The 72,089-nt window shown below is 36.6% G+C and overlaps 1 protein-coding gene across 1 annotated transcript; it reads right to left on the bottom strand.

The window, feature by feature from the left end:
- Nucleotides 1–14,151: 14,151 nt before the first annotated feature.
- LOC113466599 (disco-interacting protein 2 homolog B-like) lies at nucleotides 14,152–22,162 on the bottom strand. The gene is made up of 5 exons (XM_026822151.1): nucleotides 21,974–22,162; nucleotides 21,470–21,611; nucleotides 20,890–21,156; nucleotides 20,294–20,521; nucleotides 14,152–14,294 (listed from the first exon to the last, which is right to left on the bottom strand). The coding sequence occupies exons 1-5, from the start codon at nucleotides 22,160–22,162 to the stop codon at nucleotides 14,152–14,154; spliced, it is 969 nt and encodes a 322-aa protein (XP_026677952.1).
- Between the last annotated feature and the right edge of the window lie 49,927 nt (nucleotides 22,163–72,089).

Consider the following 72,089-nt stretch of genomic DNA (forward strand, 5'->3'; position numbering starts at 1 on the left):
ATGTGTAAAAAATTGATGAGCACCATATCATCACTATTGATGGTGGTCAAATCCCCAGACCTGACTCTCCTGACTAGGTGACTAGACTAGACATTCATGAGATTAATCTCGGATACAATTTTGATTCTAACGAAGACTAATGCACATTTCAAATTAAAAATTAAGATAAGCATTTTATTACTAGGTAATCGAACAAGACGAATAGTAAATTCGTAAGGAAAACGAGTCTCAAAAAAGGCGCCTCTTTTCTGTAGAAATCAATTTGATGGCCCATATTAAAGAGTACGGTGTACAATTAGTAAGGAACTCCAAGGAGAGATATAAAATGTTCATAGGCAATGTCCCGGGCTTGTTATCAACACATAAAATCAGAAAGTACCTAAGATATAAAAACCACCTAGACTTTCTGTTCATTAGTGAAACCTTTTCTCAATATGTAAAGATACATAAAGGAAGGAGAGAAAAAGATCGGAGGACCCCCAACTGACAGCACGTATTAGTACCAGTGAGGAGTATGTATGATACTATGGACCAGATAGTATATAGATAAGTAAAATAACATATTGTGACATTGAAACGTAAATTAGTTCATTATTGAGCAGGCAAGCACATGTGCTTCAGACCTCAGTGAGCACAGAATGTGTCCTGACTAATCGTAGCATAACTGGGGGTAACCCGAACTCCGTGTAAACACACATTTGTCACTGCATAATAATAGACATGTTATATTGGTCAAACTATGTGTGTCAGTGTGTCCTTTCAAGGACAAGAATTTCCCTTAAGGCTTTAGAGACATAGTAATTTATTACAATGATGGAGTACCTATAGAAAGTCTTTCCTTATGTTGGAAGACAAATCAGTGCTGTTGATCCTTATAGACATAAACCGTGAGGGTGTTTGGATCATCATCCATAGCATGAGGATCTTATTGAGTAAAATGCCAGCTAGAATCTTATTGAGAAAAACTGATTTGTCCAATGGGGCTGAACGACCGTGAGGCATTTTCGTACCCTTCAGGCTTGTTCACAGAATACTTTGTTGAACTGCCAAATTCAGAGGAGTCTATTATGTCTGGCAACACTGAGTAATGAATATTGAGGCACCACTTGAGAGTTCTGACTCAGATTCTCGACTCGTAAAGAGTCATGTCTGCTCAAACAACGGGAAATCACGTATTCTGTGCAAAAATAAAAGAAAGGGGCTGAACTGTGTATCTTGCACAATTTTGACAAGATCGGTGAAAGGTTTGAAGTTAAATCATTTCACTGTTGGATGGCTCAGGAACAAATAACCTTTTCAAACTAAAGATATTTTCGTTCTCGGAACGGCTGGCTTTTTCCTATCCTGTCTTCCTTCTCTTCGATTTCGGGACGATGAAACCTTAGCAGTTCCATCTGTCAAACCTCTTTTAGCCATTATTTAGATGTGAATAGCTCTGCCGCTCACTCCGGTACTTAGTGACCTGTCGCGTATAATATCTCTAGTAGCGCGGTCAAACTTTCTTGACTTGGCGGGGCGGAGCGCTACCGCGCTCCTTAATATACTTAGCTAATTTTCAAACTCTCAAATGAGTCAAATTAAATGGCACCTATTGGGTTTAGGTACATTGTGTGCTCTTGTTTTGAATAACTTCTTTCTATGAAGAGATGGTGATAGCACTTCTGAAAGAAACGTGACTGAAGCATCGGGTATCGAGCAATAGATCTTGTACAGATCCTTTCCTAAGCACACGTGCCGGTATGATACATACTCTGGGTTCCTAGATCAATATTGACGCAAACCTGCCTATTTTGTTTCATCTAGTAATTTATTGGCACTCGCAGTGTCTATTCAATTATCACTTTGCGTTTGCATCCATGTACTTAGTATTTGCTCAAAGCCTCAATGTCTCAAGAAGGTGGTTTCAGGATGGGATTTTCCGAACTTTGTCGGTTGAACTGATCTTTGCCGTCAATTCGCAGGACAATTTTCTAGGAATTTTTCATTGTTCCCAATCCAAATAGAAGCCTCAATGTCTCAAGAAGGTGGTTGCGGATAGGATTTTTCCGAACTTTGTCGGTTGAACTGATCTTTGCCGTCAATTCGCAGGACAATTTTCTAGGAATTTTTCATTGTTCCCAATCCAAATATCGTGCGTTTATCTCAGCATGAATGAGATGAAGTTAATTGTGGATTATTTTATGCCACAGATCATTCTTTTGATAAGACCGTAGATTACGTGTAGTATTGAGCTGAAGATTCACGATTTTTCCTGTAGTTCTTATGACGTCATGTAATGAGACAAAATTTGAAATTTATTGAGGCAGTAACTTTGCGATTATTTGTTAGGTTTATATTCTATAGACATCCTAGGTATGAACATTATAATGTTAATGGCTAAAATCCTTGTTAATATTAAGGGATAAGCCAGTCATACTGCGAAGCAAAAGAATGCACTGCTGACGTACTCGCACTAAGACATTCCAGTGCATTTCATTTGGTGAACTACTGTGATCTATGTACTTAAATAATTCCAAAACAAAGTGCTTACTTAAAGCTTATAAAGCCTTTTACTTATTCCTTTCCGAGCAAAATAAAATAGGTAGTAGGTAGGCATGTACCTACCTCCTTCTTTGAATCTAAAGCAAGTACTAGCCTACTACCTACTCCAGATTTAAACGTGAAATAATGGCCATCAGATTTATCAGCTGTTTTCCCCGTCATTCTGCCCCCTCTCTGTGTGACTCCCAACGCTAACACCTACTCTATCGATGATTTATCGACAATGTACATTGTACAATACCAAATAACACAGCAAACTCTCACAGAGAATATAATCAAGTGAGATTATCTTGAGATCAGCGAGCTTGTAGGTCCCAAAGCCAACTGTCATGTTAGGGATAACTAATTACAAGATGGCGTTGAAGGTGGTAAAGTTCAAGATATAAATCTCGAAAATTAGGTAAACTTAGACGAGGTGTTCTCAGGTGTACTAGGCGCCAGGGGTGTTCTAAAGGGGGGGAGGTCGTCCGGTGCCATTTGCCCCCGACCGGGGCCCGGAAACAGCAGTTCCCCACCCTTATTTACTTATTCTCCGTGTCCGTGAGATAGGCATGGTACCTATCTCATGATGTTTGTGAACTGTAGACCTCACTTAGACTCTTTTGCCCGATCTGAGACTTAAACAAAACTGGCCCAGGGGTTCGTTCAGGTTGTAACCGAGCCTGATCTCAGGTGAACCTACCTTGCTTGGCGCAGTAAATAATAATTATAGTCGAGTAAATATGTGGCGGTGGGTAAAGGTTTCCAGCAAAACAGTCGACACTTGAGCTCGCCTAACGAAGTAAAGTAGGCATATGTAAAGGAGCTGTACGTTGAAGTCATACATACGAGGGGTAAAAGACATTTCCTAAAAAGTAAAATGAAGCCTTTCTGATTAAATGCCTATCCGTGGGGTGCACGATTCTTGCAGAAAAGATCAAAAGTACGCAGCTACAACTACTCGTACATGGTAGGAACTTTCGTGTATTTATTATTGACACGCATCTGAATTAATTTTAATCGAATAAAAAAATAAGTCAATTCCACTGATGTTTGTGTTGAGATATTTATATTTTATGGCGACTGCAAACTGCAAGTTTTCGAACCTGATAGATAATCAGCATATGTCAGATGTTTGTTGAAGAAAATTACACTATCTGAAGAGTAGATTCTAATGAGTAGGGGGAGAAACTATTGAAGATATTAGAGGGAGAGGATTCATTCCTTGCAATGCGACTCAAAAGCTGAACGGAAGAATCTGATAAATAATCAGCATATGTCAGATGTTTGTTGAAGAAAATTACACTATCTGAAGAATAGATTCTAATGAGTAGGGGGAGAAACTATTGAAGATATTAGAGGGAGAGGATTCATTCCTTGCAATGCGACTCAAAAGCTGAACGGAAGCATAATTTTTATGGGATTTCCAGATGAGACAAGACTAATTTTTAGAACTGTAAATTAATTTTAGCTCGTGATGCCAACATTGCCAACTCTTTGTTGTATCAAGTATTGTCTGGTATGTCAAAAGGCTCACAAGGGTGTGTTTAACTACTAGATCAATCTAATACAAAGTTATCAATGTTGCCTTATCATCTTATCAATGTTGGATGAGATATTATCGTGTGGTGTATCTACAAGCACACGCATACTTTGTACATCATGATATCTGTGGCCATCACAATCAGTACTGCCATGTGCTGCTCCCATCCTATCTTCATAGGTGCTATCATCAGTTAATGTTGTCTTACCTGGCTAATTAGGCCATCACAATCAGTACTGCCATGTGCTGCTCCCATCCTATCTTCATAGGTGCTATCACCAGTTAATGTTGTCTTACCTGGCTAATTGGGTTAGTAGACACTCAAATAAATAGTATATGTGGACTGAAGGAATTGTAACAAGCTGTTCTCTGGTACATCAGTAGCCATGTTTCTACACTACAGATATTTAACAGTCAAATAAATAGTATATGTGGACTGAAGGAATTGTAACAAGCTGTTCTCTGGTACATCAGTAGCCATGTTTCTACACTACAGATATTTATTGCCTTTGATTGTAACGTCTTGCAAATAAATAATAAAATGAATTCAATCAGAAAGGTCTTTGTGTAATTTATACGTGTCTGGTTTGGACAGGCAATATTTATCTGTGCATGGGCAGACATGTGTTGAGAGCATCAGCGTTTTGTGGGAGAAAAATTGACATAGGATAAGGAAGAAAGTAGCCACATGTAGAAATTGTTAACTGTGTTGGTGTAGGATGACAGGGATTTGTAATTTCGACTTCAACCTAAAGTTGTGGTTACTCCAATGGACAATAACTTCTTTTCTTCTTTACCATAAAATTGTTTGTGTAGGATGACAGGGATTTGTAATTTCGACTTCAACCTAAAGTTGTGGTTACTCCAATGGACAATAACTTCTTTTCTTCTTTACCATTGTGGTTCGGGTGGCTGATAGCAACCTCTTTCCAAGCACTCTTCCTGACACCCTGGCTCAGAAAGTGAAGAAATAAATCAAAAGCTAAATGGCGTTAAATAAAAGGCAATGATTGTCTGAAAGCCAATACATCATAGGACTCTAAGCTCTGAAAGCCTGAACCATTATTATCTTTTGAAATATATATTACTTATGCAAATGTGCACAGAAAAATAAATACAATTAATAACAAAGTCTAACTACATTAGGTACTGTATTTGTTTTAACGCTGCTGATGCTCCTGCAAAAAATAATAATAATAATAATAATAATAATAATAGCTCTTGAGAAAAGTATTAAAATAACACAGTAGGCACTTACTCAGTGGTTTTCTGGTCCGTTATAATACGGTGAGTTTATAATTGATTTGGCTACTTGTTATTGTTTAGTGGCATTCCATCTGAAAGGAAGATTGATGATGTGCGAGATAACGCTATGACGGAGTAGATGGAGCTTTAAGTATCCTCTTCATTACGAGTAAAGTGCTCACTATCATTTATAAATTTATCAAACTCGTGCTTGAAAGAAAAAGAAAGAACTTTGAGAATATGTGAGAATCGGGCACGATGATGATTGACATCTGATAGCATCAGATCATTTTCATATCGGGAAAAAAATAATTGATTTTCATTATCAAGTTGTGAAACAAAGTCTCTTCATCTTCTCCTGTCCCCCTTTTTGCTATCCTATCTTTGGTTGGGTGGAAGTGCTCACTGTGAGAATCCTGCCGTAAAGCCTTTAAAAAAGTCCGGTGTTCCTATTGATATTGTTTGAAAATAATAAATATAGGGTCTCCATGTGCATGTGCCAAGTGTAAATAAGTATTAATATGTCATCATCTTTGCATGCCAGAAAAACAACAACGACAACAAATGCAAGGAATTTTCTTCATTAGGTACATTTATAGGGTGTAGAAGATTAGTGGACAAATTTAATGATGTGGATTCAGGCAAAATATCCACACCAACAAGAAGACACTTACGAGTATAATAGTTTCTAAGACACTTATAATAGTGTCTTGGTGTTGGTACTGTTGGTTAAGACGCTTCTAAGACACTTATAATAGTGTCTACTAAGACGCTTCTAAGACACTTATAATAGTGTCTACTAAGACACTTATAATAGTGTCTTGGTGTTGGTACTGTTGGTTCTTGCACTTAGGACCTAACGCCATAAACGACTCTCGCTTGTGGTTCTAACCAACAAGAAGACACTTATAATAGTGTCTACTAAGACGCTTCCAAGACACTTATAATAGTGTCTTGGTGTTGGTACTGTTGGTTCTTGCACTTAGGACCTAACGCCATAAACGACTCTCGCTTGTGGTTCTTGTCAATCAATATTTTTCATTGATAGGTAAACGTTTTATGAACTTTTTTTATGGTTGACTGCTTTCGAGATTTATGGCAATAGTTGCTGTGATGTGTGGACATATGAATTATTAAGTTTGAGATGGTGTCCTTTGCTCCCTTGTTATTATGTGGTCATGTAGGTAGTGTAACTAAGAAGCTCGTTATATGGATGATTGACATCTGATAGCATCAGATCATTTTCATATCGGGAAAGAAATAATTGATTTTCATTATCAAGTTGTGAAACAAAGTATCTTCTATCTCTCTCTTCATCTTCTCCTGTCCCCCTTTTTGCTATCCTATATTTGGTTGGGTGGAAGTGCTCACTGTGAGAATCCTGCCGTAAAGCCTTTAAAAAAGTCCGGTGTTCCTATTGATATTGTTTGAAAATAACAGAAACTTAACGAGTAATCAGCATCTACGCATGCACTATGGTTATGGTCGATAGTGCAGATGCAGCTTTATGAGTTCTAAGGTTTGTATCAATAGATCCTCAGCATCTTGGAACACGTAGATACGAGATGTACAGATTTGATGACAGAATACTAAGCAAGATATCTAGACACTGTGGACAAGTTTAGACAGACATACTAGCAAGAGATCCTATAGCAATCTTAACGAGTAATCAGCATCTACGCATGCACTATGGTTATGGTCGATAGTGTAGATGCAGCTTTATGAGTTCTAAGGTTTGTATCAATAGATCCTCAGCATCCTCGAACACGTAGATACGAGATGTTACAGATTTGATGACAGAATACTAAGCAAGATATCTAGACACTGTGGACAAGTTTAGACAGACATACTCTAGCAAGAGATCCTATAGCAAGTATATTAAACACGAGTTTTATTTCTTAGAAAAATGCACGAGATTAATATGTGTAGAGAAAAACTCCCTATAGCAAGTATATTAAACACGAGTTTTATTTCTTAGAAAAATGCACGAGATTAATATGTGTAGAGAAAAACTCCTCTTGTATGCATCTGAGGAATGCACACTCCCTAGGACTGCATTTCCTACACACTTTTGGGTTTCAGCAGAAGTTTCTAAATAAACCTAATCTAATGTTCTGGAGTCCGCTGTAATGAAGTAGAGAGATCCACGGCTGGAAAGTTTCGAAATGAGGTTTTTCGCCCACATTGGAAGTTTTAAAATGAAATGTTGACTCCTTGCATCTCCATCCCATGGTTCCGTCTTGATTTGTCTAAATAGCTAAATACCTATCTTCTCTCCTTGGGATCTCCTCTTCTGTTCTCAATTAGTTACTCTGATCTTTCCAGTACAGATCCTTTTCATACTTGCCCTCCAGTGAAATGTAAACGCAAGTATTATTCCGGCCACTCACAGCTCAGACAGACCTAAGTCCGTCAGACAGTTGGAACTTGTGTGGCCGGCATGAGAGACCTGTAGTCGGGATCTCTTTCAGTCTGAGCGTAGTACTCGAATGAGACTATTAAACAAACAGCTCAAAAAAGTCTTTTTACCTCATTGGGCTGATATTCTCAAAAGAGTATAACAATTCATGTGTCTGTTGGGATTCAAACCTGCGCCTCCCGCTTTCCGGACGGCTTATTGTCTGCTCTACCGAAATAAAGCAGATAGGTACCAAATAAGATAATACAATTGACTGAAATAAAACAGTACCGAACAGGCTGAGTCGATGGAAACAAAACACCCACTTGTGGTGCCTAAAAATTATACCTACAAGTCAATATTGGCAGGGTTGTTGTCAAGGGTTGGTGGTGAGGGGAGGGAGGAGCGTGATTGGAGGTGAGTGGGGCAATTGAAAATATGGTCCACGGTTAGGGTATCACCGCACCCGCAGGTGGGTCGAGGGTCTCTCTTGAATAAGTGGTCATGAGTTAGTCGGGTGTGACCGATTCTTAGGCGAGTTATGACTACCTCCTTTCTCTTTGAGCCACAGCCTGCCCTATTGTTTCACCCACAAATGATTGTTCTTATGGATTGTGATAGAAATAGATTCCTGGTCACATTTATTTACATGATTTTTGTTACACTCTGTCGTAATCTATTTGTAACTGATCTGGTCCGAGTGTTTCCCATCACCAAACCCTCTCAATGATGTCCACAATGTTCATTATTTTCTCTGCCTGACGTCATAAAAATGATGTCAATGAAAAGCGTTTTAGAGTTCTTGAGCGCTAAAGACATAAATTCGTTCGAACATTTATGCATTATTGCATTTTTTTCTTCAACAGATACGGTATTTTGATTAATGACTAGTAGTACGCAATGTAGTCACCACCACAGATGTATCTTCTTGGCTTCAGTTGTATCTAGTATCACATGTTGTGGTCGCGTGTGTTTTCTACAATCGTTTTTAAATACCTGCTTTCGAATAGCTTTTATTTACGAGTAAATACTCGTAAATAAAAGCTATTCCAAAGCAAATGCATGGAAACGCATTACAATTGTCAAGAAAAGACAGAATATTTTAATGATGTTCTTTGGCTAATTGCTGGGTGTAAGTAGGTAAACAATAAATGAAATCATTATCTCTATCACTGTTGACCTTGGACGAGCTGAAATATTGTTCTGGTGGAGTTATGTCAGTCTACACAAGTAGATAGATACCCATTATCACTTGTGGTAAAGGTGCCTCCACACTTATTGACACACAGCCCTCACACATTTGGTTACACATTTTTTTTTTGGGCCGCATAAAATTTTAGTTGATTCAAATCAATACTAATCTAGACCGAGGGTACGTAGTACATACTCTTTATGTAGTCAGTAAGTAGCTATATTTAATACATACCTATCTTCTATTTTTATCACAAATCGATAAAACCAAAAGGGCCAAAGTTGTTAGGCTGTTACTGTATCTAACAGTGTTGGTAAAGTAGTGTGGGTGCAGCTTGTTGTAGTCAGCATGTCTTCGTTTATAGTCCCCTAGCTAGACGCTGATCTACTCTCTGTTTATAGTCCCTCAGCCAGACTTTTTTGAAATCAACCAATAAGATTACTTAATCCGAGAGTTTAACTTAAACCGAGTTTAAACTCATATTGTGGCCCCAACCATTAGTAGGTATTTTTATTGAAAGATACAATAGATTCTTCTACTCCTTTTATGAGATAGCATCGATTTCTCCTTCTAGTCCGGTTAGCCGTTAGTAGAAACATATAGGTTATGTGCCGATTAAAAGTTTGAATATGTGTTGATTTTTCTATAAATTCACATTTCCTTTTCGTATAATTATCTCCCATCAATGACCACAGCAAGTTGGAACTTCAAAAGTCCTCTATCTCTGAGTAGTGAGCTCTGACAACCTCCATAGTGATTCCGACCTCTGAAACTGGGATCTTGCATCGTACGATCTCGTTCCACATAATGACAGAGACATACGTTTACTCATAATACAACATTATTAGCTGTCATATTACATTGGCATGTCTTGTTAAGCTGATGGTCGGTATATCTCGAACATTTCTTACAATGAAGAGTGCTCCAATATGTCTTGAAGATTTCCGACCTCCCTGACCTCAGCTCATTGTCATGAGAATTGTTCTAAGCATGTCTTGTTAAGCTGATGGTCGGTATATCTCCAACATTTCTTACAATGAAGAGTGCTCCAATATGTCTTGAAGATTTCCGACCTCCCTGACCTCAGCTCATTGTCATGAGAATTGTTCTAATCATATTCATCACAACTGATATTACAATGTGAGTGAAGCAACCTTGAGATGAGATGGGTGGCCAGTCCACGTATCTTAAACTATCTTTTGTTCTGATGGATGTGCTTGTTCCTATGTAGATTTGTTGACTGATTAATTGTTCGTATTATCTGAACCATACCGAACATTCACATTCTCACTTTTATGAGATTTCGTACAGAAAATAGTTCGACGTTCATGGATGTTTGTTTTGTTTTCAAAATGAACTGTTTTCAATATTAATGATCCATGAAGGATCAACTCCATGACTTTCATCATAAAACTAGACAAGCCAATCTTTTTGAGTAACAGATCGACGTTCATGGATGTTTGTTTTGTTTTCAGAATGAACTGTTTTCAATATTAATGATCCATGAAGGATCAACTCCATGACTTTCATCATAAAACTAGACAAGCCAATCTTTCTGAGTAATTTGAATCCCTTTGATCTGTTGCCTTCTGTGAAAATATTTGAAAGCGATCTTTATGATCTGTCCGTATAAAACTTTCAAGGAGTTCATCAGTACTTGTATATCCAAAATCCATGTAGGTAGATTATTTATGTGCAATATACCCGTTAGTGACGTTGAGTAATTTGAATCCCTTTGATCTGTTGCCTTCTGTGAAAATATTTGAAAGCGATCTTTATGATCTGTTCATATAAAACTTTCAAGGAGTTCATCAGTACTTGTATATCCAAAATCCATGTAGGTAGATTATTTATGTGCAATATACCCGTTAGTGACGATATAGAAGCAAAAGAATGCACTGCTGACGTACTCGCACTAAGACATTCCAGTGCATTTCATTTGGTGAACTACTGTGATCTATGTACTTAACCGTGAGGCATTTTCGTACCCTTTAAGCTTTCAGGCTTGTTCACAGAATACTTTGTTGAACTGCCAAATTCAGAGGAGGCTATTATGTCTGGCAACACTGAGTAATGAATATTGAGGCACCACTTAAGAGTTCTGACTCAGATTCTCGACTCGTAAAGAGTCATGTCTGCTCATATAACGGGAAATCACGTATTCTGTGCAAAAATAAAAGAAAGACTCTCGGGTTTCTGCTGTTATCTAGATCGCCCATGGAATTACAAATTACTTATTCCACGAATGATTAGCTCATGCGTCGTTTATTTAAATGACCCAACAACAATATTAGCGAAAAAAGTAGAGTTCTTTTTAACTTTAACTTTTTAACTCACCTACTAGAAAGACTCTCGGGTTTCTGCTGTTATCTAGATCGCCCATGGAATTACAAATTACTTATTCCACGAATGATTAGTTCATGCGTCGTTTATTTAAATGACCCAACAACAATATTAGCGAAAAAAGTAGAGTTCTTTTTAACTTTAACTTTTTAACTCACCTACTTCTTTTTTTTTATGATTCTATCTGCAAAAACAAATAAAGCTGTCAAAATATTTCGTGCTCTGAGCTATTATAGTGTCTAGGTCTAGAAGAGAAAGTTTAGGGTTAGGGTTGACACTCTTCCTGAATCCTGATAGTGAAGATGCAGATTTGTCAGTTCTGTTAACTTCCGCATCTAAAGATCACTGATGTTTGGAAAAAAAAAATCTGTTTTATAGCGATTGCCATTATGGACATCCTTTTTTGGGCGTACACTGGTTTCTTATCAAATGTTTACATTTGTATTTGGCGCTCGTTGTCCTTGTTAACAATGTTACGTATTTCTATTTGAAAAACATATTTCCTTGTTTTATTCTCCTCCCTTCTTAAATCTCATTTTCGTGATAGTGTTTCTTGACTTTTGAAATTTCCTTGCAGAAAAGATCAAAAGTACGCAGCTACAACTACTCGTACATGGTAGGAACTTTCGTGTATTTATTATTGACACGCATCTGAATTATTCTGAAATCGACAATGAATGAAATGAATACGCATTAAATACGCACGCGCGTTACTGTACGCCTAATCTGGAATAGGCAAAATTTTTCATTTAACTAATCTCTTAAGAACACACAATACGAGTGCTCGTAGAATCATTGCTCAGTTACATTCAGATTCAGCTAGGATCTCTCGTAATTAATCACATCCACTGACTCCACTGTTGCTTTCAGACTGAAATAGTTGAAATACACAAAAGTTTTCATTTAACTAATCTCTTAAGAAACACAATACGAGTGCTCGTAGGATCATTGCTCAGTTACATTCAGATTCAGCTAAGATCTCTCGTAATTAATCACATCCACTGACTCCACTGTTGCTTTCAGACTGAAATACTGAATCCACAATTCGTAAGTATCGTAAGTAATCCGCAGATCATTCTTTTGATAAGACCGTATATTACGTGCAGTACTGAGCTGTGAAGATTCACGATTTTTCCTGTAGTTCTTATGACGTCATGTAATGAGACAGTGGACAAAATTTGAAATTTATTGAGGCAGTAACTTTGCGATTATTTTTTAGGTTTATATTAGACATCCTATGTATGAACATTATAATGTTAATGGCTAAAATCCTTGTTAATATTAAGGGATAAGCCAGTCATACTGCTAAAAGGCCATGAAGAATACCAATGTCTCGAATCAATGAAAATGTCAAAGGAAAAGATAATACCATTGAGTTGGTGTGCCTGTGCCTGGTGGGAAAACTGTAATATGATCCATATTTGGTTCAATGTAACAAGATGAACAAATGAAAAGTTAGTAAAGTATGAAGATGTGGTTGAATTAATAACTCAGGATCTGATCAGTGATCAACCCTCAGGATGCATTACCGTATTAACACCCGCCAGTTATGAGTGTGCGATAATGGCTTATACGGAATGCATTAAATAATAAAGAGTTTAAGTAAGGTGATTTTCTTTATTTTTCTCACATTATGACATCACATTATTGGGTTCTAAATCACTATCGGCATCTGTAATCAAGCGATATTAAATCGGATATAATTTTGCTAAGTGACTCATTTACATATTATCCTCAAGTAGATCGAGTATACAGGGTGTATCTAGTTATCATAACACAGGGTGTATCTAAAATTCTAAATATCATGAGTGTAGTACGACAAAACTTCTCTTTCAGTCGTTTGTCAAAAGGTGTGTCCAAACATAGTCGATCGACGACGAGGAAAATCTATGTTGTCGAGGCAGTGTGGACGGTTCAGTCGACATCAATCGATGGCCGGTCGACTATGTGTGGACGTACTTGAAGAACTTTCTCTTTTTTTTTTTTTTTTTTTTTTTTTTTTTTTTTTTTTTCCCCACGTTCATTTTTACATTTTTTTTTTGTTTGCCGATGATAGGTATCTGTGGTTTTTTTCATGTTGTCCTGCCATTTTTGGCTCTCAATAATTGAGCAATGGAGTCAAAATTACTCAAATATATGTTTCGTAAGCCGTAAGTGACGTAAGTCTGCCAGTGTGAAAATGTCAATGATTGTGAGTATTCTTCTCAAACTGATGAATATCATGGATGTAACAAATGGAATATCAAAATGGAACATTTATGTAGTCCTATGACTATCATTATCCAGACATCATCTGCACTAGCAAAAGCATTGATTAATCTGAACAGCCTTCGATTTGATCAAGTAAAATCCAAGTATAAATTCATCATTCATTTCGCGGTGGTGGTGATAAGTGGATTGAGATTCAGGTATTGGGCTCGGCTCTGTTCAAACATTTGAATATAGGGGCTAGGTGACACTATTTCCTCACGTTATCTTATCTATGACCGCGGAGACATCAATGAAGTCTTGTATTCCCTGCACCTCTCGTTTTGCTGGTTTCGCTGAATGTGAAGTAATTAACTGCCAAGTCTGGAATTGAGCGCATGTTAATTAATGAGATAATACATTTAATGTTAGAGATGATAACTTCAGGTCTACACAGGATATCGAATAGCTATGCGATGCATTGGACACATACGTAGATAAATGAATATCTCTAACCTCTCTCTGGCTGTATTCTCTGCATACATTGAAATGAAGTATGATCAATAAAACGTAAAACATTAGGATCGGTTTGATTGTTTGATCATTGGATGCGATTCTGGCAAATAGACATGTGTTAAGTGCTAATGTATTCAAAAGTCACATCACTGTTGTATCGGTTTGATTGTTTGATCATTGGATGCGATTCTGGCAAATAGACATGTGTTAAGTGCTAATGTATTCAAAAGTCACATCACTGTTGACCTTGGACGAGCTGAAATATTGTTCTGGTGGAGTTATGTCAGTCAACACAAGTAGATACCCATTATCACTTGTGGTGAAGGTGTCTCCACACTTATTGACACATCCTGGCTCAGAAAGTGAAGAAATAAATCAAAAGTTAAATGGCGTTAAATAAAAGGCAATGATTGTCTGAAAGTCAATGCATCATAGGACTCTAAGCTCTGAAAGCCTGAACCATTATTATCTTTTTGAAATATATATATTACTTATGCAAATGTGCACAGAAAAATAAATACAATTAATAACAAAGTCTAACTACATTAGGTACTGTATTTGTTTTAACCATTATCTCTACAATCGTAAGTACGAGTGTTATTATTTTATTGCGGAAAAACTAGAAAATATTTGTGACCAAGATGATCCACGCCCTCCTAATCTCCAAACACAAGGTCTATGGCACAAGCATTTGCTTTTACGGATGGGTATACCAATTATATGTAAACTGCATGTTATGTTCTACACTCGTATCTTGAATACGTAATAATTGGAAACTTCTTCAACAAAGCAGATTCGGAAATCGGAAGAAAATCCCATTTGGAGGTACGTAGGTCTGTGACATTTTGAACTCACGGGGGCCGCGCAAAGCGGCAACATTGCGTACGCGGTTGCACAAACTGGGTGTTTAATGTAAACAAAAAAGTCGTAAACACTGGCCTTGGTATTTGTGTAGACAATTTCATGCACGGGAGGAGTGCCACGGAGATCCAATGATGTCATGGTCTGAAATATTTTCTTTTAATGGAGAGCACAATTTTTTATGTTAGTCATGTGGTATGTAAACGTTCGCATGATGATGAATGTCGACACTTCGCTGTCATCGTAAATCAGAATCGTGTGGTTATACCCCCCCTCGCAGGCTTGTCTTCTGCCCCCAGTGTTGCTAGCACCTACCGTCAGCCTTTGCTGAATCATCTGATGAACCCAGAGCATTCACCAATAGAGCATCAGGATCAGGACTTAAGGACCCGAGATGACCCATACCAAAAATTTAGTTTTAAAGAAATCAAATACCTATCAAATTTACTGTTCAAAGATAGAAATTCACATGGTGATATTAATTTTTTATAAAATTTTATCCATTCATAGCAATGGTTTCAATATGAAAAGGAAAACGAATGTAGTCAATTTAGAAGACAGTAATGCAAAAGTTGAAACAGAGCTCGATAGATAAACATTGTAGAAATAGAGCAAATATGTTTGTCTTTTAACCCATACGAGATGTGAACTTCGCCTAGATTTCTTCATGCTCGTACAACGACTTGAAATTCCAGAGAAAAGTTTTGATCAGAATAAATATGAAAGTTTTGACAATAGGAAGATAGATCTGAAGGAGATCTGTGAGACCAGTACAAATGTTAAACTTCACTTCTTGTTTGGGTTAGTAGGGAAAAAGATCTTTTTAGTCGTGGTTCTGTAACAAAAAAAGTAATAAGAAACATTGGTTGATTTTCATTTGTGCAGGGAAAAGTGCATTTAGCAACATATGAATTCTCTAGACTTTTCATGTTTTCTTCTTTATCTTAAAGCCAAATTTTATCTATCTCTCAAATGAAGATAGGACAATTAAAATTGTACCTCCTTAACAATGCGTGTAAAAACCATTCAACTATCCATTTGTTCTTCTTTTCATTATCATAGGTGCAACATTATACGAATCTCGTAATCTCGTACTTGGAGAGGTCGTATGTTTTGGTTCTGGCACATTAAGCTACGAGTAACGAGTTACGAATATTATCTGGTGGATATGATGAGGTGTTTGTTTTTATGTTCGAATATTTTGTACGTGGGTTGTGGCGCCTATTAAATGTTTCCTACAGAAAAAAAGCGAGAAATACTTCAAAATTAAATACTTTTTATTAAAGTGTGTAATACTGCCTAATCATTTCCAAATATCTTGGACATAATTATAATGTTCTCTGGTGGAATTTCTGGATTCAATGTGGACGTTGATTGCAAAGAGAGGTCACATTTTTAATAATAATTTTAAATTCATTTTTCAATTATCTCGTAGATAAAATGTTGTTTCTTTCCCTTGTCATCATTGTGATTTTTTACTGTTTACCGCTTATTTCATAAGATACAAGGAAGGATAGGATATTTACATGTGTAAATATGAGAATTTTATACTTTCTATTCTAAATATTTAATGTTTTTATGAACACGTCTTTTACTCTTGGTATGTTTTGACTTGTATCGATTGATTGACAGTTACTTCGAAGAGATTTTTTTTGGTCTTTATTTACCTAACATCTGGGGTAAAAAATCGTTGAAGGTAGAAAAAAATTTGATCAAAAGAGGAATATTATCCTTCTTAAAAAAAAAACATTGGTATTTTGTGTTGGTCCATTTCCATGTTTATTCTGAACGATTCAAAGACAACGCATGTAATATTTCAATACAATAATAATTGCTAATCAATGTCCTGTAGTTGTGTCCTGTATGTATTCTCAAGAGTCACAGGCCAGGGAAAGTTGGCCTGATGGATTCAAACATAATAATCAACGAACAAAACAACGACAAAGTCGTCTAATACATCTAAACTTGTATTTTGTGTAGTAACTGATGACAATGATGAGAGACTGGTGATGTCAAACATCGAGAATCCGCCATATTAGCTACAAATCAGTTCTCTGAAACAAAGATGATGCTACATACAAATAGACAAAACATGAGCGACATTCCTGCGTCTTTCTCTCGATATTCTGCCTTGGAATATAATGACTGAGGAACTTGATGTGCAAATTGCGACTCGTCAAGTTGAGTTTGATGACGCGACGTCTGCCTTTGTCGACGATCTCTTGAAACCTCATTATTACTCATTAGACGAGATAATCGCACGATAAGATCTAGAATAATCTAGATATTCTAGATTGTTTGCTTGAAATTATTGTGATTGTGAAATATGAGATGTTTTTGGTCATTGACTCATTTTCGACATAAAAAAGAACCTTTGCTACATGCAGAAAATAATGAACGTTGGATCATCAATATCATCATCCATAGCATGAGGATCTTATTGAGTAAAATGCCAGCTAGAATCTTATTGAGAAAAACTGATTTGTCCAATGGGGCTGAACCGAAAGGAAGATTGATGATGTGCGAGATAAAGCTATGACGGAGTAGATGGAGCTTTAAGTATCCTCTTCATTACGAGTAAAGTGCTCACTATCATTTATAAATTTATCAAACTCGTGCTTGAAAGAAAAAGAAAGAACTGAGAATATGTGAGAATCGGGCACGAGAAAACTACATCATGTTAGAATGTAAGCTATAGGGTGTGACAGAAGTGATTCGAACAATATGAGAGATGAAAGCAAATACTTACGAATATTCAGGGTACGGACATTTGGACGGGCCAATTCTGCATAGTGTTGAACGGGCCTGGTTGATTTTTACTTCCGAAATTTTATTTCCTGTGCTTGGCCTTGTTTACATTCAAAATACTCGTTTTACCGTCCCCTGGAAACTCTGGAAGGAAGATAGGCAGATTTTACCATACAACTTGCTCTTCTTCTGGCTTTGTTTTCCAGCGCGAAGCGGCTGTTATGAGCAAATAATCCAACTATGTTCCCCAAGACATCATACACATGGGTAATATTGAGAATATGTGAGAATCGGGCACGAGAAAACTACATCATGTTAGAATGTAAGGTATAGGGTATGACAGAAGTGATTCGAACAATATCTTCTGGCTTTGTTTTCCAGCGCGAAGCGGCTGTTATGAGCAAATAATCCAACTATGTTCCCCAAGACATCATACACATGGGCAATAGGTATTGCATAAATAAAGGGTCTCCATGTGCATGTGCCAAAGTGTAAATAAGTATTAATATGTCATCATCTTTGCATGCCAGAAAAACAACAACGACAACAAATGGAAGGAATTTTCTTCATTAGGTACACATTTATGGGGTGTGGATTAGTGGACACTGAATCCAAACAATTCAGACAAAATATCCTCCTAACCAACAGTTTCAGCAGAAGTTTCTAAATAAACCTAATCTAATCTTCTGGAGTCCGCTGTAATGAAGTAGAGAGATCCACGGCTGGAAAGTTTCGAAATGAGGTTTTTCGCCCACATTGGAAGTTTTAAAATGAAATGTTGACTCCTTGCATCTCCATCCCATGGTTCCGTCTTGATTTGTCTAAATAGCTAAATACCTATCTTCTCTCCTTGGGATCTCCTCTTCTGTTCTCAATTCGTTACCTACTCTGATTTTTCCAGTACAGACCCTTTTCATACTTGCCCTCCAGTGAAATGTAAACGCAAGTCTTATTCCGGCCCCTCACGGCTCAGAGAGAACTAAGTCTGTCAGACAGTCGGAACTTGTGTGGGCGGCATGAGAGACCTGTAGTCGGAATCTTTAGCCTGAGCGTGAGTGGTCAGCATCGTAGTACTTAAACGAGGCTATTCAACAAATAAACAAGTAGTCTTTTCGACCCATTTGGCTGATATTCTCGAAAGAGTATAACAATTCATGTGTCTGTTGGGATTCAAACCTGCTCCTCCCGCTTTCCGGACGACTTATTGTCTGCTCTACCGAGATAAAGCAGATAGGTACCAAATAAGATAACACAATTGACTGAAATAAAACAGTACCGAACAGGCTGAGTCGATGGAAACAAAACACCCACTTGTGGTGCCTAAAAATTATACCTACAAGGTATTTGATTCCGAACCAGAGAGAGTCTGCTGTAATACCTTCTAGAGGTAGGTATAGGCGCATCATAAAATAGGCTAATTTATTGTGAAGCTTAAAAACATTGAGAAATGTTCAGGGTTCGAAGCGTGTCAAGACTATCAAGGGATTTCTACCTCTAGCCAGGCTGCCAGGTGCTAGTGAAAAGGAACCTAGGTTAGCAACAATGCAACAAAGGATTGTATGGAAGTCTTTGAGTCAGATTACTCTTTAATTGTATGGAAAATTAATATGACTTTTGTCAAGTAGTCCTCGGAAGAAAGTCCACGGAATATTAAAACCTGAACTGCCCAAGTCCTTACACAAGACCTTGTGGTTATTTTTTCTTCTTGCCCTGTTTTATAACTTTTCTCAAGTCTATCATTTCCCTTGTTACTTTCCTCAAGTACAAACAGGTACATTTTTCTCAGTCGTCTTTTTCATCCGTCAGAGGAGATGTGGGTACCAAAATTTCACACGGAGCCCCGAGGGTATACACGGGTGTTCGGGGGACCCTGTACGATAATATTCTAGCATTAGTATAAATCTTCGTGGGCGACGAGGATTACCAAAAAATTCTAACGATAGGGATTAGATTTCAGTGTAAGATAGCGAGCATAGAGCACCAATCATTCTGTGACCCGTGCTCAGGGCGTCAAAAACCTGAAATGGCTCTATTATACAATGATTTGTACAAATTGTCATCTCGGAGAGAATGATTCTTCGTGGGACTTGTTCCAATTTTAACTTGGTCCAATTTAATTGCAAATTTTTAATCAAGTGTGAGGACTGTGGACAGAATAGTCGGTCGGTATCCAAAGAGACTATGGCTATAAAACTTGATGTCATCTTACACTTGAGGCCCTAATTAATGAATGCTTGGAGACCGGAGTTCAAGCTTCGTTAACTAAAAGGAAAAAGATTATGTGATGAGTTTTTGGTTTTAGAGATATTTTCGCCGAAAAAATAAACGAAACTCCGTTTTTTTCACCGGCGTTTTTCTTTCGTAGCTATGAAACAACTCTTGTGGTCTGTGTCGTAACATGCCCCTTCATAGTATGCCTATCATCAGATGGGCGAGAAGAACACAGTATTTTAGATTCCCATTTAGGTGCTGGGTCAACACGAGAACACCGGAATTTCCCAGAAAGTAACCCGTTGAAATTGGGGCAAAGACCCAAGATGTTAGTCCCCTCTTAAAATAAATGCTTAAAAAAACCCCCCTTGAAATATTTGTAATCGGAAAACGAGTATAAATTTATGTCGATGGCAGGCATCGAACCGGGGACCTTCTGCATGACAATCAAGCGCGTTTCCACTAGGCTAACCGTGTCCCTGCTTTCCTTCTAGGATGTACCGTTTGAATACCAACTTGAAAAAAAAACTCACCTGAAGACAAATGGCAATGTTGACTCGACATCCGAAGCTAGTGGACACGGCCCGCGGTGACAGGCCCAAGGCCGAGAACAGCTTGGAGAAGGCCGAAGTCAGATGTATGCGCGGCCTCTCCTCAGCTACCACAACACAGGTACGTACACATCCCAGGGCAATGTTACGGGCCTTGAGCTGGGGGATTGAGCCGCTCAGCCCCTTGGTACAAAGCTCCATTACACCTGGGAATAGGGAGAGCAAGGGAGTTCGGAAAATGATTTATACTGAAAAAACTTCGACTCTCTCTATGCTTGCACACACTCGGTCATGGAGCAGAGATTACTTTGTGAACTTTAAGGGACTTTAACTTAAAATATTTGATCCCTATTTTAATTTTAATCAAAAAGTGAAGTAGTTTGGTTTCAATACAACCCAACACTTTGAAATATGACCACTCAAAAAAACACTTTAGGTGTATTTTCCTTTCGAAAAATTGACCCCTGCCAAAACAGAAACTGAAGGGAGAAGTGGTCGATTTTCCAGTCGTCAATGGTTTCCCGAAAGAAAAATACACCTTTTCAAAGGCCAACTATTTTAGGGTCCAACTTACCATACGAGCAGAACGTATCTCGGACCCGGTATTGACTCACGGCAGATAGCCACAGGGCCGGGTTCACTTCCACCTCACTCGGGGGTATGAGTATCGAGTGATGCCCTGAATATACAGAGCTCAGCACCCATAGGGCGAACCCTAGCCCGCAGTACGGGTCCAGACATAGGGCTATGTGACGAGATGGATAAAGTTCACAGGCTAGCTTCATGGAGCGACATAGGGAGGTGACTGCAGCGTGAGACATCTTGATCCCGGCGAGCATACCTGAAGAATAAAGTTATAGACATAGGGCATTGTGATGGCATAGGAGAGGGCTGCATTCCTAAAACCAACTTTACAATTCACATACCTACTTCGAAAAAATTGGACTTCACAATAACTATTGTAATGCCTTTGCAAGGTTTTCAAAGGCTTTCTTTTGTAATATTAGGTAATAAGTCGTAACTATAACAAAGTGCGATAAGTAAGCAGATTTAAAGGTTCATCAAAATGACCAAAGTGGTCATGGTCAGGAAAAAATTAAAAATATATCATTTCGCCACAAAAACTTCTATTTTCGATTAAATTGATAACTTACCAGTGGTGGATACGCTAAAGTCGAGATAGGCTAGCATCTCCGCTGTAGGCGCTCTGTAGAGGGCCGCCAATTTCTTCTTGGGCATATCATCCGTATCCAGAATGGTAGGCCAAGACTTGATGTCCACTACATTGGATGCCTCCTGGAATAACAAAGAAGAAAGTGGGAGATTAGGAAATATGAAGAAACCAGTCTCTTTGATAACAAAACACACAGACCATACGAGTCTCAATCTACCCTGTCCTTCTCTCTTCGATTTCGGGACAATAAGACCTTAGTAAACCTGCCTCGGAACCTCATTATTACTTATTAGACGAGATAATCGCACAATAAGATCTAGAATAATCTAGATATTCTAGATTGTTTGCTTGAAATTATTGTGAAATATGAGATGTTTTTGGTCATTGACTCATTTTCGACATAAAAAAGAACCTTTGCTACATGCAGAAAATAATGAACGTTACTTCATTAATGGCGAATCTGCTCAAGATATCAAGATCCCACTGTCTTGGGATGTGTCTGATCTTCTTTATTCTTAATGAACGTTACTTCATTAATGGCGAATCTGCTCAAGATATCAAGATCCCACTGTCTTGGGATGTGTCTGATCTTCTTTATTCTTACTTTACTATTGTCTGGTGACTGGTGACCTATAACTATCGGGGAAAATAAAGACAAGGCCGCAGTATACATTGTATTGTTGGCAACAACCAAGAAGAATAATTCCGAGACATACAGACAGCAGACCAAGAGACATGTTGTTCTCAATGTAGATACTCTGAATTGTCTGGTGACTGGTGACCTATAACTATCGGGGAAAATAAAGACAAGGCCGCAGTATACATTGTAGGTATTGTTGGCAACAACCAAGAAGAATAATTCCGAGACATACAGACAGCAGACCAAGAGACATGTTGTTCTCAATGTAGATACTCTGAGATCAACTCATTATCCAAGTATTCATGTTCATCTCAGCTTCCAGTATTGACTGCATAGATGCAGATAAATTCTAATCACTATTGATTTTCTGAAATCAATAATGTTGATTACTGGCAGATCACATTAAAGCAATTAGTCCCAACTCGTAGATGCAGATAAATTCTAATCACTATTGATTTTCTGAAATCAATAATGTTGATTACTGGCAGATCACATTAAAGCAATTAGTCCCAAGTTCTAGCGTTCACATGAGTTGGTATATGTTTTAATTACTCAGAGAGCTCTAATAATAAATGCCACACACTGGCACTCACAGGTATGTTGTACTGGAATCTGCCCCTGAATAAAAAAAAGAACTTTGAAACCCGTTTTGCTAAAGTCCTGCTGTCAGCATAAATTGACGAAGGCTAGGGATTGTTTTTTGGGGCCAATGTTTTAGGTCCTGTGACATTAAGGTTGACATGTTAAGACCTCAACTTAATGTTCACTTGTATTCATTTATTTTAAAATGCTTATACTGCTGTAAAACTAGCAGAAACCTTGTTTCTTTGTTCGGGACCTCTGAACCAACCTACACAAAATACCAAGACCGGTTGGTTGGCAATTGATAGTGCTGAACTTTACATAGTTAATGAAGTACCCAAACTGTACATTTTGGATCAAATGACAAAACCTTGATTTGTAGATTTTAGAAATTCACAGAAAACAAGGGAACTGACGAGATTTCATTCAAAATCAAGTAATCGAGCATCAAATAAATGAAATACCACTTCATCATGTCAAGAAGCTGCTGGTATCTCGAGATTTAATATCAATGCTCAAACTCCATGTGAGACATCTGGTTTATAACATACTGCCCAAATTTCTACTTTTTCCATATAAGGGAAATTAACTACCGGTTGAATTTGTGTTTATACCTATGTCCTAACACATGAAAATTGCCTGGATTTTAGTTTGATATAGTATCTTTGTGATATTTTCTGTTGGTGTTATTTGAGTTATTGCAACGTGCTTTATTCAAGCAATTCAAAAACTAGCTTGTTTTTTTCGCGACTCGTGACCAACAGTATGTCAAACGACTGGGATAAATTCCATTAGAAAAGAATAATAAAATTCGGTTTGGCTGATGTTGTAAAGTCGGCTCACATCGCGATGAAATACTCCAAGATTAGCCTGGAAGCGAAGTAATTAATAAAACGCCCTCCTTCCCTTCATGCACATGAGACCTACCTGTAACTCGTAATATTCTTACCTTTATTTTTATAATACCCATAGGAATACCTAGATATAATAATTAATACATTTTTTTTTTTTTTTTTTTTTTAATACACATGAAAATTGCCTGGATTTTAGTTTGATATAGTATCTTTGTGATATTTTCTGTTGGTGTTATTTGAGTTATTGCAACGTGCTTTATTCAAGCAATTCAAAAACTAGCTTGTTTTTTTCGCGACTCGTGACCAACAGTATGTCAAACGACTGGGATAAATTCCATTAGAAAAGAATAATAAAATTCGGTTTGGCTGATGTTGTAAAGTCGGCTCACATCGCGATGAAATACTCCAAGATTAGCCTGGAAGCGAAGTAATTAATAAAACGCCCTCCTTCCCTTCATGCACATGAGACCTACCTGTAACTCGTAATATTCTTACCTTTATTTTTATAATACCCATAGGAATACCTAGATATAATAATTAATACTTTTTTTTTTTTTTTTTTTTTTAACTGATAACGGGTTATGAAAGTGGTCTTCCCCCAATATGGAAATGAATTTAACACTCCTGTACGTATGTATCTGTAGGTAATGAGAAGAGAAATTTCAGCCATTGCTAGAGTGTGAGAGGGACCATGTTTTCTGCTCTGGTATACGCTGATCAGAAGTTGGTTTCCTGTTCTATTTGTCTCTGATATGGACACTGGAGACACTCTGTCTTCGAAGGACTTGAATAAGAATCTGTAACTGACAAAACAAGAGAGATTACTTAGTGGAAGTTGGTTACATTGAACAAGAGAGAAAAAAATCTTTCTTAGAACATGAACAAAATAAAATTAAAGTAAGTAGTATAATATATGTACCTCGCTTACCTATTCAATCGCTCATGTACGAGTACCTACTGTACGTTATGTGTGCTAGGAGAGAGGGGTTGGTTGGTCAAGAATTTAATTACTTTAAACAGCAACCTCTGTCGCCAAACCAGACGGCAAATAAATCATTGGGAAATCAACGGTTTAGGAGGACAGCTGAACCTGTACCTCAAATACCTATTCTGGTGACTAAATACTAGCACGGTAGCAATGCTGCCAACACAAATCTATCGATGAATATGTATACTGAATATTCTAGATTAGCTCAAGTGAGATTCGAGATTGGTACTCTTATTAGAACTGTAACAAAACCAACTCATTAAATCATTAGATGTTTAATAGGAACAATCAATTTGGATCGATCTATCTTCCTGCAATAAATTGAATTAAGCAGAAATACAGGGTGTCCTGGAGGTGGTGTCAACGAAATAAAATCTTCTCCGTCATCACTTGGTTTCTATAATCCTTTGCTTGTAAAATGTGTGATACACCTGTTACATAATTTCAGAAAATGTCACAAAATGTGATACAAATGAAGAAATTAGAATATCTTCATTTTAATCACAAGTGTATCTCCATCATAAAGTATTACGCTCCAAAGACAGCTCGTGTTCCTATGGAAATAGAAACGGCTGAGGCTTTCAAAAATCTGCTCTTCGTTGTTCAAGGATCTGCAGATCCTTGAACATTCAAAGATGCATTAGCAAGCCATGGATACATTTTATTACTGCCGATGCCGCTGACGGGCCTTAAAATCTGGTTTAACTTGCTGAAATCCGTTGAGTTCTCAATTTGCTCACCAAGCACACACTACACGAGTGCGCACTGTTGACAACTGATTTTAATTACATGCTCACAGAACTCAATAAACTAGAACTAATTAATCATTCATCCACGATTGACTGGATCTAGGTACTCGTACATGAGCGATTGAATAGGTAAGCGAGGTACATATATTATACTACTTACTTTAATTTTATTTTGTTCATGTTCTAAGAAAGATTTTTTTCTCTCTTGTTCAATGTAACCAACTTCCACTAAGTAATCTCTCTTGTTTTGTCAGTTACAGATTCTTATTCAAGTCCTTCGAAGACAGAGTGTCTCCAGTGTCCATATCAGAGACAAATAGAACAGGAAACCAACTTCTGATCAGCGTATACCAGAGCAGAAAACATGGTCCCTCTCACACTCTAGCAATGGCTGAAATTTCTCTTCTCATTACCTACAGATACATACGTACAGGAGTGTTAAATTCATTTCCATATTGGGGGAAGACCACTTTCATAACCCGTTATCAGTTAAAAAAAAAAAAAAAAAAAAAATTATTAATTATTAGCGCCAAGCACATTAGATCAACACCAATCACGTCACCAAGTACCGAGGACAATGGGATAGGATGACAAAATGGAGAGATGAAAACTTGAAAGGACAAGATAAGAGCTTGAAGTAAATGATAGTGGGTGGGGTTAGGTGGTATGGAAAAGTTAGTAGAGATTGTCTGGACATTAATGTGCCGACCCTATTTAAATAGGCAAAGGCTAGGAAAAAGAATTGCATGCGGACACTAATATGCCGACCCTATTTAAATAGGAAAAGGCTAGGAAAAAGAAGAATTGCTTGGACACTACACTAATGCCAACCGTGATATTCATTTCATGCACATTCTGAATTAAATTTATCACATTGAGATGGTTTTTGGCAGGTGAAGAAATCCTGGTAAGTATAGTCACAGAGAAAGGTGATTTCTTTAATTTAAAAGAAAACACTATGCTACATTTTACATTGTATACTTAGTTTGGAATTATTATCATGATCAATCCAAAATACAAATACAACTTTTAGGTATAAGTAATACATAAGTACTTAGAATACAACTTTTACTGCATTTTATGTCCTGTTTGCCGTTTATTTCTTAATAGCTCTGACTAATTAAATTAATTTTTATCTGATTTCAGGTAATTATCATGGTCCAGCAAATTTACTTCTGAGTTGATCAATAAGACTTCTTATTCGTAAGTTTTTGCTCTTCTCATTCCTATATTGAGTGTTTTAATATTATGTACATAGTAGCGACAAGGCTCTCTACCTTTAGTACATGTCATTTGCGAATGTGACCACATAACACTGGAACCTTGGGGTTAGGTGGTAGAGGTTGCCTCGGGCGTTACCCTCGCCTAGTGTTCACCTTCTCCAGAGTCTAATATACTTAGCTATTAAACGTCTAAAAGACACAATGTCCGATACTATAAAAATTTGAGTGCCATATATCTCCTGAAGTGCTGAACGAAATTTGTGAATGAAGTCGTAAAAAACAGTTTGACATATCGGAGTTTTGATGAATCATTACCAGAGCGGCACTCCCCAACCGATCACTCCTCAATAAACCCAATGGTACTCAATGATCCATCAACATCCGGGTGGTCCCCAAAGATATGCCTAATGGGACATGTACATATCTATCGCGACTAGAGTAGGACGACTCTTATCAGCTTTTGTCTGTTTGACCGCTGACCGCTTTAATGTCATGCTTGAGAGGGTTCCGCACGGAGAAGTCTGCAGTATCTTTAGTCTTTAACATTCATGTCTACACTTTGCGTCGATGGTCAAGTAGTATTTTGTTATGCAAGGGCCCATTCTTAAAAGGCATGGGGCTATACTTTGGAAAACTTGGAATTTCGTTAGATTGCCCCTGAAAAATGCACAAAACTTGGGTACTCTGTAAGACCATATTATGGTGTTGTGGAAAACAAAAATGCAATGAAAAAGCCTTGGCGCTTGGAGGCGACCTCAAAACTTGAGGAACTTTAGAATTTTTGCAAGGACTTCACTGTTTCGGGAAACATTTCGTATCGACATCGGAATGTGAGGCCTCAATTTTTCTGAGAATGAGATAAATAAATAATGACTAATTAAAAATGGGGTTTTACTCCAGGTACAAACTCGGTTCTCTACTGCAACCTAGTAGAACGAGTGCACACTGCAAATACCATGGCATCTTATTATTACAAGCCAGTGTTACGTCATTATACATGCGGCTATAATAAAATAACAAATGTAATACACATATGAGAATAATGCATATTATCCCAGCTCTGAGCCATCAGTAATCAGTAGGTATGTCACGGCGTCTCTCTAACACCTCGATAGTTTCATTGGTATGTAAATCATTTTGTTCTTGAACATAGAGATTGGCCTTTTCACTGTTGAAACTGGTTGAAATGACGCGTCACATAAGTATAAGTGGTGCTTTATTTAGAGTTTTAGACAGACCCAATAACCAATAACAGTAAAGCAAAATAAAACATAAGAACAACTCTGAAAAGGATTTTAAAGATTCTAAAGTTATTTTCTGCCCGACTAATTATTTTATGTTTGGCTTTAGGTAACTGGATTCAGTGAGTTGGTATCTAGGTAAATCACGATCTCAGAAATCATACGGCTATCAATCAAAACAAACATATTAACATGATGTTTTGGTCAGGAGTCTGGACAACACAGTTATGAAATTTTATGTGTCAAAATTAAATTTATGTACCTACTACCTACCTGCTATCTACCTATACCTACCTACCTACAAAAATAAACAACATTTGGTATTTAATACCTCTCATTTGCTATCAAAATGTCGCTACAATGAAAGCTGACTTATTAGCTTTAACCTCCTGGTATAGTGACTGGGTTAAGTCCATTTTCTTCATCTCATACATTATATGTCCGGCCTTGGACCGGTTTTCAAGTTCAGGCCAAAATAATCGCGAGCAAACATCTTGATCCGAAATTCTCTACCTTCTTCTAGACGTCAGATTCTTTGCTTGAGGAAGTGAAAGGCTTCGTATAGGTAATAAGTCACAATAAGTAATGTTATTGTGAACTTTAATTATATTATCCGTATGATCAACATTGTCTTTTATAGGAGAGAGACTGTGATCGATGCTGTCTGAGCGTTCGGTTTGATATGTCATTGTGGCCATATATTGTGCTTGGAAACTCCACCTCTCTATCTATGGAGGTTAATGGTACCCGCGGTAATGTGGTAAAGTCCGTCCCCATGTGTGAATCAATGATCGGCACCATAAACTGGGCCTAGAAAAAAGAGTCGGATTTAGAAAAGAATGTCATCTATCAAGTTAGTATTGTCTGGAAGTCTCTAAAATCAACAGTGTAAGGTTGGAGACTTCTTCTACTTCATAATCTCTATCATTAAACATTGGTGTAGGGTCCAAAATCACATTTTACATCCGTTTTCAATATTTTCTCTACTGAAAGCCGCAGACTCTATCTTGATCTGTCATCCCAAGCATACCGTTTGTTGAAGACAATGAATCTCAAACGGTTAACGCTAGAATCAGACGCATAGAATTGATAAATAATATGAAAGCTCCGCTGATTGTCTTGACTATTAATATTATTCAAATGTAATTACAATATGAGAATAGGCTACCTAATAGAAAAGAAGCGGCCATCAGCGATAGGTCTTTTCAAAATGCTGTTCACTGATGATTGTTAGTAGGGGGCGAGGTGGATGTCAAAGGCCAAACGTATACCCATATAATAAATACTCAATGAGCTACTCATTATGAAAATGTGAGATAGTGCCGTCCTGCGAAATGCCAAGACAGTTACAGTCAGATCTCAGGTTTTGCTTGAAGGAGCGGAACCCCATTTTGCCCCAAATTGAACTTAAATTCCCAATTTCCCAACTTATTTTAAGATGTTATTTACTTGTCATGTGATCGGTACTCAACAGGATTGGAAAACTATCAGTGGAGACATCAGTTAAGGTTGGAAGTTTCATAGAAATTAGGCTAGTTCTCCCATGATTCCTTGTCTTAAAATATACCTGTGTTCTATGTGGAATTCCCTCAAAAGCCGAATGGTCCAACTTGAAAGATAAACCTTACACAAATGGTGCCTTTGTCGGGATTGTCATCTTGGCGTTTCCTTTTACAACTTCCAATGTTTTCGTGTCTGCCAAAGTGGAAACCTTGCGGCTAGAAGTCCGGAGTATACCGGTTGCTTATTGTGTAGGTTGTGGCGTACAGTCAAAAGTCAAGTTGCGTGGCTATGACGGACCCAACGCAAGACACCTGCTAAGTATGTGGAACTTTATAGCCCATACCCGTAATGAGGTATTGACACTCGACATGCATTTGATTGCGTGTTTCGGCTTGATAAAGGCTCACTGTTGCTACTGATTCGGATTTAAGTAGTTATTGATTTCTTGAGTTGAGGAGGAGGCTAAACTTGCGTGAGCTAGAGAGGAGGATATGAATAGAAATCTTTTTAGCATGACGACTAGAAAGAACACAGTTTCTCTCTCGTTCCTCTCTTCTTTCCCTCTCTCTCTCTCTCTCTCTCTCTCTCTCTCTCTCTCGCTCTTTCTCTCTCTCTCTCGCTCTTTCTCTCTCTCTCGCTCTTTCTCTCTCTCTCGCTCTTTCTTTCTTTCTCTCTAAATATCTAAAAATTAAAAATACCCCAAAAACTGTCGAACTTTTGAAAATGAATAAGTAAACAGATGTAATGACCCCTCTTTAAGGGGGGTCAACTTCCATACTTTTTACTTTTTTGTGTGGTCTTTGTGGCTCAGTGGCTCCATCAATCAAACACAAAAACTTACTATGGTCAAAGCTACATCTCCGAAAAGAAAAATCACTCATTTTCAAATTTGATGGGATGGATGATAGATGTTAGCTTTATTCATTAGCTATAGCATGTTTGGAATATTGATTTCATTTTCTGATTTATTACGTCCATCTCTTTTGGAAATGAGGTTTTTGGCAGATTCCTCCTACGAGAAGACCGTCATGTACGTAAACTTTTTATTTTTAATAAATTTCTTTCCTTGTATAAAAACTAACTTTTAAAAGTAGTATTTCACAGCCTTCAAACCTAAGGTATCTAACATTACCTTGGTATAATGCCTACGAGGTAATTGCAGACGTTCTATTTACAGAATCCACACAAAAAGGACATTCCTCCCACTCCATTTAGGTAAAAATCCAGTCATATAGCTCCGCAGTAAATGCCAGTATTGAGCAAATAAACTGTACTTCTAGGAGCATTTCTTGAAAATACCTCGATATTACTATGCTAGTATTTTTTATACTATTGAATATGTCCAATAAAAATATTTCTGTGAGTGTCTTCTTCAAATGTTTATTGAGTTGACATCAGAGTTGAACACATTCAGAGGTCTTACTCGTCTTGTGAAAGTTTCAGAGGAGTCTTTTCTAGTGCCTAGGAGTATCTAGATGAAATTCCCCTCAGAACCGGAAGTGGGGGTACCAAAAATGACGTCACAGTTTTCGAGGATGTCTTTGATCACTCAAGGTATATTTTCCAATTTGAACACATTCAGAGGTCTTACTCGTCTTGTGAAAGTTTCAGAGGAGTCTTTTGTAGTGCCTAGGAGTATCTAGATGGAATTCCCCTCAGAACCGGAAGTGGGGGTACCAAAAATGACGTCACAGTTTTCGAGGATGGCTTTGATCACTCAAGGTATATTTTCCAACTGTACATAGATTTAGTAATCTGACCGGTTGATTTTAAACTCTTTAGTCAATCGGAATATCCTAATCCAATCTATAAGTTGACCAAGTTTAAGCTCAGACTGTGGTCGTAGCCATTATCTCTTCCTGATAACTATTATTCTAAACTTGAAGACCAATCTTCTGAAATGATTTTCTAAACACTGGCGAGGGAAGTAAATGAAGAAATTAAATTGAAATACATAATTAAAACGAATAAATACTTATTTGTACATATTTGCATAAAAAAAATTGTAGGAACATATTACTATTGCAGAGAACTATGCAGTTATGTGTGTACTTACAAATATGTTACAAGTCTCCAGTGAATTATGAAGTTATCATAAAATACGACTTTAATATTTGCTCTCCTCTCAAAGATCTGCCATACAGGGTGAACTTTTCAAAGTTCAGTTCTGAACTTTTCAAAGTTCAGTTCATATGATTATTATTTGAAGACTCTCTGAAGATGTCCAGAGATTCCACTTGTCCAACCCATGTGAATAATAAACTTATCCCAAGTTTTATAAGAGGAGGATTAAGAGAATCAACAATATCTTGGCAGAGTGAAAAATTAAACTAGATCCTTTTCCATCAGTTGTTGATTGGTAAACTGGGGAAGTGATAATTTTGATTTTGAATGTTAAAACTTGAAAATTACTGCAAGGATGAGTATAAATTCCATCCATTTGACTAAATATGACAAGTTTATACATCATAATTTTCTTATCTTTAATTACAAAGTATAACTTGTTTCGGCTTAGCAGCAAATTTTCCACAAAGTCAGAGATTCTAATCACAAAATACTGTTAATGACATGAAGCTAACTATCATCAGTGACACCTCCCCAGTGTAATTAATTTACCTGCTAAATATGCACGCTTGTATAGTGTACAAAGTGTATCGTAAATTTGTCAAGTTAATAACAAGCTGGTTCAATACAATGTCTGCGAGGAGCAAAGACTTCCACTTGACACAATGTAGACACTGCATTTACTTAACCAGACGACTGACGGCTCAGAACACGAGCTAAGAGGATTACAAGCTAGAATCATAATAGTAAGTTTAACGTACAAATGACCCGAGTACCCGGACGTGTGATTTGCAAGAATAAAACTAATAGTCTGGCCATGTTTTATACTTATGGTGTAAGGTGCTGCTAACTTTGCTGGCAGGTTGAACGTGGATTTCCAGGTATTCCCAACTATGTACCGATCTCCTTTATTCTGTTGTTTCACTGGTGATCACTTCATGTGCTTTGATAAAAGGGAAAAAGAGGAGCTCAAAGTTGTAAAGAAAGTCACAATATGAGCAGCACGGCCTTTGTCCTCAACATATTAGTCCAGTGCTCAGCCAGATCTTATTGAGAAAAAAAGTGTTGACAACCAAACCACCTCTCGGACACCTACTCTTGTTTTCCTTACCAGCTCTAGTTATTGCATTTTCAAATTGTGCAAGCCACCCAAGTTGCATTAATTCAATGCATTGGAACATGGTCACATTACATTGGCTGCAAGTGTTTCGTCGGAGAGCTTTAAGTCAAACGAAACATAAATCAACCGCATTCTAATGCCACCCTCACCGCGCGGAAATTATGCCCCACATAATATGATGCCCAATTTAATAACTGAATGTGTGCAAGATACCGTCATGTTGAGGGTGGGGGTATGATTATTATTTATTAAAGAGACAAATGCCAGTTTACAACGTGCTTTATTACAACTTGAGACTCTATTGTTTGTGCTGTGCACTGAGTTGTGTATTTTCCCACCTGGCTAATACGAATTATTGCACCTTCTGCACTAACACTCCTTCGCTGTATCACCAGGATGCAACGAGACAACCAAGCCATGTATTTTTTATGTATAAATATTGCATTTTATCTTCTATACAGAGCTATATGTATCAAATGTGTGCTATTAAATGCATTGCTTGATCACGAGAGAATACCAGATGTCTGAAATATATTTAGAGTTGAATGTGTAATACAAGGTTGACTCGGACATATTTGAGAGAAAAAAAGTTTTCACTACTTTGTTAGAGATGTTCTCCTCAATAGAGTTCAGCAAATGACAGAAGATTGAAGTCTCTCTGAGGATTTAGATTTCGCACAGGACGATTTCTGCGCTACACCGTATAACTACTGTACATTATGTCACACAAAATGGATAGGCAAATAATTTCTTGTAAGATCAGTTGGACTACTCCCTACGCATAAATTAAAAAGGCCATAAAAATTATCTTGATTACGATGAAAGTACATAAATGACATCGAAAAGCATCTTCTAGTACTTACACAGGCTACAATAGAAAAGTAATTATCTTACGCAGCAATACACTGCTACTAAATTATATTGGGAGTTATTTACATTAAACCTGCAAACAAATCTAATAAAGTAATGTTTTCTTTGAAAGTCAGGCAGAAAAACACGGACCACCTACTACAGAACAGACACGTTTCAGAAAATGATTAATACCCACAGAGTACCTGATACAACTTTCAAGATGCAATTCGAAGGAAAACGTAAAGCAGCCATAGCATGTCGGACAAATTCATAATTTATTTATTTAATAGATTTACAAATTTATAATTTCTGAATAGATTTATTTCTTCCATTACGAATATCTTGAACACATTAGTACATTATATCTTTCACTTGATCATGCTAGAGATAATTCAATGGACCTTATTTATGATCTCGATATGAATATAGCACCGTGTAAGAAGATTTGACAAAATAATGTTAACTGCATTCAAATATATTTTGCTTTCATATCATATATTGTTATCTATCTCTATTGGTAGGTTATTAATATGACGGGACATGGGTTCTGTCTGGCAGTAGGTACAAATGATAGAAACTGGGCCCACAAATCCTAAAGTGAATATTGATTCACTTTAGGATTTGCTTTCAACCTACTGAATTTCGTGAGTAAAATTTTATTGCACAGAATGTGTGCTATTAAATGCATTGCTTGATCACGAGGGAATACCAGATGTCTGAAATATATTTAGAGTTGAATGTGTAATACAAGGTTGACTCGGACATATTTGAGAGAAAAAGAGTTTTCACTACTTTGTTAGAGATGTTCTCCTCAATAGAGTTCAGCAAATGACTGAAGATTGAAGTCTCTCTGAGGATTTAGATTTCGCACAGGACGATTTCTGCGCTACACCGTATAACTACTGTACATTATGTCACACAAAAAGATGTTGAGGATCTCATCTGCAGTGTTTTTGTCTGCGTCAATTGGCCAAGAGTCCATGTTCCTAGTTTTAGATATTTGTGTGGGTGATGCTATGACTGCTATGAATAACCTTTTCTGGACTCTCTTGTCATTTATAAAACACTTGAATTTCCCTTTCTCGCATAACGTATGTATACAGGTGTTCTATTGCAATGTGTAGTTCACTAATTCTGGAGACTGTTACACTGTATTCTGAGAATACTACTAGCGTTATTATTCTGCTTGTCATGGGAGAGTGCTCCAGTGCTCCCGACGACTAAGGGCATGAGCATAGCTGCTTCAGTTCATATTTCCGAAAGACCACAACGAGGTGTTTTTTGTTTAATTGAAACGTCCTGAGAGTTGATTATTATTTTTACCCTTCGCGAGTCTTCAAAATATGAAATCCTCTTACATCTTCAATGTTATTGTATTATGTTTGTTGCCTGATCGTTGGTTCTGGAACAGTTCCTCTGAAAGTGAATTTTGTGTTATTAGGAAGGTATGCTTCAGTTTTGTCAGACTATTCAAAAAGCAAGACATGCAATTTAACGCTATGGCTATTGATACTACGGGAAGTAGACATTTAAGTTCGAGAAAACTGGCGGAGTTACAATAGGAAGAAATGAGATAGTTCTGAGTATTCCATGTTGAATGTCTATGAACGAACATTTACAGATGTGGTCGATTGGTATCAGAGGTTTTTATTATCACTACAAATTTTAGTTCTGTTGAAGGACGGACATTAAAGAAAACCTCAGCAAGATATTCTCTCCGGAGTTCAAAAGTTCCTCATTAGGAGACGACATGATTCTCTTGATCACACAAAGGAAGATGAACCGGTGGTAAAAGGTAAAAGTTGGAAGCCGTCCATGTAATATCTATTTGACAAGAGACATTCGTTTCAGAATGACAACTCGTGTGTTCACCAATGTTGTTGCCATTTACTCAACAATTAATACTGCCCAGGCTCGTGAGTTTTCGTAATCACATATTATTGATCCATTAAACCTGTTAAACGGTAAATTACAATCGTTTCGTGATGGTAATCTGCTCGTGATCTTTTATTGATTATTTTGGTGTAGCTATCAATTTACTGGATAAAATGGACCTTTTGTAAATAGTTATTGCTAGCCAATGAAAATGAAGATCCACTTCGCTTTATCCTAATCTTACCTGAGGACAGTAATTTACAAATTAATTTAATTGGTTTACTTTTAATGATAATGATGCCAATCATGTAAAATAACAAGGTGGTACTTTACCTATGATAATGACTAGGAAAATCATAAATCATACTCAACATAATCATAACTACCCACGTATGATAATTTTGCTTGGTCCTACATCTACATAAGGTCAACTAGGGCCACGTGGATTTTTTTTTATTTCTTTCTTATTTTTATTTCTTTTCCACTTTATTATTTGTAAATGTAAATTTAATTGTAATAATTCATGTGCTACATATGTAGAAATTATTTATTGGGTTAAATGTCATCTGAAAAAGGCTTTGTGATTAGGAACTCTAGAAACTGTTCCAATACATAATAATTGTAATTATTAAATTAACTTCGGCAAGTATTACTTTTGATTTCCTTTTATAGCATTTGTATGATTATCTCGACTCCCCATTTACATCATGCACTTATAAAAGAGCCGATGATTTTTATATGCTCTCTGTAATTTTCACTGGAAGTACCAATCAAATGGACTTGATTATTTGAAGTAAGTTATTATTGAACTCGGAGCTCTATCTTAGCGGTGACTCTGAGCCAACAAGAGATGTCTCTTTGATTTGAAATTCCATTATTTCTAGTATTATTAAATTTATCTCTAAGGACGAATAAAATCTAGATTCAATAATCAATTTCACCTTAGAAGTGTTGACCATAAAATATGAATAATTTTATGGTTCGTTACCTCCTATTTCACCTTTTTTGACTTGCTTAAATTTTCAGAGCACCTTGAATTAGACATGTATTTTATGGGTTTTTTGTTTATCTTTTATGGAAATGAGTTTGCTTAATAATCAATTTCACCTTAGAAGTGTTGACCATAAAATATGAATAATTTTATGGTTCGTTACCTCCTATTTCACCTCTTTTGACTTGCTTAAATTTTCAGAGCACCTTGAATTAGACATGTATTTTATGGGTTTTTTGTTTATCTTTTATGGAAATGAGTTTGCTCCTAGATTCAAAGTGTTTTTACTTTTACAGTACTCTCTAGCTGAACCGTACACCGTACTGTATAGGTACACAATTACACATAGCTTTCATATAAAGACGTTTCTATAATATAAGCACCATGGTTTTTATATCTGGAAGAGTTTTCTTGGCGTGTTTGCGGAGTTAAGTCGAGCATATAATTTCGTTTCCATGTGCTATGGACTATGGCTACATGTTTCTGCCCGATGAAATGTATTGGATATAGCTGATCTATAAATGTTTCCGATTAGTAGCGTCATTCCACGCACTCCTTCGCTGTTTTAATATCACCAGGATGCAACGAGACAACCAAGCCATGTATTTTTTATGTATAAATATTGCATTTTATCTTCTATACAGAGCTATATGTATCTTTTACATTAGAGCATAGAGCTCCGCTACCAGACACATGTATACAAGCATGTAATAGCGTAACAGCATCGCCCACTCTGTTCTGTGCTGTAGGACAGTATTTTAAGTGTAACTTTGAAAATTAAAATTTCAACTGAGCAACAGATTTATATTGTCTTTGTTCAATTAATTCAACACATTTAATGGTTTGCGATGGATCTGTGACAATAATAGGTCTGTGACAACACGAGAGTTGTCGCCAGTAAATCGACACATTTGGACAGTGTGGAGTTGTGGACACTCGGTTTTTATATCTGGAAGAGTTTTCTTGGCGTGTTTGCGGAGTTAAGTCGAGCATATAATTTCGTTTCCATGTGGTATGGACTATGGCTACATGTTTCTGCCCGATGAAATGTATTGGATATAGCTGATCTATAAATGTTTCCGATTAGTAGCGTCATTCCACATTAGATTAAAAGTTTCTGTTGAAGCCAATTCCTCACATAGCATCTCGCTCTAGCACCATTATTCAATTAGCATATCAAGTGTTTGTAGTACAAGATACATTCACGTGGGTAGTGGGTAGTGACCATGTCGATTGTTACATGGAAGCTCTCTGTAATAAATAACTATTGAACAGCAAGCATGCCATGACTCACTGCTTTACTTCTTGTTCTCCATGTCTGATGGAAAAAATAAAATAGGCTCTACATAAATTTATCTCCAGGGAGTGGCTGCAGGGTTTGTGCTGAAAACCACGAGGAATGGTGTCTGTCTGAGGCTCGAACTGAGAACCTTTAATATTCTGAGGTACTTCAGATCAGCAGAAAGTAACCACACATATGTGTACATCTTAAATATATCACTCAAGAGAATGTCACAACTGTCAAACAACTGAGAAGATTGCGTTCAGAAAGTAACCACACATATGTGTACATCTTAAATATATCACTCAAGAGAATGTCACAACTGTCAAACAACTGAGAAGAGTGCGTTATAAAATGATGTGACTCTTTCTGAAGCTAAAAATGTTCATTTGAACATTTGTTCATGTGGAACGATTTTGCTGACATTTGTACTTAATCACTTGAATAGTAATTATGATGATATAAATGACCAAGTAGTACCTACTCAAATACCTACCCATCAGCTCATCACATAATAATGTATGACGATTTGACCAATGGCGCACTGGAGACATTATCTAAATAATTGAAAGTCCATATTTTGTACCTCAACTTTTCTTTCTCTCCTGGGACAACCAATTTACCCTGTTAAAAGGGACCAATTTAGCCTATCATTCTATTCAACTAATCTTTATTTAGGTATAAAATCTATAATTCAGAAAAATACGTTCTGTAAAGTTGAACAAAATCCCATTCCTAGTTTCGTAAAAAATAATAAATATGTAGACTTGGTTTTATAGGTGATGTGGGTAGAAGAGAAGGATTAGACGATTAAATCAGATAGTTTAGGGCCGCGGGACCATGGTATGAGGAATATAATACCATGCGTAGTCTCCCATGAAGCTGGCGGGCTTTGAATACAATAGGAAACCGGTTCGATCCCTGGCACTGGTAAAGACCTTGACTGGAATGTCATCCCTACCTGTTACGTTACCTGTGGGTGTTACCTGTAACAGGTGACTTAATCCTCCCTTTGTATTTTCTGCTTCCTTGTTTGGGGTTTCATTAGAGGGGTTATCTAACCCTCTTTTTATACCTTTTTTGTGTGTGTTGAATATCTTTATTAACCTTATGGGATACCCTCTTTCTATTGAGAACAAGTGGGTCAAGTATTGTGATTTTTTTGTTCGCATTTTCAATGGGTCAGACTTTGGAATTGTTTGTCTGTCTGGTCTGTTGCTTTGTTGTCATACACTTGAATGTTGAATTTCTTTATTATCCTTATGGGATACCCTCTTTCTATTGAGAACAAGTGGGTCAAGTATTGAATTGTGATTTTTTTGTTCGCATTTTCAATGGGTCAGACTTTGGAATTGTTTGTCTGTCTGGTCTGTTGCTTTGTTGTCATACACTTGATTGCGTTATAAAATGATGTGACTCTTTCTGAAGCTAAAATGTTCATTTGAACATTTGTTCATGTGGAACGATTTTGCTGACATTTGTACTTAATCACTTGAATAGTCATTATGATGATATAAATGACCAAGTAGTACCTACTCAAATACCTACCCATCAGCTCATGCTCATCACATAATAATGTATGACGATTTGACCAATGGCGCACTGGAGACATTATCTAAATAATTGAAAGTCCATATTTTGTACCTCAAGAACACAGTTTCTCTCTCGTTCCTCTCTTCTCTCTCTCTCGCTCTTTCTCTCTCTCTCTCTCTCTCTCTCTCTCTCTCTCGCTCTTTCTTTCTCTCTAAATGTCTAAAAATTAAAAATACCCCAAAAACTGTCGAACTTTGTCGAACTTTTGAAAATGATTAAGTAAACAGATGTAATGACCCCTCTTTAAGGGGGGTCAACTTCCATACTTTTTACTTTTTTGTGTGGTCTTTGTGGCTCAGTGGCTTCTCTAGCTGAACCGTACACCGTACTGTATAGGTACACAATTACACATAGCTTTCATATAAAGACGTTTCTATAATATAAGCACCACCTGACGAGGGTCACTTGGTATAAATGAGTCCTTTACAGGTGCATGGTATTGTGTGTCCAACTTCTTGGGGGAATGAAATAATAACTCAAACAAATCGTTAATGAATTTGTATAAGCACCCCCTGTATTTTATAGTTCCCTGGTTAAGTGATTCATTGATTCACTTGTAATGATGCTGAGACATCTTCAACTGAATGTAGGTAGCACGACATGAAATAAAGTGCCACTGCGGCTCGTTGCTTGTGCACATAATATTCTTGTGATACCTAGGTATCTTAAATTATATTATTAACTCGTCTTAATTGAGCTTTTAGCTAGCACACGGCACACCTGTGCAAACTCCCATGCTGACATCGTGCACAAGAAGAGACCCCAAGCTTCTGGCTTTGAACACTAGGTGTACCTATATCATTTGAATAATTATTATTTTCTCTTCTCGTTGTCAATTTATGCTGTGGTCATAATAAAATCATAATCAATTTGCCACTTGTAATAAAATTAGAAGCACTAAATTAAAGGCAACGTCTCCTATTTGGAACCTGACAGGTAAAGCAAGTTGTGTGAGCTTTTCAGTCTACATACTAGAGTAGTGGTAGTGGCCTCTGGTACTCAATGAGTTGGTCTGATTCCTTCTGGAGCACATGTTTTCCTTGTGAATGGAGATCCAGCCAACCATTTCAGTTACGTCTTCAAATTGTGCAACTTCTACCTTACCGTTCCGTCAGTTACCACACGGATGTTCAAGTTGATGTTATCTTCAGTTACATCATTTGGTCAAACTTCCATCAGTACCTTAGCAACTTGAATATCAATCACATTATAGAAAAAACCGAGATTCTTCGTGGAGTCGCTTCACCGGAAAATCTAGTAGGTATCATGTAGATTTTCTTGTGGGTAAAATGTTTTCAGTGGTGAATAGAAATCTTTTTAGCATGACGACTAGAAAGAACACAGTTTCTCTCTCGTTCCTCTCTTTCTCTCTCTCTCGCTCTCCCTCTCTTTCTCTCTCTCTCTCTCGCTCTTTCTTTCTTTCTCTCTAAATAACTAAAAATTAAAAATACCCCAAAAACTGTCGAACTTTGTCGAACTTTTGAAAATGAATAAGTAAACAGATGTAATGGCCCCTCTTTAAGGGGGGTCAACTTCCATACTTTTTACTTTTTTGTGTGGTCTTTGTGGCTCAGTGGCTCCATCAATCAAACACAAAAACTTACTATGGTCAAAGCTACATCTCCGAAAAGAAAAATCACTCATTTTCAAATTTGATGGCGTGGGATGGATGATAGATGTTAGCTTTATTCATTAGCTATAGCATGTTTGGAATATTGATTTCATTTTCTGATTTATTACGTCCATCTCTTTTGGAAATGAGGTTTTTGGCAGATTCCTCCTACGAGAAGACCGTCATGTACGTAAACTTTAAAAAACTTACTATGGTCAAAGCTACATCTCCGAAAAGAAAAATCACTCATTTTCAAATTTGATGGGATGGATGATAGATGTTAGCTTTATTCATTAGCTATAGAATGTTTGGAATATTGATTTTATTTTCTGATTTATTACGTCCATCTCTTTTGGAAATGAGGTTTTTGGCAGATTCCTCCTACGAGAAGACCGTCATGTACGTAAACTTTTTATTTTTAATAAATTTCTTTCCTTGTATAAAAACTAACTTTTAAAAGTAGTATTTCACAGCCTTCAAACCTAAGGTATCTAACATTACCTTGGTATAATGCCTACGAGGTAATTGCAGACGTTCTATTTACAGAATCCACACAAAAAGGACATTCCTCCCACTCCATTTAGGTAAAAATCCAGTCATATAGCTCCGCAGTAAATGCCAGTATTGAGCAAATAAACTGTACTTCTAGGAGCATTTCTTGAAAATACCTCGATATTACTATGCTAGTATTTTTTATACTATTGAATATGTCCAATAAAAATATTTCTGTGAGTGTCTTCTTCAAATGTTTATTGAGTTGACATCAGAGTTGAACACAACCGAGATTCTTCGTGGAGTCGCTTCACCGGAAAATCTAGTAGGTATCATGTAGATTTTCTTGTGGGTAAAATGTTTTCAGTGTTTCCAAAACTAAAATATGCCACAAGAGAGATCTTCAGATTTGAGAGTTATTAGAGGCTTTACCTCTCTCTATTCTTCTGGTGACCTCAGATGGACAGCACAAAATAGATGTTGTAACTGATAGGGTACGAAGACAAGTGGCAGTGGCAAGTAATCTGCCATTCTATTTCACAAGCGTGATACTATTGTGGCGTAGTGTTACACCATTCTCTACATGAAGAGCTGCTAGTTTCAGACGTGACCTGTATGTGTGCAGAATTAACCTTGGTTACTCTCTGAATCTAAACTCTCTTGGATTCGAACAGTTTTGCCTGGCGCCATCTCATTATCCTTCTAATCGTTTTATATCTGCATTTGGTACAATCAAGTCTTGTGTTTATGCTAATGTTAATGTTGTGGATGAGTCATTGATTCTATAACAATTGTTTGGTACATTATTTTCTTCATTGTAATCAACTTTCATGATAAACGTGTAATGATGATTCTGGAGGAGATTATGATAATGATTTCGATTTTCTTTTTGGTTTCATAAGATCCAATGAGACATGTCTAGTGTCCTCCAATGACAAAGATGTTGAGGATCTCATCTGCAGTGTTTTTGTCTGCGTCAATTGGCCAAGAGTCCATGTTCCTAGTTTTAGATATTTGTGTGGGTGATGCTATGACTGCTATGAATAACCTTTTCTGGACTCTCTTGTCATTTATAAAACACTTGAATTTCCCTTTCTCGCATAACGTATGTATACAGGTGTTCTATTGCAATGTGTAGTTCACTAATTCTGGAGACTGTTACACTGTATTCTGAGAATACTACTAGCGTTATTATTCTGCTTGTCATGGGAGAGTGCTCCAGTGCTCCCGACGACTAAGGGCATGAGCATAGCTGCTTCAGTTCATATTTCCGAAAGACCACAACGAGGTGTTTTTTGTTTAATTGAAACGTCCTGAGAGTTGATTATTATTTTTACCCTTCGCGAGTCTTCAAAATATGAAATCCTCTTACATCTTCAATGTTATTGTATTATGTTTGTTGCCTGATCGTTGGTTCTGGAACAGTTCCTCTGAAAGTGAATTTTGTGTTATTAGGAAGGTATGCTTCAGTTTTGTCAGACTATTCAAAAAGCAAGACATGCAATTTAACGCTATGGCTATTGATACTACGGGAAGTAGACATTTAAGTTCGAGAAAACTGGCGGAGTTACAATAGGAAGAAATGAGATAGTTCTGAGTATTCCATGTTGAATGTCTATGAACGAACATTTACAGATGTGGTCGATTGGTATCAGAGGTTTTTATTATCACTACAAATTTTAGTTCTGTTGAAGGACGGACATTAAAGAAAACCTCAGCAAGATATTCTCTCCGGAGTTCAAAAGTTCCTCATTAGGAGACGACATGATTCTCTTGATCACACAAAGGAAGATGAACCGGTGGTAAAAGGTAAAAGTTGGAAGCCGTCCATGTAATATCTATTTGACAAGAGACATTCGTTTCAGAATGACAACTAGTGTGTTCACCAATGTTGTTGCCATTTACTCAGCTCAGCAATTAATACTGCCCAGGCTCGTGAGTTTTCGTAATCACATTTTATTGATCCATTAAATCTGTTAAACGGTAAATTACAATCGTTTCGTGATGGTGTAGCTATCAATTTACTGGATAAAATGGACCTTTTGTAAATAGTTATTGCTAGCCAATGAAAATGAAGATCCACTTCGCTTTATCCTAATCTTACCTGAGGACAGTAATTTACAAATTAATTTAATTGGTTTACTTTTAATGATAATGATGCCAATCATGTAAAATAACAAGGTGGTACTTTACCTATGATAATGACTAGGAAAATCATAAATCATACTCAACATAATCATAACTACCCACGTATGATAATTTTGCTTGGTCCTACATCTACATAATCAGTAGTTAGGTCGGTCCTATCCAACACTATCTGAGACTTTCAATTTTCTCAAGATACCGTTAACATACATAATCATAACTACCCACGTATGATATTTTTGCTTGGTCCTACATCTACATAATCAGTAGTTAGGTCGGTCCTATCCAACACTATCTGAGACTTTCAATTTTCTCAAGATACCGTTGAACCTAATAGTACACACCTAATGGTCAAGAAATGAAAGAAGTGTGGTGTAACTTTTAAACTTTAGACCCCAAGCATCGAAATGTAGCAAACAATGACTTTTTGTACTTAACACATGTCTGTAATATACCTCAACGTATAGGTTTTAATTTTAAATTTTCTAGTGACATCTTTGTTGTACTTGTCCGGAAATTCCAGAATTCACGTAAAAGAACAAAGTTTGTTAGACTGAGGAGTCAATTATGATTCCATAAAACTCATTTTAACATTGAAGACTATACATAGGTATCTATTTCTATTGGTGCTATAACATTCACGTATAGTAATTAGACTGCAGACAATCGGGCATGGCATGACACTCAATTATTCGGTACAATTCATTGATCAGGATCATGTTTCATGTCAATGCTATTGGTGCTATAACATTCACGTACATAGTAATTAGACTGCAGACAATCAGGCATGGCATGACACTCAATTATTCGGTACAATTCATTGATCAGGATCATGTTTCATGTCAATCATCTGCTTCAACACTCCAGGAATCACATTCGAGGTGTACTGAAATTGAGATCATTAAGGAAGACTCTGAAACATTGTGTGATATTTAGAAGAGTTCGAGAAACACGAGAACGCACGTGCTGCTAATTACTTTGTATTTACCGACACATCTTGAAATAAACTTGAAATGTGAAAATGCCGAAGCTCATAGTTCAATGCTCTCCCAAAAGCTTAAACAGAAATAAAATTCTGAAATAAATCCCAATAAAATCTAATGAATGAAAGTAATAAAACAATATTAAAATTCCCTCGTAGATATTATTCGTGGGAGGCAAGGGACATTGTATTCATGCCACGAATAGTGTTAGAAAAATCGTGTATCAGATTTCACCCAGAAGAGGCTGCACAAAGTAGTGTGATGTTATGATAAAACAAAGAAAACTCAGTGGAAATATTTAGAAAAGCTGACACTGTTTGTATGGTTCACACATAACCTTAGTTTACATTTAATATTGTTTTTGGTAGATAAATCTTATGGGAAAGGTAAAAGGACAAACATATGGAACCCTTGCTGATGACATGATTTCTTCTACACCATGTGCAGTATGTTTTATGTGTAAGGACGAAAATAGAATATTTTTGAGACCAAAATACATACAACTCCACTCTGGCTTTCATAAAGTACGCCCAACTGCCAGGAAAGAGGGGAGAGGGAGAATGTTTGTGCCACTCGTAAAAATAATTATAACTCCGTAGATTGTAAAAATTACTCACCAAACCTCAGAGAGGATCCCGGATGTGCTAATCCCACGATGTCTTGAGATTTTTCCACAGCTTGACGTTTGTGGCAAGAGGTCTTACAGTCCATGAATCATTTGGATTGCCCATCAGAGAAGCCATCCTCTTGCGCTACAACCAGATAGAAGAGGTTATGCTAATAAGATATAGGCACAGATTTGTTAACAGTTCGTATTAGCTTTGTGTGACTGAAGTTAACTCTTATTCACAATGATTCAATCAGGTTAGAATACCATGTGAATATAATGTACGTTGTTAATTTGTTATAGCTATAGTTATCACATGTGTATGATATTGATATATATGTTCTGTATGGTATTAGGTCTCCCTGATGTAGGTAATAACAGCGTAGCTTTAGCTTTGATCGTGTGGAATGCCCTTAGCACTTTCTCAGAACTCTATGGGAAAGAAATAAAAATAGCTTACTTACATATAGGAACTGATGAACTTTCAACATTTTAGTAGTCCAGCTCTTATTTAGTAGTCCAGCATGTTAAATTGTCAGTTTTGACAGAGCAGACAAAATTTTCGATGTGAGCTTTCTTCACCCTAAAATGATAACCCAAACTGGAGAAGCTCCCCATCATGGTCCCCTTCGATTTATACCCCCAAAAGGGCAAACCGTTCGGGAGTTAAGGTGAAGCACACAGACAAACAAATCACATGTAGGCAAATCAAATGCAGAATCGTCGATTTAACACTTGGATTTTATGTACTTTGTTCGAATTTCGAAATAGAACGAAAAAAAATATTGGTTTAACCAAAAATCATGTAGGAGTATGCTTAGATCTTTGTTCTATTTCGTCTAAAATGGAGATTGAGAACAATGATCTGCATTAGTCTAGAAAATTTTCAGTTATATTATCCTCCTTGTGTTGGGTGTAGGTCGTTTACTTACAAGTATATCTAAATTTATTCAAATCTACACAAACTCTCGAGTTTGAGTTTATGTTGTCATGATCATGAGCAGAATTCATTAGGTCCCTTGTATGTAAACGCCAAGGTTACACTGTAAATGTCAAATCGAATTCATATCGACTGAAATCATCAGCAAAATTTTGAACCCAGATTGAAAGATATGGATCATTCAATTTGTTTTGTCATTTACTTACATTCTCTAAACTTTGTAAATTAGACCCATCCATGTTAGAAGGGTATGTATGTTACTGTGTCCTCTGAAGTAACATTCAGTTAGCTTTAGCATAATTTCTTTCGGTCTTTGTAACTTAGCATCATGAGCTTCATTCTATATTAAGGACTATTATTTGTGTCATAATCTTGCGAGATAGTGTGGTACCTGGCTGAGTATTGATATGAGTAATCATAGTCATCTGTGGACCTTGGACCCCGACTGAAATTTGCATAATCTGATCTGACCAATCATTTAATTGGAGGGCCAATAATGTATTTTGAAATTCAACTCTCCAAAAGGATACATATGTCTGGCTACTATAAGATAAGCTCTCATTTACGAGTATGAGCTTGGGAAGCATTCTACCCTAGATTGTTCAGAAAAACTACCCCGCCTTTTTCGCCTCTTGATGATTCCCAAAAGAAAATTTGATATGTTTTCTTATCCCACCCAAGACATATTCAGTACTTCCTATTTTCCATATGCTTATGTACGTACGTACCATACAAGGCTATAAGAAATTGAAAATTTTATGAAACAGACCATCCAGATCGAACGATTATTATTTTCATCGTTTTACGATCTTGTCATCAGAAGTCATAAAAAATAGTGCTATTTTTCACTCGACAATTTTATCCATGATGTTTTCTTCAATTTCCGCTACAACACATGTGGGCAGGAGGACATATTGGAAAACATATCGAACAAGTGTGACTTCAGTAGAACACAATATGTCGCGTAGAAGAAAAAATAGGCGCCAGAGCTTCAGTTCAAACATGTAGATACACATTTATATCCGTCAAAACATCATTTTCATTCCCCAATCTGAGATGCATCCCTGATGCGAATATTACTTTCTATTCTTCTTCAACTTCTTAATGTAATGGATTAACTCCTGGTTTAGGTCTTGGTGCTGCATAAATCACTAGGTCGTGATAGAACGCCCATACGATGTCCTGATGGGGTTTTTCGAACTGGTTCGATAGACGTTGATTGGATTGTAAAGCGGATACGATTTTGACAGCTGACGTACCGCGGACGATATTCGGTCTGAAAGCTACTTGTGAATTCAAATGCAGGTCTTCATGAAGAGGTTTTGAATTAATGAACTCGAAATAATTCAGTTTGAAATCGGATCGAGCTGGCAACTTGTTGATGTGGAGAGGAGAAGAAGAAATAAATTAATGAGTGCTCTCATTCTGATTCCTTGGTGCCGGAACAGGGAGTTTGTCACAGCAGATCAAACCCCAAGCATCGAAATGTAGCAAACAGTGACTTTTTGTACTTACCACGTCTGTAATATACCTCAACGTATAGGTTTTAATTTTAAATTTTCTAGTGACATCTTTGTTGTATTTGTCCGGAAATTCCAGAATTCACGTAAAAGAACAAAGTTTGTTAGACTGAGGAGTCAATTATGATTCCATGACACTCATTCTAACATTGAAGACTATAGGTATCTATTGCTGGTGCTATAACATTCACGTAATAGTAATTAGACTGCAGACAATCGGGCATGGCATGACACTCAATTATTCGGTACAATTCATTGATCAGGATCATGTTTCAACGTCAATCATCTGCTTCAACACTCCAGGAATCACATTCGAGGTGTACTGAAATTGAGATCATTAAGGAAGACTCTGAAACATTGTGTGAAACAGCAGTAGCATCATCATCTATTGAAAAACACATTTATTCATATTCATTATTCGAAATTTTATTGAACACGGTGAGGTCATCAGCACCACTGACTCCATTTACTCATCTGTATATCTTTGCAGCTTCTTTGGGTCAGACTACTCTAGGAAATTATGACCATATATTTTTACTTTCTATTACCCTTACGTATAGGGAACCTATACAAGGTAATGAGAAAGTATTGCAATCGGTCCAAATATTCATACAATGTTGAGACTCAGTTGAAAGAGCCTGTGTCGTGTGTCTAGTTAGGAGAGTTCAAATTTATCTGCCGGACCAGAAGAAATATGATGAGAATACAAAGGCGAGGTTTACAAATGCCTGCCAGTGGTTTTCTACAATGAATGAAAACAAATAAATGTACCTAGTTCGTGTGTCAACTTTGTCAGTTTGAACCTAATTAATATGACCATATATTTTTTGAACATGCAAAAGGGAATCTTATAATTTTTAAAATAATGTACTTTTGTTAAATTTTCCTTGTTCCCTTTTGACTATTGAACAAAAACAAAAATGGACGCTGTGCATCAGCATGAAAAACATATGTTCCCGTTATTACGTGTTTGGAATTTCAAATATAAACACTCTTGAAGGTGGTTTTCCCAATGAATCTGTTGCTGCCTTCATTCTTTTCAACTGGGTAATGCGTTTGTCAATCTTGATGCATTTTCAACATTGAAAACTTCAACAAAATGCATTGTTTACTTACGTGATTTTTCATATTAGACGTGTACATATTTGCATTCTCTTTCTGGCTGCCTTACCTCACTCATTTCAGTTTCATACTTAACAACCGTGAGTGCATTCATAAAATACTTTACGCCTTGTTTAATCATTATGCTATAAGATATTGTAATTATTCGATTAATCAGCACACTCTACTTCTCTAGCATAACTTTGATAATTTTAAGGAACTAGAACTAGACTTACTAGACCAACCTTGACTTACATTTCAGTCTACACTCCATTATCACCAGTGGATGACTTTCCTCTAGTTGTACGCTTGCTCAATACTGCACATAATTTCTTCAGTTTGTTTATTTTAGTCTAAGGATGTAGAAATTGGTCAAATTTAATAATAAACAAGTGTGTGATCTAACTAGAAGTTTAACTTGCTGGCAAAATTGTGTTTTCCTGTTGTGTTTTTCCAATCTATTGTGATTCCTTGAAGATGTCTTTCATTGTTCAACAGGGAGATCTGTTTTGTTCATTTGCAACAAGTCTCATTGTTTGAAATGGTTGGTAAGACGCACGGAATAAATAATAAACAAGTGTGTGATCTAACTAGGAGTTTAATTTGTTGGCAAAATTGTGTTTTCCTGTTGTGTTTTTCCGATCTATTGTGATTCCTTGAAGATGTCTTCAATTGTTCAACAGGGAGATCTGTTTTGTTCATTTTCAATAAGTCTCATTGTTTCAAAAAGATATGCGCACGCACGGAATTGCGACTTTTGCCCAATGTACAGCAGACATCACTGACAGATTTATCCACACGACACGGTTGCTTGTGTGCACACGGTTTGATGTAAAACTCTCGCTTGTAGGCTCGGAAGTACGGTAAGACCATCGTGTAAATCATGTTTTTACTATGGAATGTGCTGCAGCATATGGTTTCACCTTCAATGTTCACATATCGTTGAATGGGATGTATTCTAAGATTGGCATGAACTCATCATCGTCAAATTGTGTACGGAGCTCCGAGCTCCCCGCAGTATGTGACGTGATAATGACGTAACGGTCGAGAAGTTTATCTATGGAAATGAACAGCGAACACACGCCCCATGTCACTCGTCAATACAGTGAGGAACATTAGTAGACACATCATAGCGGTAGTATTTAGTGTACTTGGAGTACTTGCATACTTTATGCTTTATGCATGGTGTACGCGGACCTATATTCCTTTATACTGAAGAACTTAGGAACTGATGAACTTTCAACATTTTAGTAGTCCAGCTCTTATTTTAGTAGTCCAGCATGTTAAATTGTCAGTTTTGACAGAGCAGACAAAATTTTCGATGTGAGCTTTCTTCACCCTAAAAATAAAAATACCTTACTTACATTCTCTAAACTTTGTAAATTAGACCCATCCATGTTAGAAGGGTATGTTACTGTGTCCTCTGAAGTAACATTCAGTTAGCTTTAGCATAATTTCTTTCGGTCTTTGTAACTTAGCATCATGAGCTTCATTTTTCAGTTAGCTTTAGCATCATTTCTTTCGGTCTTTGTAACTTAGCATCATGAGCTTCATTGTCCAAACTTATAGTTAAATCTGATAAGCTATTGATCAGGTTGTTCTCTTGCTATTGCACGCATAATATGCAGATTTTAGAATGGAAAGTATTTTGTAAATAACTGGATGCTGCATTTCTGCGGTCTTTGTTTCTCTTTTCTATGCCATATAGAAGAACTTGTCATAATCTAAAACAATGTGCCTATACTTTGTGTATAGGTTCATTTGTACAACTACTATCAAATACATGATCGTACAAATCTTCATTCTCAATCTTAAATATCTCAATGACACAGATAATGTTATGTATTGTCCAGTTAAGTCTTGAAACTAACCGTTAGCTCAAGATTGATATTGGATTGTCATATAGGTTTATTATATCATTTGTTTTACATATTATGTTTCGACGTTTACTTCAAATGTAAATCTTTTGTACAAGCCTGAATTAAAGGAGAAAGGATGTTTAATACAATAAAATAAATATAAGAACGATTGTCTCTCTCGAGTCAAACATGCATACATGAATATCAAGCATTGAGTTGACATTATTGGCTTTGTCATATCCAATATTTTGTACCATGGCTGATTGAGCAATGTTTTTGTTTATTTGCCTGTTTTGCTGTCTACATTGTTTGTTCTTAGTCTTATTAGGATTAGTTCAAAGTTTGGAGTCTGTTATTATTTGAAGATAAGTCGTCGTCGAAATGACATTGACTATTCAGTATGGAAAGTTCATTTCTAGCATTATGCGTGACAAGATGCATCCAACATCCACGTTTGTTTCGAAGAACTAATAATACTAATATCAAGGCGCCAGAGCTTCAGTTCAAACATGTAGATACACATTTATATCCGTCAAAACATCATTTTCATTCCCCAATCTGAGATGCATCCCTGATGCGAATATTACTTTCTATTCTTCTTCAACTTCTTAATGTAATGGATTAACTCCTGGTTTAGGTCTTGGTGCTGCATAAATCACTATAGGTCGTGAAAAGTTTCTTTTACACCTTTACACCCAAGCCGTTAGGCGGTCTGAATATTCATAAACCCTTCAACAGATACCGACATCACACAGCTTTCTGTAACTTTTCTAACTGCCTGTGCCTTGTAATTTTCTCGTTGATCATTGATGGATCAACAAACGCAGCATTGTTGATAGTGTCAAATGTTAGATGAGGTGCCTAGGTTCCCATCAGATTGTCAGCATTGTGTTTGGTGTGCCCATCATTCATCTTCGGATATAGATAGCGTTGATGCTCTCAGCATCTACTTGTGCCTAGCTGGAGATTGATAAAGCTTGGTCACACTTGACTGATCTTGATGAAGATAGAATTCAGTTGAAATGGATATGTTGTAGTAGGTACGTCTCTGACATGACATAGTTCCCAGAACACTGCTTTGCAGCATGCTTCTAATCACAAAGTCAACTTTCTGACTTTCCGTACGTACGTAGGTAGTAGGTAGTCCGTATTGTAGTTAACTTTGTTTCTTCATTATCCATTATATTGTCGATACTTCGGTCACTTGTACACATTTCCTTGTTATTGGTATTTTATTCAAATGAAAATAGATCCATATTCAATTTTCCTTATATCCCCAACTCTTAGTTATCTTCCAATTTTACTCTAATAGTTGTAGCGTACTCTTGTTAAAAAATACATAGTTGGGTTGCTTTACATATTTAGTTCCTACAGCTCGTGATAGTCCAATATTGTTAACTAAAAACATTGAACACTCACTCACTATCTTAGCCATAGTCCATTTTAATTGGAGTGAAAAATAGATTTTACTGTCCCAAGAGTATGTCAAGGAAAAACTCACTGCTAGACCTCATCATATCCGTAAGTTCAGTAGGTTTGTAAAGTACACCGTAGTTCACTCGATTGTTTTATCTACTGAACGTGTCTTCTAACTTCTAACTGAAAGCATAATATGATTATTAAAATTTTACTACTTTAAATACAAATTCAAACAAATGAAAAATGAACAATAGTCTGACGGAATAAAGAGCAACAATTAAACTGACTCTTGGCGAACTCTAATCTTGTAGCTTAATGGATAGAAATAAATAGATATTGGAAACTGACTGGCGGATAAACGAATGAGGTTACTTTTATCTCAGCTACGAGTAAGTCCTAGAGAAAATCCATTTCATGTGTAGTGGAAAAAATTGACCCCTGAGGAAACGGCTGCTAGTGGTGATTCAGGTCGGATCATGGCTTTGGTGTTTATCAACATTTGCACATTGGGAATCTGAGTAGAGCGTATTTCTCAGAGATAGAGATGATCAGAAGATCAGTGATCTACCGTGATCAAGAATGAAGCGTATGATTATCGATTAGCTGCACCGTGTCATATAGATATGTTAAATGCTCGTTCTGGTGATGATGATTCAGGCTTCGTTTCAGTCCAATAAAAGCCGATCCCAGATTCCCGTCAGGTCACGTGTGCATCAAGTATGTTATCAACAGATATCATTCTCGCTTGATCCAAGATAGTCTGAAATGAATACAATGATAAATAAATAATTTGTATTATTGAGAGTATTGTCAGAAAATCTAAAGTCACACAAAGCAAATCCGCATTCCTTTACACATTGCAGTTTCTGGTATCGTCACGAATGGATGCTTTTTCTAAGACAAGAGCTTTTTTTCAAATGAAAGCTTTGGCTTAATCATTATGAGATTGAAGTGGCAAGTGACGCCTCCTGATTTAGAACATGTCACAGATAGATATGACTGTCATCTTGACTCTTGACAGGAAGATTTATGATTGAAATGCTGAAGCGGAAGAACTTTGTTCAATCAATTTGTTAGGTAAATTGACAATTTATCGCGACAAAAATAATGAATATAATTTTCCGACTAAACAAATGAGTCTATTGCGTCTTGAAGAAGTGTGAGAAAAATGTACTGTTAGCTCGAGTTGCTTTTCCATATTTAGACTGCGCACAGCGTCCATATTGACTGCACTTGCTACCGATTAGATGTTTTTCCTCTTTAGGAATCTGGTTACATTCAGCCTGTGCACTTCATCAAACTTTGACCGTCAACTGGCGAATTGCAAGCAATACAAATGCAAGCCTGCCTGCCTATAGCACCAGATAGTCTCATCAGATTGTTTCATGTCAAGTCTCCTGAGTTTATGGAAGAAACAGTGACAAATGAAGTTCTGTACACATATTGTTTAGTTTTAGAAGCTAGAAAGAACATACATATCTAATGCCACCCTCTTTTAAGACGCATCACCTCATGTGTGACCTCTGAATGCTCGTGCCCTGTGCATCCCCAGCTCTCTAACTCGCCTTTAAGAAATGACATCACTAATATGAATATGAGTTGGGTAGGAAATAGAATAGAGCGTACATGTACCTAAAAATGTAAAGCTCAGAGACTACTCTCTGTAATCATGTGATATATTATTTTGTGTTCCATTGTGACGCTCGCTGTGAGAAGTTTAGAAGGTGCGTTAGCAGAGAATCGACTGGTCTGAACAAAGATAAATGAAGTTCTATACACATATTGTTTAGTTTTAGAAGCTAGAAAGAACATACATATCTAATTCCACCCTCTTTTAAGACGCATCACCTCATGTGTGACCTCTGAATGCCCTGTGCATCCCCAGCTCTCTAACTCGCCTTTAAGAAATGACATTACTAATATGAATATGAGTTGGGTAGGAAATAGAATAGAGCGTACTTGTACCTAAAAATGTAAAGCTCAGAGACTACTCTCTGTAATCATGTGATATATTATTTTGTGTTCCATTGTGACGCTCGCTGTGAGAAGTTTAGAAGGTGCGTTAGCAGAGAATCGACTGGTCTGAACAAAGATGTGGGTGCAATATGAAACGCTTCGGACCCCATAACTTTCAGTCGTAATAAAATTTATTATTGACAAATGCTAATTTTCGTAATGATCATAATGATGCTGCCAACTCAAATTAAATTATCATAAACCTTTCGGCACGTTGTCAAGACCTTAGTGTCATGGGGCGGAACCGCGGAACCTCTTGCTATTGGTGGATTAATTATTATCAATACTGCTCCTAGCCTTTCTGGTTGTTTATGATAACCAATTTCAACACATTTGAACATAGTGTTCACAAGTAGGTACATGAATTCTTGTTTTACAAAGTTGTCCAAGAAAAAAAAAAAAAAATGAACATAAATTGTGGTGAGTTAGATTATTAAGTTTGCTGTCAATGAAATCACAGATCACACAGCAGTTTTTTTACTTTTTTACCCAATGAATAAAATGCTTCTAGCCTACAAGGAATAAAAAGTTCAACTATGACTATATCCGATGCTAATTCTTCATTTTATATCAATTGTCATTAGTCATCTTACTATGATAAATGTCACTTTAATGTATGTACCTGGTGTTTGATTTGCAATCGTGTGATACTGAGAGGTAACGGAGACTGAGAGAGGTGCTGACATAAAATAATTTCAGTCGCACGCTTGTGCTTTTATCTGGTGTTAGGTATCCTATGTCCTTATGTTAGATCCAGAGAGAGTGTGGCATGGTTTTAATCGTGTGAAAACATCGCATCTTCTCAGCGCAATGGTTTGATAAATTATGTTTGTCTGGCTCTAGCATAGTAACACACATGCTAAATTAATCGTTTTCGTGCAAACTGACAATTGACAATAGGTGTCGCTCTCTCGTGACTTGGTAGGTGAATTCCGAGTTCATGAAACTTGGAGCTTGGGTCTCAATTTACATATTAGTCAGATAATATGATCACATCAACCAGCAACCAGTCGTCATCAGGACATCTCACGACTTCTTTCTTTGGCGATATTTAGTTGAAATTCTTTTGTCATCTCAAAGCAAAAGACAATTTCACAATCGGTTTTCTCCTCGTCAAGACCTCTTGATTGCTCACATAAGAGAGGTGGGTGAGGAGTAGGTCTTTCTTGTAAAAGCAAATAATGTTGAAACTGTGGTAGTTGTTAGGACTAATAACACAATGCATGCTGAGGAGTGAGGATAGATCCTTATCAAAGAACGCACTAGACTCTTGGCCAATGTCGATTAATTGATTTTGACGTTAATTAAAATTGATCATCGGTGATTAGCAATAGAAATTAGTTCGCTGTTTGATGTCGGAAGACGCCCACCTCTCAACAACACTTGGTAGAATACTCAGCACTCCCTATCGAAATAGATATCTTGTTCTTTATCTCCGGCTACAAATTTATGATCCTTGATGTTATCAGAGGACAATCAACTTTGTGTTATTATTAACTTTATAATTATTGAAGACAAGGGCCGTCATCTTTTTCTGAATTTAAGAGAGCTTTTTTCATAGCACAATATTTATGAACAGTACATCTTACGTGTATGCATGTTATTTCAATAAAGGGATAAACGACGTTTTACAAATTTCCGATTTGGACAGATTTGCAATAACTGACCACCGTACTGGTTCACTTGAAAAGGAAGGTCATACAAGATAGCAAATAGAACAAGGCATCTAAATACGATCATGTCATAAATTAAATTATATGGAGCATGAATTTCTAACGAGTAATCTATCTCTGCTAGTAAAGTAAAACAAAATTTGTACAACATGTAATGAATATTGGAACTGATGCAATCTTGTATCGTTGGATAAAATTCAAATCAAATTCTATCAAACGACACATAACTTTCTAGATGTCTAAATAGATTTTCCATGCAATACTTACGTCTGGATGATCTTTGACTGGAACAAATACTTTTTCTGTGAGGGTTGTGACTTCTCCTTCTGGTTCAGGTAATATTAGTGGTTCTTTTCTGTGGCCATTTACTTGAAATAAATTTGATCGGACTTTTGCTATTTCTGTGAACAGAACAAGGAACAAGTCGATGAGTAACTACACAAGCACACTGCTGAAGTATTAATAGTTCTAAACTTCTTGGATGAAGAATCAGAAGAAGAAAAGGATTTGAATGAAGTTCACTAGATATTTCCATGAATGTTCATAGTACTCACTGGGTAGACCAATCGATGAGTAACTACACAAGCACACTGCTGAAGTATTAATAGTTCTAAACTTTTTGGATGAAGAATCAGAAGAAGAAAAGGATTTGAATGAAGTTCACTAGATATTTCCATGAATGTTCATAGTACTCACTGGGTAGACCAGACAGTATGTTTCCTTATCATTTCCTACAAGATTTGTTATGAAAGTAAAAGTGCGGTTTTACACTATTTTATGGCACGCAGTAAACATTCCGTGTCATCACTGTGGGTTATTATTTTCCATGATGCATCCAATAGTATCAGCTAATATGAAAGTAACAACGAGAACAGACAGCAGACAGACTTAACAGAAGAGACGTTACAGAATACGCAGACTAGATGACTTGCTGGAGTTTCTGGTTCAAACTGAGACATCATTATCATCCCAAGGTCGAGGAAGAAGAAAAAAATTCCATGGGTTATTATTTTCCATGATGCATCCAATATATCAGCCAATATGAAAGTAACAAGAACAGACAGCAGACAGACTTAACAGAAGAATACGCAGACTAGATGACTTGCTGGAGTTTCTGGTTCAAACTGAGACATCATTATCATCCCAAGGTCGAGGAAGAAGAAAAAATACTCATTTGAACCAGTAAGAACATAAAATATGTTCGAGAGAAAGAAGTATTGATGTCTAAATGTTGACATGAGATGTTTTGATACTCATTTGAACCAGTAAGAACATAAAATATGTTCGAGAGAAAGAAGTATTGATGTCTAAATGTTGACATGAGATGTTTTGCTTGTCCAGACAGACGAGTTACATCGGGGTTTCAAGCGACAAGTTTCTTTTGTTCAGGAGTGGTTGCTCCTCTCCATGTGGGTTTTCTACAAGATAAAGACGAAACTAATTTCTACAAGCTGAAAAAGAAACTAATATAATAAATATCTCTTGCACGAAACCTTTCCATTGAAAAATACCAAAGACTGGGGGTCTCAGCTCTCAGCTTGTCTGAAGTGGTGAATCTAGACATGGCGTTATAATCCAAAAATCAGAAATATCATTTTTCAATAATCATTCTAGGACTTTTTGTTTTAAAAAATATAAAAGCTTACTTGAAAAAGTTCACCGGAAAAGACAATATCCAAAGTGGTCTAGGTGGTCTTCGAGATGAAGATATCAAATTACACTTTCGAAGTTCAAACCTTGTTTGATCCATCAACCATCATACTTGTGTCCATCTCTATTGGGACACTTTGAAAACCCACGTTAATGTTGAATGAGTCCCATCGGTGTGTTTTATTGGACATCCATAAAAAAATATGTTTCTGTTCCTTTAATACGAACGCCTCCTGAGGTCATCTGAATCAATCAATATACAACCTAATGGAAACATTTACATACAAAAAATTACCAATTTGTAAGCATAACTTACAAAGTGATTTTTAATATGTTTCTGTTCCTTTAATACGAACGCCTCCTGAGGCCATCTGAATCAATCAATATACAACCTAATGGAAACATTTACATACAAAAAATTACCAATTTGTAAGCATAACTTACAAAGTGATTTTTGTTTTGTCATAGGATGGACGAGAAGTTCTGAAACGAAATGAGAGATGTTTCAAGCTAACGTACTATTGCAAAACTAATGTTTTATTGGTGGGAAGGGAAGATCCTGGTTCAATTTACGCGTGTGAACATGGATAAGAAATGCAGTATTTAAATGTTTTCGTTTAAATTCTACAAGTAACTGATGTTAACAACAGACAAATCAACATGTTCTTGTTGGTCTTAGAATTCTTAGATCATTCGGGTGAATCAGTATACCTTGCCAGAGCCCACGCCATATCCGTAAGTTCAGTAGGTTTGTAAAGTACACCGTAGTTCACTCGATTGTTTTATCTACTGAACGTGTCTTCTAACTTCTAACTATCCGTAAGTTCAGTAGGTTTGTAAAGTACACCGTAGTTCACTCGATTGTTTTATCTACTGAACGTGTCTTCTAACTTCTAACTGAAAGCATAATATGATTATTAAAATTTTACTACTTTAAATACAAATTCAAACAAATGAAAAATGAACAATAGTCTGACGGAATAAAGAGCAACAATTAAACTGACTCTTGGCGAACTCTAATCTTGTAGCTTAATGGATAGAAATAAATAGATATTGGAAACTGACTGGCGGATAAACGAATGAGGTTACTTTTATCTCAGCTACGAGTAAGTCCTAGAGAAAATCCATTTCATGTGTAGTGGAAAAAATTGACCCCTGAGGAAACGGCTGCTAGTGGTGATTCAGGTCGGATCATGGCTTTGGTGTTTATCAACATTTGCACATTGGGAATCTGAGTAGAGCGTATTTCTCAGAGATAGAGATGATCAGAAGATCAGTGATCTACCGTGATCAAGAATGAAGCGTATGATTATCGATTAGCTGCACCGTGTCATATAGATATGTTAAATGCTCGTTCTGGTGATGATGATTCAGGCTTCGTTTCAGTCCAATAAAAGCCGATCCCAGATTCCCGTCAGGTCACGTGTGCATCAAGTATGTTATCAACAGATATCATTCTCGCTTGATCCAAGATAGTCTGAAATGAATACAATGATAAATAAATAAATATAATTTGTATTATTGAGAGTATTGTCAGAAAATCTAAAGAGCAAATCCGCATTCCTTTACACATTGCAGTTTCTGGTATCGTCACGAATGGATGCTTTTTCTAAGACAAGAGCTTTTTTTCAAATGAGCCTGACGAGGGTCACTTGGTAAAAATGAGTCCTTTACAGGTGCATGGTATTGTGTGTCCAACTTCTTGGGGGAATGAAATAATAACTCAAACAAATCGTTAATGAATTTGACTAATTTGTTTTTGTTTATATGTTTCAGGTATGTACGATTATTACGAGTTTAATTTACACCTGACTTGTTGGTTGGTAAGTGGATTAGAATTGAAAGAGCTCCAGACAGATTGGTAATAAATAGTGGTTCGTTTTCAATTTCGATATTATATTTAGATCGAGTTCTAAAGACTAAATGTAGGCGTAACAAATGGCTGTTATATTCTACCCAACGGACGTTGGTTTAATCCAGCAAGCATCAAGTAGATTTTACCCCACATATTATCCTTAGATTAGAGTAAAGTGCTTCAAGTTCATTATGTCTGATTCAAATAAAACTGAAAGTATTGTCAACAGGTACTAAGGAGGAGGTACAATTACCACTTCAATGTCATTTGGTTACCGGGGTAATGTAGGTCACCGTTGAGAAGCTAGCAACGTGCAACAGGAAGTCGGATGAACCGAGCCCTTCTCTATGGAGAAACTGGTTCTTGGGCTTCGCAGAGTGGGATGTGTTTTCCAGGACTTGGTGCCACTCCTTGCTGTCACACACTTAATTGCATTATTTGCTTTGATTCACATTGTCAGTCCATAGACCTTGTGTGCGTTCATGGTCGTTGTTATAATCTGAGATTGAGAACATCTTTTGCTCTTATGGTCTTGTTTCTTGTGTAACTTTTCCGGAGGCAACGCCTAACTTGTGAAAAATTGAATGCACTTTACGTGTCCCATTGTTTCTTGCTTTTCCACATGTGCTCATTCGTCAATGTGGAAATCGATGTTCGAAAATCTCATTATTTATTAGAATAACAGTTTAGTTGTTACTTCTTCCACCTATATTCAAAGTTTTCGTTATAAGTTAGCACTCTTGATGAAATTATTCACAAAGAGTATACAAAAAACACCGCATACATCATCTTGTGTTTTATGAAGCCTCATTGATATGCAAGGCGAACACAAGAAATAAAATCGAATTGCCTCAGTGACCTGATTGATTACATCATCTTGTGTTTTATGAAGCCTCATTGATATGCAAGACGAACACAAGAAATAAAATCGAATTGCCTCAGTGACCTGATTGATCGCAACTATAAAGACAGCTTCGAATACTCCCATGATGCTGATTTCAATTCTACATATTCTGTCGTCGGTGATTGCACGGTTTCCATTTTTGCGGAATTTCTCTTTCATTAGCCGAAGCCGCACGTACACCCGCAAAACCCGCATGTAGTCGTATGCATGTATTTAAATTGACGTCGAGTGTGCTGAATACATTGGAGCAAATTTTTTTCATTACGATTTTTGTTTTTGTCGATGCTGCTAGTAGTGCTAGTTGGTCAAGTGAGAATGCTTGCCAAAAATTCAAATCTAATGTTGTGTATTTTTCTACTGGGTGTTCTTTTCTGGTGAGGTTAATGTTTCATTTAATTTGTAATCATTGTAATCAACATATTTCTGGTCTCCTATGTATTTTGGTTTCTTCTTTTGATTACATACTTGACGAATTTCTCGTCCCGTCACCAAACCCTTTTCCTTTAAGGATTCGAGCCTTATTTGCTGTATTTTACCTACTTACTGTCATGCCCTCTGTTTCCCTATAAAATCTGTTGTGGATATAATAGATTTAGCCACTTTCCCACATCCATTCAATTTCCACTCCACAATTTTATAATGGTGATCTATTGAACAGTCCCACCCTGTAGATTTGTAAATGCCTGCATTTGGCATCACATCCGCGACTGTTTCCATTAATAATTCAAACATTAAATTTTCCTCTACAACAACAGCAAACAGCAGTATAGGTCGTGATAGGACGCCCATACGATGTCCCGATGGGGTTTTTCGTACTGGTTGGATAGACGTTGATTGGATTGTAAAGCGGATACGATTTTGACAGCTGACGTACCGCGGACGATATTCGGTCTGAAAGCTACTTGTGAATTCAAATGCAGGTCTTCATGAAGAGGTTTTGAATTAATGAACTCGAAATAATTCAGTTTGAAATCGGATCGAGCTGGCAACTTGTTGATGTGGATGTGGAGAGGAGAAGAAGAAATAAATTAATGAGTGCTCTCATTCTGATTCCTTGGTGCCGGAACAGGGAGTTTGTCACAGCAGATCCTCTTGTATTCAGCATGGAGATAGCCTTCTGATTCAATCATATCATAATAGTGAAATTATTTGATATTTGGATGTCCAGAATAGTTTAGGGCACTAAAATATTCCACAGATCTGGAATTTGCCATTTGGTTCATTATTAATGTGCTTAAGCGTTTTTAGTATTTATTGAGTGTACAAAATGCTGTTGTACATACTCTCTCAGGAAGAATATTAATTGAAACAAGACGAGGAAATCAAAGACCACACGACCCAAGATTAGCTGAGACCCAAGACTTTAGTCTTATATCCTCAATGTCATGACTCTTGCATACGTGCTCTGAATTTCAATCAGTCTCAGGGAAAATCTTATTAAATCAAATTAAGGACGTGAAAAAAATCACTTTGTAAGTTATGCTTACAAATTGGTAATTTTTTGTATGTAAATGTTTCCATTAGGTTGTATATTGATTGATTCAGATGACCTCAGGAGTTTGTATTATTGAGAGTATTGTCAGAAAATCTAAAGTCACACAAAGCAAATCCGCATTCCTTTACACATTGCAGTTTCTGGTATCGTCACGAATGGATGCTTTTTCTAAGACAAGAGCTTTTTTTCAAATGAAAGCTTTGGCTTAATCATTATGAGATTGAAGTGGCAAGTGACGCCTCCTGATTTAGAACATGTCACAGATAGATATGACTGTCATCTTGACTCTTGACAGGAAGATTTATGATTGAAATGCTGAAGCGGAAGAACTTTGTTCAATCAATTTGTTAGGTAAATTGACAATTTATCGCGACAAAAATAATGAATATAATTTTCCGACTAAACAAATGAGTCTATTGCGTCTTGAAGAAGTGTGAGAAAAATGTACTGTTAGCTCGAGTTGCTTTTCCATATTTAGACTGCGCACAGAGTCCATATTGACTGCACTTGCTACCGATTAGATGTTTTTCCTCTTTAGGAATCTGGTTACATTCAGCCTGTGCACTTCATCAAACTTTGACCGTCAACTGGCGAATTGCAAGCAATACAAATGCAAGCCTGCCTGCCTATAGCACCAGATAGTCTCATCAGATTGTTTCATGTCAAGTCTCCTGAGTTTATGGAAGAAACAGTGACAAATGAAGTTCTGTACACATATTGTTTAGTTTTAGAAGCTAGAAAGAACATACATATCTAATTGCACCCTCTTTTAAGACGCATCACCTCATGTGCGACTTCTGAATGCTCGTGCCCTGTGCATCCCCAGCTCTCTAACTCGCCTTTAAGAAATGACATCACTAATATGAATATGAGTTGGGTAGGAAAATTAAAGTTCTGTACCTACACATATTGTTTAGTTTTAGAAGCTAGAAAGAACATACATATCTAATGCCACCCTCTTTTAAGACGCATCACCTCATGTGTGACCTCTGAATGCTCGTGCCCTGTGCATCCCCAGCTCTCTAACTCGCCTTTAAGAAATGACATCACTAATATGAATATGAGTTGGGTAGGAAATAGAATAGAGCGTACATGTACCTAAAAATGTAAAGCTCAGAGACTACTCTCTGTAATCATGTGATATATTATTTTGTGTTCCATTGTGACGCTCGCTGTGAGAAGTTTAGAAGGTGCGTTAGCAGAGAATCGACTGGTCTGAACAAAGATGTGGGTGCAATATGAAACGCGTGCATTACAAATCAGCGAACTTGTAAGTCATGCCGAGAATTTATAACACATCCCGGAGTCGCATTTCATATTCATACTATGTTGAGACTCAGTTGAGAGAGCCTGTGTCGTGTGTCTAGTTAGGAGAGTTGAAATTTATCTGCCGGACCAGAAGAAATATCATGAGAATACAAAGGCGAGGTTCACAAATGCCTGCCAGTGGTTTTCTACAATGAATGAAAACAAATAAATGTACCTAGTTCGTGTGTCAACTTTGTCAGTTTGAACCTAATTTTAAAACAATGTGCCTATACTTTGTGTATAGGTTCATTTGTACAACTACTATCAAATACATGATCGTACAAATCTTCATTCTCAATCTTTATGATTTGCGTAATTGGTTCCTCATACATAATGAAGGTGTTTCTGGTTAAATCACCCGAAAAAGGTTCTTTATATTATCTACCATGTACGCTATGAACATTACCTATCTATTTGTTTATTTAAAATTTTAAAATGTACAATAATTCTGTATTATTCTAGGGAGTAACTTGTAGCATTTGATTTAAATAAATCAATGGAAAACATTGTGTGAAACTCTTTGCATTAAAATTTTACAAATTGGTAGGTAGGTACCTACCTCTCACCAAGATGCAAAATTCTATGCATCCAGACATACAAGCTGACCATTAAACCATTTTCTCAACTATTTGGCAAGACACTGATCGATTTTACATCAAACATGATACTAATTGCACATGTTGCAGTACTTGGCCACATGAAATCAATGGAAAACATTGTGTGAAACTGTTTGCATTAAAATTTTACAAATTGGTAGGTACCTACCTCTCACCAAGATGCAAAATTCTATGCATCCAGACATTACAAGCTGACCATTAAACCATTTTCTCATCTATTTGGCAAGACACTGATCGATTTTACATCAAACATGATACTAATTGCACATGTTGCAGTACTTGGCCACATGTTTTTCTAAATGTATGCACACTGTGTGCCAAGTAAATGTCTTTATAACACGCTGTCCTATGTGAGGAACTATTTGGAAAACTTCGAGTACCTGGACTTAACACAAGCTGCCCAGTTTGAAGAAGCACTCTAAAGTTAATTAAATGAGCAATAACGAGAACTTCTTGTGTTTTCTAATCTTTAACTTGCACTATCTAAGTATCTACATTGCAACATCGCCCTTATATTTAATGGAATTTACAGGTTTGTTGTAGGTGGCAACTATTTATCTTTGTTCCTACATTAGTAACAATGTTCATCACATCCCCACCGTTCAATTTGACCCTCACTTGTTACATTCTTGTGTTCTTAACTCCTGATAATGTACTATACTGATGCTGTTGTTGTGCATCTCGTTGTGTAGTGCAAGTTCACTGGCGTGGACTAAGTTGATATAATAGTAACACCTTAGTACCAATGTCATTTAGTCACAGGACCGAAAAGACCGAGTTCATTCAGAAATACAAAGCTTGAAGAACTAGTGCCATGTTGAACGTTATACGTTTGTTTCTAATTTTATATCCAAAATAGCTGTCATTCCAAGCAAGGTGATACCAGCTATTCTTCCTTTATCCAGCAAAAAATCGTACCAATGATTTGTTACAAAAAGTGAAACGTCCTCCAACCCTCTGAGGATGATGTCCTTGGAGGTAGGCTAGAAGCATTTTATTCATTGGGTAAAAAAGTAAAAAAACTGCTGTGTGATCTGTGATTTCATTGACAGCAAACTTAATAATCTAACTCACCACAATTTATGTTCATTTTTTTTTTTTTTTTTTGGACAACTTTGTAAAACAAGAATTCATGTACCTACTTGTGAACACTATGTTCAAATGTGTTGAAATTGGTTATCATAAACAACCAGAAAGGCTAGGAGCAGTATTGATAATAATTAATCCACCAATAGCAAGAGGTTCCGCGGTTCCGCCCCATGACACTAAGGTCTTGACAACGTGCCGAAAGGTTTATGATAATTTAATTTGAGTTGGCAGCATTATTATGATCATTACGAAAATTAGCATTTGTCAATAATAAATTTTATTACGACTGAAAGTTATGGGGTCCGAATCTGGCAGGTAAATCCTTTTTAGGAATGCCACCGAAATCATTATTCTGTTAACTGCTTCATTTTCGTTTCTCCCTAACTGATTCGGGTCTTGAATTTGGTTCGAAAAAAACGTAGCTCGTGGATATGAGTTGTACTTGACAAGGCTGATGGGTGACTGGTGAGTTGATGAATGAGTTGACGTGTTTTGTTTGGTTAACATGAAAGCTCATGAATTTTCTCAAGTATAATGTCTCACTGTCAAAGTTCAGACGTTTGAGTGAAATTGGGTACGAGTTTCTGATTTTCGAATGTATTAGTAATTGATCTTTCCATATACTTACTGAGAAAATGATCAAAGTGTAATTGTCTGCCTATAAATTCAAAACTGTTAACTTAACAATAGTACTATACAGGTTTCTGAAACGACTATTTTTTCCCTTCAGCTCAGATAATTTCGAAGGAACAATGTAAACTTAGAAGGAAACATTTAAGAAATGCAGTATTTAAATGTTTTCGTTTAAATTCTACAAGTAACTGATGTTAACAACAGACAAATCAACATGTTCTTGTTGGTCTTAGAATTCTTAGATCATTCGGGTGAATCAGTATACCTTGCCAGAGCCCACGCGAAAACAACTTCCTCTTTCCTTATATTAAGGATTATTATATTTGTGTCATAATCTTGCGAGATAGTGTGGTACCTGGCTGAGTATTGATATGAGTAATCATAATCATCTGTGGACCTTGGACCTGACTGAAATTTGCATAATCTGATCTGACCAATCATTTAATTGGAGGGCTAATAATGTATTTTGAAATTCAACTCTCCAAAAGGATACATATGTCTGGCTACTATAAGATAAGCTCTCATTTACGAGTATGAGCTTGGGAAGCATTCTACCCTAGATTGTTCAGAAAAACTACCCCGCCTTTTTCGCCTCTTGATGATTCCCAAAAGAAAATTTGATATGTTTTCTTATCCCACCCAAGACATATTCAGTACTTCCTATTTTCCATATGCTTATGTACGTACGTACCATACAAGGCTATAAGAAATTGAAAATTTTATGAAACAGACCATCCAGATCGAACGATTATTATTTTCATCGTTTTACGATCTTGTCATCAGAAGTCATAAAAAATAGTGCTATTTTTCACTCGACAATTTTATCCATGATGTTTTCTTCAATTTCCGCTACAACACATGTGGGCAGGAGGACATATTGGAAAACATATCGAACAAGTGTGACTTCAGTAGAACACAATATGTCGCGTAGAAGAAAAAATAAGTCAAGAGATCCATAGCCTCTTAATCTTAACTCTTGTGGTAGATTTTCATATTCACACGCACTGTCTTCCTGATAATATAATTAAGTTAAAACTTTAACGATTTTAATTATAAATACAACTTTTGTCGTACACCTGATTTATATCAAGAACCAGCCTGGTTTGCCCCATGCGGTCAATCTCATGTAAAAAGTACGCGGATCTTCTTAAATGTTTAATTACTTTGCAGTATTTAATAGCACTCTTTGCTGTTAGCTATCTCCAAGTTACGGGTAATGAAGCATCTGATCTTCAGGACTTCAGGTCAAGTGGACAACCTTCGTCATGAGATCAATTCCTGGTCCGATGGTTCATGATAGAAGTATTGGTTCTGATCGCTATCAGCCCCTGGAGTAAATTGATCTGGTCGGCAAATGGCTTATGAAGTAGTTTGAGGATATGCCGATAGCCAGATGTAGAGGGAGGATCCCGTCACGGCCATCACGGTACGGGAGGCGATGGAGGTTCATACGATGGATCAATGTTCTCATGTGCTTCAAGTCCACATTACTCTGTGGAACTTCTTCAGTTGACAATATTAGATACGATAACGACTGGAACTTGCTACGGACTGCTTCCTCACATGCTAGTAGAGCTAGCGGTGAGATTGGAAGTTTCCTATTAACAAACATGAAAGATACAAGATGATATCAGCAAATAGTGGCGAAACAAGAACCATATTGTACATTTTAGTGAATCGGCTACGGCTGCTGTATGTTTCATAGAGGCCGTATTGTTAGGATGGAACTTGTGAAGATCTTCTCGTGGATAAACATCAGGATTTTGTTTCTCCTTCAATTTTTTAATCAAATATCTTATATTCCTACCTGAAGGTAATAGAGTTCAAATTGTGTTTTATTAGAAAACCTAGCAGTACCCACTATTTGTTGCTAACTAAAAGTAAAACTTTTAAGCTGGTCTGTTGGTATAAGGAGCTTGGAGCAAGTGTTGCGAGGTGTAAGGAATGTACGTATGTCTGATTGCATTACTTGTTTGCCATTAGGTTCTGTATCATGAATAAATCATCGTACCCGTCCTTAGATATATCAGATAGCATCTCCGAACCTTGTTTATGATACTTTCAAGTGACTGTATTGTGTTCTTAATTTATTCTATAAGAATAAGATCCTCTTTTTTGCTATTGTTAACGACTCAAAACTTCTTCTGCTTTTGTTTTTGGTTTTCGCTGTTGAAATGTGTGAGAAACCCTTTCTGCAGCTTTCTTCTTGAACAAATAAAATCAAGTGACATGTTATTGTGCAACTGGTCAAGATAATAAGAACAGTTCATTTGAAAACAGCAGTACCTACTTTAAGAACTTTCTTGTTGGACCGTACCGCAGCTCCAATGTCTTGGAACTAACCGCTGCGCTGCCGCTATGGCAAAAGTTTCATGTCCCCTACTTTACTGTATTCAATAGGAAGCTTATTCGCCACTACTTGATCTATTTTGCTGAAAGGATTAAAAAATAACTTTGTTTTTAGCACTAGTCGTACGTTGATCCTGTTAAAGCTTTAAGCAAAAGGAGCTATGATTTATTGGAAGTCAGATCTTTTGTCCTGTAACTTTCACACCAAAGTCTGAAACTGTAGTGCCAATTATGTGTAAACTTGCAGTAACTGGCTGATGTGTTACAGTTAAAAAATCATGTTAAATGCCTGTAATAAGGTGTTGGGAATGACGCTCAGGTTAAAGGTTGTTGCCTTTAAGAACTGACTGAAACTTGGCATATTTAGACTAGAAGTTTAATATCTGAACTTATTCCCATGAGCTAGGTTTATGACATGTTTTTTTTTCTTTTTTTTAAAAAAAAAAAAAAAAATGTATCATTTAGCTGTAATAAGGTGTTGGGAATGACGTTCAGGTCAAAGGTTGTTGCCTTTAAGAACTAACTGAAACTTGGCATATTTAGACTAGAAGTTCAATATCTGAACCTATTCCCATGAGCTAGGTTTATGACATGTTTTTTTTTTCTTTCTTTTTTTTTTGATGTATCATTTGTTCAGTGAAGTAAGATTAAGGATCGAGATATACCTCTATACCTACTTTGTGCAGAAAGACTTAAATAACAATGTTTTCAAAAAGACAAATTGCTTTTCAATCATCAATATTAATGTATCTTGGATGAAATACTCAGTAATCTGATCAGAGCCAGTTTGCTCAATCCTCAGCTGATCAGAGGAGTTTACTGGAAACCGTTTTCTTGTCTCGTGCGAATTAACATATGAAAATCATTGGTGTTAAATTTCAAATTGATGTTCAACATGGCCACAGATGAGATGAAGTACAAAGATATAAAAAATTGATGTGCAACATTGTTTTCTCATATAGGTACATACATACAGTTAACTTCAAGTGGAAGATAGTCACATATTACATACACTTATTACGCTATCTCATATACGTATCTGCATAAAATTCGTGTTTTTTCGTAAAAGTTAAAACATAGTGTGATTTACAGAAAAAATGAAGAATTGAAGATTGATTCATTTGATACACTAAAGCTTTTTGTTGGCGTTCAGCGTTCACGTTGCTGCGTACAAGGATTTCTAAATAAAATCAGGACATTAATCGAATGGTGACACATTCACTGGCATTTATATGAGAAATAGGAATAAATTCTACAATCCTGTTACCGCCGGAACGGATTATAATATGATCTCCCATTTTGTTCCACATATCTGCCTACATGCTGGAATGCAATAGATATTTGAATTTGTATGTCTCCCCGGTGCATTCCATGAATTGTATGTGCATGTACTTTACCCACCAGTGCAGTAAATAAATAAAGACTGTCCTCAGTTTCCATATAATTAATTAAAAATTAATTAAGCCCAGATAAGATACAATTGAGCTTATACACAAGTAGGTATTGAGCGGAGAGCATATGGCTGGAGGTCGTAAATCCATAGTCCGCTGTAATCTCCGGTATGAATCAATAGGTTTCGCATTCATAGGACGCGCCATGTGCTTTTTATTTCTTACATTAATGTAACTATAAATATTAAGCTAACCGAACCCGACTATTTATATTAGTTACAAATCACACAATGTAAATACTTGTGTTATTCACAGTGTTAATCCGTCCGGTTGCTCACCAGTGTCTCTTATGTGTGGCTCAAGAATATTAAGAGTCAGGATCATTCAGGATGTGACTCAGTCATTCTGGGGTGTTTCATGGATGGAAAACACACAATATTCATGTGCTTTCAATGAAAATTGGATGAAAACTGATTCCTTACAAAGGGAATTCTCGAAGATTACGTTATGATAACAACATAATGCATCGCTTTCCGTGTCCGTGAGATAGTCAAGAACATAATGAAAATCTTTAAGATCTTTATGACTAGATTAAATCGATCTCGATCTTTATGTAATGAAAACACAATATCCATGTGCTTTCAATGAAAATTGGATGAAAACTGATTCCTTACAAAGGGAATACTCGAAGATTACTTTATGATAACAACATCGTAATGCATTGCTTTCCGTGTCCGTGAGATAGTCAAGAACATAATGAAAATCTTTAAGATCTTTATGACTAGATTAAATCGATCTCGATCTTTATGTACTGCAACGCCTACTTCTAAAGAGACTCCGCCAATATCACTTGTACATGTATGTTGTTATTACATCATAGCTGATTTTAAAGTAAGAGTATTTCTAAGTACCATAGAAGAAACTGATGATGCTGAAGTCTCTTATAAACACAAAAATTATCAACAAACATATACATACTTACCATCAAACTAAAATTACACTTTGCTCAAAATCTTCTCAAGACACGCTGAACAATAACTATTGCAAATAGAAAACAATAGGACATGGGCGAAAAAGAGAGAAACTTTCTGATTTTAAAACAAATAATAAAGTTTAATTGCTCTCCAACACGTAGCATAGGAGCAGCATCAGAAATGACTGCATAATATGACAAATGTTCTACTATTGTTCACCAGGAACATCAACATCTGATGATATATCTGTCATCAGATTCATGTAACTTGTGATGTAGTATTGTGGAGTAACAAAGCGCCATAAAAGCAATTTTATGTATGTAGGTATACTTACTTTTGACCTCATAAGCATAACATAAGTGTAGCTCACCAGGTGCCTCCTGCCCCATTTGACGAAATTTATTTCAGACAGCACACTGCTGTGGAGTAACAAAGCGCCATAAAAGCAATTTTATGTATGTAGGTATACTTACGTACTTTTGACCTCATAAGCATAACATAAGTGTAGCTCACCAGGTGCCTCCTGCCCCATTTGACGAAATTTATTTCAGACAGCACACTGACCGATGATAATAGTATTTTTGTGATTTCATTCCTCCCATTTCTTCAGATTTGAAAATTTTCCACTATTTATCTGTTGTTTTAAATGATTTGACATTTCCAAAGACGAAGACCGGTTTGCATTAGAGTTTAGAGATTGAATTTACAACTATTCAAATTCATAGATTTCCAGACGTTTTGATTCAGACAAGAGTAATAGAATAAGTCAGACCTCTGTGGAGGTTGAAAAAATTAGAATAATATTTATTGTCTCAGAAAGAGAAGAAGGGACAAAAAAAAAATCGTTTCTTGTCGCATGATTAAAATTATTATGAAAATAAAATGAGACGACCAATATTATGAATATCTATACCTAGAAATTTATTTGCATTCCAACTCTCGAGGGGTATTATAGGAATGATAGGACTTAATGAAAAATATGTTATGTACATAACGCTTACTGAGATTTTTTCAGTTTGGCACAGCGTTTAATGGCCGTCATAAATTGTATATACATTTAGAGATGTTTTGTGCATACTTTAGTACAAGTATCTGATGCCCATGTGTAGTCACAGGTATTTCAGACTCAAGGAGTCTATTGGGTCAAAGTTGCTCTGGTTAAGGGTGGTCCTGGGGTGAAATAGTAAACATGCTTCATTTAGATCACAACATTCAATATAACAAATTTAACACTGCTATACAAAAAAAAAAAATCCAAGAATACCTGAAGAATTCCTCTGTTCACCACCTGATGCTTACTGGATAAGACATCCACTTGAATGTAAGGTTTTCTAATGAATTTGATGGCACATTCGTTCTCTTTTGACAAAATTTTTGATGGCAAATTCGAGGAAATCAGGCTGTATGTCGTAAATTATTGGTGTAAAAAAAGGTGGATATAACTTTCGAAATTTTTTGATATTGGCTTGTTACAAGCGCATATTTCGTGAACCATCATTCCTAGAACCCTTACATGTACACCGATTGATTTCTCGTGAAAAGTTACATAGGAAAGACTCCTTGGTCATCTTAAATACTCTAATGGAAACTCTTGTAAAAAAAAATCATGTTGAAATATTTGGAGATATCACAGAGAGGAGAGAGAACCTTCCAGTCTGAAAGCAGAAGAGAGAATGAGCTCTGACAAAAATCTAGGTCTGAAGAAACCTCCCCTTGACCCCCTACTACCAAAAACCATGTAAGGGGTCAGGGGAAATGTAGGGGGTTGAGGGGAAGATTCTCCTACATTTTGACCATAGGTTTGAAGTTCGGACTTAATTTACTCATTTCCCCTCCATTTTCATAAGTGGAAGGTCCTCATCGATTCTTCTGTAATAAGTCACCTATTCGCGGTTTGCTCGTGGTATTCGCGGTTGGCTCGCGGTATCTGCGGTTGTTCGCGGTATACTCTTCATACCGAGGTTCACCATTGAACAAAACCACCCTGTTTGTTTCCATGTGAGTAATAAACGTTACTCTTTCATACATCTTTATGAGTCTAGAATGCAACAAATAATTCAATGCGTTTAATTGATTTAATAAAAAAAATACTTGTGGGCATTCATTAACTCTTAGTTTGAAATCAAAAATACTTGCTCTCTTTATTAACAAAATATTTATCTATATAAGATTAAGGATCGAGATATACCTCTATACCTACTTTGTGCAGAACGACTTAAATAACAATGTTTTCAAAAAGACAAATTGCCTTTCAATCATTAATATTAATGTATCTTGAATGAATTACTCAGTAATCTGATCAGAGCCAGTTTGCTCAATCCTCAGCTGATCAGAGGGGTTTACTGGAAACCGTTTTCTTGTCTCGTGCGAATTAACATATGAAAATCATTGGTGTTAAATTTCAAATTGAT

Source organism: Diaphorina citri, unplaced genomic scaffold (assembly GCF_000475195.1).
Source record: "Diaphorina citri unplaced genomic scaffold, Diaci psyllid genome assembly version 1.1 scaffold15, whole genome shotgun sequence".
NCBI lineage: Eukaryota > Metazoa > Arthropoda > Insecta > Hemiptera > Psyllidae > Diaphorina > Diaphorina citri.

Excerpts from the sequence above, each read along its gene's own strand:
- LOC113466599 (XM_026822151.1), bottom strand. The coding sequence starts at position 22,162 with ATGTATACTGCGGCCTTGTCTTTATTTTCCCCGATAGTTATAGGTCAC. Across the intron at positions 21,612-21,973 it reads ATCAGACACATCCCAAGACA|GAGGCATCCAATGTAGTGGA; the intron begins GTGGGATCTTGA and ends TTGTTATTCCAG. Across the intron at positions 21,157-21,469 it reads CTTTAGCGTATCCACCACTG|GTATGCTCGCCGGGATCAAG; the intron begins GTAAGTTATCAA and ends TTTATTCTTCAG.